General features: G+C 46.8%; 1 protein-coding gene across 1 annotated transcript; it reads left to right on the top strand.

The window, feature by feature from the left end:
• The first annotated feature begins 19,862 nt into the window (after window positions 1-19,862).
• LOC144758603 (uncharacterized) lies at window positions 19,863-69,491 on the top strand. The gene is given in 5 exon segments (XM_078646437.1): window positions 19,863-21,537; window positions 30,159-30,680; window positions 33,576-34,001; window positions 66,982-68,353; window positions 68,431-69,491. Coding segments are annotated over 5 exon segments (4,515 nt in total). The 3' UTR covers window positions 68,951-69,491.
• Window positions 69,492-72,089: the final 2,598 nt, after the last annotated feature.

Below are 72,089 nucleotides of genomic sequence, written 5' to 3'. Positions count from 1 at the left end.
ATTTATTCTTTGGGTTAGGTAGGACTTTTTTGCTAATTTAATATTTTGTATGTAGTTACGGTGAAAATGCCTGTAGGTCGTCCGATTTTCCTCAGTTTTAGTTGTTCTCCATTGGCGTTCAGCTGCTCTGCTTAATTGCTTTCCAATTTCCAGTGCAGCCGTGAACCAGGGAGAGGCTTTACTTTTGACTCTTACTTTAGACAGCGGGACAGCTTTATTCAAAGCAGCCACAATGGCTGTTTCCAGCATATTTGTGGCCTGTTCCACTGTCTCTAAAGGGGAGATCAGCGGAGGCTTAAAGTAAGTGAGGAACACTTCAAGGGTAAGTTTACGCCAGGGACGAATTAGAGTGTTACTCTTGGGACCTAGTTTCCTGTTAAGGTTTATGGTCATACCAACCTTCAATAGGTAGTGATCGGTCCCTAATAGAGGAACTGGAGATTCTGTAATCAGTTTGGTTGTGTTTGTGAATATCAAATCTAGCGTGTGTCCAGCTAGATGAGTAGGGCCCTCTGTCCTCTGTGGTAATCCAAGTGTGTTCATTGCTTCGATTACGTGGCAAGTGAGGGGTCCAGCGCTAGTTCCGCATGGTCGTTGAAGTCCCCATTTAATAAAAAATTGTCCACTGCTAGTACGTGAGATGCTATAATGTCTAACAGATGGTTAACACAATTGGTTTTTGCGCCAGGGGGTCTATAAACCAGGGCTCCTCCCCAGGTTTCAGTGTCTGGGTTTCCAGCCTGAATACCAGTATCTCTAACATTGAAGTAGTAGAGGACTCTAGGACATTAATCACACAGGGGACTTCTATCTTGTCTAAATAGGTGATACTGAGGGGGGAAGGCTACTGTAAAGTCGGGGAGGCCTGACTATGGAGCCATGTCTCAGTGATGAGGAAAATGTCAGGCATTTCTGCCTCCTTCAGGCTCCAGAGTTCTAATGCATGCTTGGGCACGGATCTTGCATTAAGGTACAAAGCTTTTATTGCTGTAGGGGTACTGGTAACATCTGTAACACCTATCTTAGCACTTACACCAATCAGTAATCGCGATTTTTTGAATTGAGGATAGATGATTGCTGACTAACAGGGAGATGGTCCATTTGAGGAGAATGTACATAGGCCTGCGAGCGAAGGGGGTTTAAGGCTCGCAATTCCTTGCTAGAGTAGCGCGGCATAGTGTCGGTAGACTAACCGGGGCTAAAATGGCAAAATTGAGCAGGGGTCTTGGCTTTGGGCGGCTTTGGGCGGCGGACAGGCGCAGACAGGCTTGCCTTTGGGGCACCTTTGGCGGGCCGCTGCGCGCATCCGCGCCATGCTCGATTTTAAATGGCAGGAGGGGGAGGGGCCAATGTAGTGATACTCTCCGCCCAGACAGAGTGAAAATTCCGGTCAGATGCTGCTGGCAGATCGCCTTAAGTCCCTCCGCTCAACTGGCACTTGCCGTGGCGGACCGGGGACCAGCTGATCAAGGAAGTGCAGGTACGTGGAGAAAAATACGAAAGTTGACAAATAATGCCCAGAGTTTCAGGACTAAACACTTGTTTTAAAAAATAAAAAAAAGACAGAATCACAGATTCAAAATATAACACGCAAGGGCGCTAGCGTGAGCTGCAGGCAGTCACTACCGGCTGTACAAGTGAGAGTTGGAGTTTGTGTCAGGTCTGTGAGTCTATAAGTAAATTGAGTTTGTACAGAGCAATGTGTTTTTGTGCGTATGTGCTGCAAACATTTTGCGTGTGTGTTGCAAGCATTTTGCCAAAGACAAGCCCGTTTGCTGCCAGGCACACCAGGTCGCATCCGCTGGGACTAGGAGTCAGGTAGTATCCTCAATATTTCTCATATTCAGCATAAGATCTAAAGTCTTTCAGGTACACAGATTTTAGTATCTCCCCCATGTTTGTCTCGTTTTTAGAGGCAAATGGCGTGTATGCCAGCCACACATATAGAGTAATCTGGCACTCAACAGACCTCAGTTTCGACCAATAATAAGACTCTTCTACATCCTCAGATTGAGGAGTCGTTAAAGGTGGCATTACTAAACCCACCCTCCCAAGGCAAAGATAAGGTGGAAATACTCAAATTATTAGAATCTCCTAAGCCGGATATCCTGTTCTTAACTGAAACCTGGTTGTCAGAGGAATCTACTCCAGATCTCCAGAAGCCATACCTGAAGATAACCAAAAGAGAACTAGCTCAGAGGAAGGAGTGAGATAGCAGCAATTATTCACCAGTGGATTCACACATCTCTTTTACAAATTACTCAAACTGAAGGGGTAGATCTGCTTTCCTTTCTCAAGTTTCGAATTGATGACGACAACTCGGTCCCTAAAGATAATGAATTTGCTGATTTAATGATGTTGAATTTACACCAACACATTACATGCTCAGGTCACATAAAATGAAATCCCTTAGATCTGATCTGGGCGTATAATTCAAATTGACCTAATATAATGATCCATCCTTGCATATGGTCCAATCATTATTTGATCAATGTTTTTATTCCGGTAGATTTTTCTAACTTTATCCACAAGCAGGAAATTAAAACAATATGCACATAGCGACACATTAATACAGAGCCAGTGTTATCAACACTTTCACCCCCCCCTCTTCCCATCAATTGAAGACTTTCTCTCCAAAGAAAAATAATCCACTCTCTGGCTCAGACGTGCTAGTGTCCCCCACCCCTCAAATCCAACAGCGTGTTATAAACCGCACCAGACCAGTGCCCTGGTACAAGCCAGAGCTAAAGGAGGCAAAACCTGCATTGCGTCGACACTGGCGGGAAAGGGACGATGGAGAGAGCAAAATCAAAATTAAAAGGGCCCTTGCTGAATATTACTCTTTTGTCTCTGGTGGCCATCTTGGGAGACTGCATATCAGAATTTTTATAATGAAATATAAGAGGATTTGAGAAGTCACTCAAAATGTGCCCTAATTTTTCTTTCTTCAACACTAATCATAATTTCTATGGCAAAATGAACCCCCTCATTTTGTTCCTTTGCAAATTAAATGTTTTAAGTGTTAACACTTTATTCCAATCAAGATGACTTCAGGTGTGCCATACTTTTGTCATAAGTAAGAATGTTAGCGCTCTAGAACATATTTAGAACAATCTGGGACATTCTGTCATTGGGCTATAGTTGGGCTACATCTGGCTGATATTTGGGCTACATTTGTTTTTTTTTCTCTCTGGTGGCCATCTTTGGGCTACATTGGGCTACATTGGGCTACATTTGGGCTCTAACATATATATAGCCCAATGTAGCCCAATATATATTTTTCAAAGTCAACTTTCGTTAAAACCACTGGAGCACATATCTTGAGACATAGCAAAGGCACATCGGGCTACCAGTCCCTACAATTTTGCCATGTTTGGTGGAAAACCATTCAGCCGTTCGGGCTAAAAATTTGCCAAGACAGGTATTTTTCAACCTGTCTTGGCAAATTTTTAAACATTGGTAGGGCGAGTATCACTCGAATAAAATTGTTCATTACTCCCCAATCCAATTTTAATTGCACACTTTTTTATTCTTTTGTATTTAGTTTCCTTTTCTTGCACTGCACACTGTCAGTCACTATATGACTTGCCACTTACCTTTCTAAAGGAAGTATAGGACCATACTATCCTCTATTCCAGTCAAAGGAACCCCTTCACCATCCTGGTTACCTTTGTCCATGAGAATAGTACATCCGCATATATGGCCTAAAAAGGAATCCCAAATGATGAAGGGCGGTTCCGAGTGGTGACTGATGGGTACCTTAGACCATCTACTAGGGTGCCTTTGTTTACCATCTTTTTCAGTTAGTTGGTAGGTTTTTGTGCTTTCCGGCTACTTGCACGGTTGATTCACTGTATCTTTAGACCCTCTGCAACCCTTTTTTTGTTGTACACAGTTCGGGAATGTTCCCAGAGTTGAGGTCTTTAAATATTCCCGTGGGTCCTCAATCTGATCGGTGTGTTGTTGTTGTTTCCTGAGCAGTTGTTCGACTGCGGACCCATTTATATAAGTGACACAGATCTTAAGACTGTGTCTTTGTGCCACCACTATATGCGGTGAGCCTTGTGCTCTTGCTATTTATAGTTCGCTCCTTTACTATATACCTTTCATGCGCACTTACTCTCGTGTTTCCTTTTCTCTCTATCCGAAAAAATGGCTGAGAATCCTGGTCTCTCTTTTAATGAAGACGATTTACAGCTAGCTCTAGCAGAACATCCTGACCTTTTTGAAACTACACCTACCATAATATCTATTAATGAGGATGAGTGGGGTAAACTAGTTGGCCTTAAAAAATCCCAGACACGAACAGCATTGCACGGTGCAATAATGGCACAATATCTACGTAACAACTGTGCACCGACCGGTCTTATAGTGACTAATGCACCAAGGTTGTTCCTCAAAGATAAGGAGTTCTTGAGGAATTGGTCACTTATAGCGTGGCGATGCACCAGGGATTGGTTAATTTTAATCATTCAGACTTCCAAACGGATAGCAGATACGTTACTTATTGAGATTCAGGTCATGGAATCTAAGATCAGGGCAACCCTCTCTGCTAAAGCCTTCCAGAAAAACCTCGATGTAAGCAACAAGAAACAATAGGGAATACAAAGAATATACATTATCAGTCAAAATGGAAAAGTTCAGGAAAGATCTTGACAAATTCAAATTTGACAGAGTATATCCCTGCACTAGCGAGTCCTATGTTCCTCCAGACTTTAATTCAAATGGCCGTAAAATGGGCTCGTCATATGGTACATCGAGCTCAGATGATAATACATCTGGTAGTGACACTAGTAATACAAACCAGAGTACACGCGGCAGGGGTCGCGGGAAGAAGAACAACTGGAGAGGAAATCATCAAACCCAGCAACAACAGTGGTGGCCACCGAATCCCTGGCAATTCGGTGGAGTTCCCCCCTTTTTCCCTCCACAACAACCAGGCCCTTACCACCAACCTATGGGCCCATGTGTGCCAAACTTTCCAACAAATTTCCAGCCGGGTTTCCAAGGCAACTTTCCAAGCCAGCCTTTTTTTAGGATATGGCCGAGGCAGGTCCCGAGGCAGGAGGAGAGGGCAGCCTCAACCTCAGGTACATTACAGCCCACCGACAACGTCAACTGCAGCGAGGAACCTGAGGAGTACGACTGCCAAGAACAAGGAGCAAGTGCAGAACAGTGCGGAACCGGCCTCGTGATCAACCTCAGCAAACATGTTTTGACTCCAAAGGAGGAGAAGGCGTTGAACAAGGGTCTCGGTTTTGTTCCGACACATCGGAATAATCATTTTGAGACTCGCCTTGAACTGGCAAAGTTTCTGAGAAAGATCAGATTACACTTCTTTTTCTCTAACAAAAAAGAACCGACTCAGGGGGAGATTGATACCAACACTGGACTCAAATGTAAGTCGACCTTTAACCCACCCACCCACTTGATGCCACCTCAGGTTCTTGCCTTTGAACAGGCTATTGAAAAGGAGGTAGAGAATCTCTTTGGAGAAAACAATAGAGTGTTCTGCAATCTACCGAAAGCTGAACATTTGGCACTTAAATCTTTATCAGCTGATAGTGAATTAACTATCAAACCTGCGGACAAGGGCGGGGCCATTGTCCTCCTTGATACGAGTACATACCGAGCGGAGTGCCTACGGCAACTTAATGACAGAAGATCTTACCACCCCCTTGAAGATGATCCCAGAGGAGATCTCCAGAGAACTATCCAGACGATGACTGAAGAAGCTTCCGCGGAGGGGTGGATAACTCAAGCTGAGGCCACTTTCCTCTGTACTAAACATCCAGTGATGCCTTATTTTTATACCTTACCAAAGGTACACAAAGCACAGAGGCCACCACCCGGTCGGCCTATCATTTCTGGCATTGGTTCTGTTTTAGAACCTTTATCAACTTTTGTTGATCATTTTCTGCGACCGATGGTTCAGGAGATGCCGACCTACTTGAAAGGCACGACCGACGTTCTACGTCTTCTACCAGACATTGAATTTGATACCGAAACAGATCTCCTTGTATCATTTGATGTTGAGGCGTTATACACCTCCATCCCCCCAAGACCAAACATTGGAAGTTATCCACTCACTGCTAGAGACCAGAAATGTGGACAGTATTACACCTGTCCACTTCATCATGGCTTGTGCCACTCTAGCCATGAAACAAAACTTCTTCAGATTTGAAGAAACCATATATTTGCAGGTATCGGGGACCAGAATGGGGAGTGTCTATGCCCCCAGCTTAGCTAATTTATACATGCATTCCTTCGAACAAGAACACATCCTCACCAGCAGCAACCCATACATCGGGAACTTAAAGCTCTGGAAGCGATACATCGATGATGTGTTGGTTGTGTGGCGGGGCTCGAGTGATGCATGTATGGCTTTTCTTCAGTGGTTGAACAGCAGGAATGCCTTTCTGCGGTTTACCATTGAGATAGGGGGCCATAGTCTGGCCTTTCTTGATTTGAAAATCCAGGCAACCACCAACGGTTTACAGTCTGAGCTGTATAGAAAATCAATGTAAAAAAACTCCTTACTCATGTTTGACAGTCATCACCCCAGATCCCTTAGGGAAAATCTACCGTTCGGACAGTTTCTCCGGGTACAAAGGAACTGTTCTACTACCCAAACCTTCAAACAACACTCTACCATCTTATGTAATCAACTGATTTCACGCAAATATCCACCCAAATTGGTACGGCGCTCAATGAAACAGGCTGGTAACAATAATCGTTTAGCACTGCTTGAACCATCACCAGCGAAACCACCACTAGAAAGACTCACTTTCGTACATACATTTGGAACTCTTTCTAACAAAATCCAGAAACTGGTTAAAAGACATTGGCCCATTCTCAATTCTGGACATACTTCTATCCAGACCCCCCTCTTTTCTTTCAACAGAGGTCCGAACCTTAGGGATAGGATGGTCCATACGAGACCCCGAGAAGAGCCATTCAGGGTCTTAGGTTCCCTCTGGGACCTTCCGCCTGTGACTGGACACCATCCATGCGGGTCCTGCCAAGCTTGCCCACAAACCAAAAAAACAACAGAGATCGACATAGGTTCATCTACACCCTGGAGGCAGACCAAGTTCACGAATTGCAACAGCGAGAGATTTGTATATTTAATAACTTTTCCCTGCGGGTTGAAGTACGTAGGGATGAAAATGAAATGAAATGAAATGAAATCTGATTTGTATCGCGCTACTAAGCCCAATGGGCGTCAAGGCGCCTAACCAAAAAGAAGCTAGCTGGAGCAAATATACTCTCTTACTGGTAGGCCTTGATGAAGCACCAAGTTTTGAGCGCCTTTTTAAAGAGGGACAGAGACGGTTGGGCCTTAATCTCCAAAGGGAGGGCATTCCACAACCGAGGGGCAGTGATGGAAAAAGCTCTGCTGCCCCATCTGACCTTTCTTGCGCGGGGAACTATAAGCAGATTCATCTCCGAAGATCTAAGGGTCCTGCTAGGAGCATAGCGAATTAAAAGAGAGCCCAAAGGGTCCAGAGGGCCAGCTAAAAGAGCTCTGTAGGCCAGACAAAGGAGCTTAAATGAGATCCTCTGTTGAATGGGAAGCCAGTGCAGGCTCTTCCTGGCCATTGTAGCAGAGGATGCATTAGGTAGAGCCAAAACAAATCTCGCAGCCGCGTTCTGCACGACCTGAAGGCGCTGGATAAGGCCCTTGTTGGAATCTGCATAAAGTGCATTACAGTAGTCCAACCTGGAGCCCACTAATGCAACAACCGTCTGCTTACGTGCTTGGGGAGAGAGATAGTGCAGAATTATTTTAAGGATCTTAATGATCCCCCAGCAAGTGGCCACCGTTCTGTTGACCTGAAGAGTCATGGACAGCGATGTGTCAAATATAACGCCGAGATTTCTGGCCGATTGGGAAGGAGAGGGGCAGGTTCCCAAAGATGTAGGCCACCACTCCTTAGACCAAATGTCCTGGTCTTTGCCAAAGACCAGGATCTCTGTTTTATCGCCGTTCAACTTTAGGGAGTTTTGGACCATCCACTCCGCGACTGTCTGCATACAAGTCCTAAAGTTGACAGCGGATGTACTAACAGAGTGGGCCAGGGACACCATAATTTGAGTGTCATCGGCGTATGACACAACCTCCATCCCCTGCGATTTTACTAACCTAGCAAGGGGGGCCACATAGATGTTAAAAAGGGTCGGACTCAAGGCCGACCCCTGTGGCACCCCATATTGCACGGATTTGGCAGGGGAGAGGAACTCTCCGAGCATGACTCTCTGCTCTCTTAGATGTAAAAAAGAGTGCAGAAGGCTCAAGGCCGACCCCGCAATCCCTGCCTCCCTCAGACGAGATATTAAAGTAGAGGGAGACAGGGTATCAAACGCTGCTGTGAGGTCAAGTAAGACCAACACAGTGGTTTGGCCCAGATCTACCTTCAGGCGGATGTTATTGACCACCATAGTAAGTGCTGATTCAGTGCTATGGAACTTTCTGAATCCGTGCTGGGAGTTGTCTAGGTACCCCGAGGAATCCAAAAAAGAAGATAGATAAAAATTCAGATGAGATTCGAGAATTTTTGCAGGGGCCAGTAACAGAGAGATAGGTCTGAAGTTTTTAAGCTGTTCGGGGTCCAAGGTGGGCTTTTTTAAAAGGGGCTTCACTATTGCTTTTTTCCAAACCGAAGGGAAGGTACCCTGAGCCATGGCACCATTCATCACTTCAAGAAGAGGCGGCAAAAGGGTATCCCTACATTCCTTCAGAATCTTCAGTGGACAAGGGTCCGCAGGGGAAGCCGACTTTGTCCTGTCTAACAGGCGATCAAGCCCATCAAGGGAGAGCGGGGGAAAATGAGTAAGGGTCTTGGTGGGGTCTCTCGACCAAGACTCTAAGTTAGCTAGAGTTAGGGATGAAAGATCCCCCAAAGTGTTCCTCTGAATTTCCTGGGCGAGATATATATCCTCGATTTTTTTATGGAAGAACTCTGAGATATTATTGCACAACTCCTGTGATCCCACAACTGGATCAGGCACTTGGAGGGAACACAGAGAGTCCACAATCTTAAAGAGTTCCCTAGACGAAGTGAGAGATGTGGTAAGATTAGAGAAAAACTCCTGTTTTTCTTTAATTACTCTAGTCTTATATTCTCGCAAAAGACGTTTGTGTGCCTCTCTTTCAATAGGATCCCAGGATTTCCTCCAGCTTCTCTCCTGTCTCCGGCAACTCTGTCTCAGAAGTCTTAACGGCTCCGTGAACCAGGGGGCTGAAGGGTTACGCCTTGCCGACGCAGATGACCACCCGCAAAATACGAGTGAGGATATCCGAACATAAGAGCACAATTAGGTGCAAGAGACAGGCCACAAAACTAACCACACATTTCCTAGAGGCGCGTCATCCCTCTACTGCTTTCCAATGGACTGTCTTGAAACAGCCTTTTATCCCGATGCACATAACAGATGTGACAAGATTGCTTCTACTGAAAGAGCAGAAATGGGTCCTGAAGCTTGATACTCATCACAGGGGCCTTAATGATGAGATTACTTGGTCCTCACTATAAACATCTACAGCCCTTTAAGATTCCTGTGAATAGATAGGATGATAGGGTGTTACATTCTTCCTCCTCACATTAGGATGATAGGGTGTTACATTCTTCCTCCTGGCATATCACACTTTCTTAGATACAGGCCTTACAACATCCCAGTTCGGACTACATGCCATCTCTGACGATATGTGGACTTACCGTCTTTTCCGATAAATATGTATACACCTCTGTTACCTCGTGAATGATACATAAGATGAATAACTATCATCTCGAGGTCGCAACCCTCCTTGTTCTGAGAGTACTTCATCTCTGATTAACATGCAGACTTGGTATCAGGTCCGCTACGTCAATAGAATGGTGCACACATCTGCTATTTGACAAAAAACATATGTTTAAGGGCTCTTCAGAGGGTGAATATTTTAATAGAAGAAAATCGCGATCTACATGTATTTGGATCACCGTTAACAAACACATAGTGATAATGCTAGCTGCATTGGTAGGACGAAGTACTTTCCGTTTTGTTTACATATTTAAATTTCTTAAACCAGAGTCACTTCTAGCACCAATGGCTGCGCTTGTTCCAACTATGCAGCTTGTCTGACCAATTGAGAAACAAGCCGGCGGATCACATGGCTCAGCAGACGAATCCTGTCATGCCTTTTAAACAGGAGCGGCGTGTGACGCCGGTACCTCCCCAGTCGGTTCAGATCCCGGCGTTGGAGTACCGACGGACAGGTGAGCCCGAGATAGTTTGAGTTTTCTGGTTGTGTCTCTATCATTGCGATATCCCTGACAGTAACTTTGTCACTTTGAGCTCATAGATCGATAATTATGCTCTGTTGTGTCTGTTGGGTTTAAATTTACGCACCTTTGAGCATCGAATCTTTGAGACTCTACGAGTCGAGCTTTATGCCAGATACCAACTAGCCATTTCCTGTGATTAGCGGCTGAGCCTTCAACTCTGCTCAGATACTGCTCCGCTCTTCACACTCCGGGATATGGACACATTTAATCGTTCTTCATGTATGAGACATACAGCTTATATTCTACAATGTGGAATAATTGAGAGTTTTTAAAGAGTTGTGTACATGGGAGTGTATAACTTAGGTTTTGTGTGCTTACTATAAGGAGGGGTATGTTTTCATTCTTTTGCTTACTTACCCTGATACAGAGCGGTGCTTCACTCTACTCCTGAGCTGCTGCCAGGTGGGGTGAGGTCTTCACTTCTTACAAACCTGGTAAGATTTATACATCTGTGTTCATGTGGGATATAATTATATACCCCTGAACGTTATAATGGAATACTACTACAATGGGTATTGATAGCACGCTGATTTGGCTATACTAAGGTTTCAGGTCTACAACCTAGTGATGTTTGTGTATTAACATGTGTTCGAGGAACCGGTGGCACTTATCTTCTTCTTTCTGACTTTTTCCAGTGGAAAACACACGACCTGTAAGAATAAGACAGGAAGTGACACCTAGGAACTTTCAGGTGATCTCTGTACCTGACTTTATATATGTTTTCTCACTTTTCACCTATTTTAGTTTTTGCAGTAGCAATATTTGTGGTTGGGTCCTGAAGAAAGCAAGGATAATTGTGTCCACTATTGCTGAAACATGTCGACCTGGTACCACATCGAGACAGCTATTTTTCAACCTGTCTTGGCAAATTTTTAAACATTGGTAGGGCGAGTATCACTCGAATAAAATTGTTCATTACTCCCCAATCCAATTTTAATTGCACACTTTTTTATTCTTTTGTATTTAGTTTCCTTTTCTTGCACTGCAAACTGTCAGTCACTATATGACTTGCCACTTACCTTTCTAAAGGAAGTATAGGACCATACTATCCTCTATTCCAGTCAAAGGAACCCCTTCACCATCCTGGTTACCTTTGTCCATGAGAATAGTACATCCGCATATATGGCCTAAAAAGGAATCCCAAATGATGATAGGCGGTTCCGAGTGGTGACTGATGGGTACCTTAGACCATCTACTAGGGTGCCTTTGTTTACCATCTTTTTCAGTTAGTTGGTAGGTTTTTGTGCTTTCCGGCTACTTGCACGGTTGATTCACTGTATCTTTAGACCCTCTGCAACCCTTTTTTTGTTGTAGACAGTTCAGGAATGTTCCCAGAGTTGAGGTCTTTAAATATTTCCGTGGGTCCTCAATCTGATCGGTGTGTTGTTGTTGTTTCCTGAGCAGTTGTTCGACTGCGGACCCTTTTATATAAGTGACACAGATCTTAAGACTGTGTCTTTGTGCCACCACTATATGCGGTGAGCCTTGTGCTCTTGCTCTTTATAGTTCGCTCCTTTACTATATACCTTTCATGCGCACTTACTCTGGTGTTTCCTTTTCTCTCTATCCGAAAAAATGGCTGAGAATCCTGGTCTCTCTTTTAATGAAGACGATTTACAGCTAGCTCTAGCAGAACATCCTGACCTTTTTGAAACTACACCTACCATAATATCTATTAATGAGGATGAGTGGGGTAAACTACTTGGCCTTAAAAAATCCCAGACACGAACAGCATTGCACGGTGCAATAATGGCACAATATCTACGTAGCAACTGTGCACCGACTGGTCTTATAGTGACTAATGCACCAAGGTTGTTCCTCAAAGATAAGGAGTTCTTGAGGAATTGGTCACTTATAGTGTGGCGATGCAACAGGGATTGGTTAATTTTAATCATTCAGACTTCCAAACGGATAGCAGATACGTTACTTATTGAGATTCAGGTCATGGAATCTAAGATCAGGGCAACCCTCTCTGCTAAAGCCTTCCAGAAAAACCTCGATGAAAGCAACAAGAACAATAGGGAATACAAAGAATATAAATTATCAGTCAAAATGGAAAAGTTCAGGAAAGATCTTGACAAATTCAAATTTGACAGAGTCTATCCCTACACTAGCGAGTCCTATGTTCCTCCAGACTTTAATTCAAATGGCCGTAAAATGGGCTCGTCATATGGTACATCAAGCTCAGATGATAATACATCTGGAAGTGACACTAGTAATACAAACCAGAGTACACGCGGCAGGGGTCGCGGGAAGAAGAACAACTGGAGAGGAAATCATCAAACCCAGAAACAACAGTGGTGGAGTGGTGGCCACCGAATCCCTGGCAATTCGGTGGAGTTCCCCCCTTTTTCCCTCCGCAACAACCAGGCCCTTACCACCAACCTATGGCCCATGTCTGCCAAACTTTCCAACAAATTTCCAGCCAGGTTGCCAAGGCAACTTTCCAAGCCAGCCTTTTTTAGGGTATGGCCGAGGCAGGTCCCAAGGCAGGAGGAGAGGGCAGCCTCAACCTCAGGTACATTACAGCCCACCGACAACGTCAACTGCAGCGAGGAACCTGAGGAGTACGACTGCCAAGAACAAGGAGCAAGTACAGAACAGTGCGGAACTGGCCTCGTGATCAACCTCAGCAAACATGTTTTGACTCCAATGGAGGAGAAGGCATTGAACAAGGGTCTCGGTTTTGTTCCGACACATCGGAATGATCATTTTGGGATTCGCCTTGAACTGGCAAAGTTTCTGAGAAAGATCAGATTACACTTCTTTTTCTCTAACAAAAAAGAACCGACTCAGGGGGAGATTGATACCAACACTGGACTCAAATGTAAGTCGACCTTTAACCCACACACCCACTTGATGCCACCTCAGGTTCTTGCCTTTGAACAGGCTATTGAATAGGAGGTAGAGAATCTCTTTGGAGAAAACAATAAAGTGTTCTGCAATCTACCGAAAGCTGAACATTTGGCACTTAAATCTTTATCAGCTGATAGTGAATTAACTATCAAATCTGCGGACAAGGGTGGGGCCATTGTCCTCCTTGCTACGAGTACATACCGAGCGGAGGGCCTACGGCAACTTAATGACAGAAGATCTTACCACCCCCTTGAAGATGATCCCAGAGGAGATCTCCAGAGAACTATCCAGACGATGACTGAAGAAGCTTCCGCGGAGGGGTGGATAACTCAAGCTGAGGCCACTTTCCTCTGTACTAAACATCCAGTGATGTCTTATTTTTATACCTTACCAAAGGTACACAAAGCACAGAGGCCACCACCCGGTCGGCCTATCATTTCTGGCATTGGTTCTGTTTTAGAACCTTTATCAACTTTTGTTGATCATTTTCTGCGACCGATGGTTCAGGAGATGCCGACCTACTTGAAAGACACGACCGATGTTCTACGTCTTCTACCAGACATTGAATTTGATACCGAAACAGATCTCCTTGTATCATTTGATGTTGAGGCGTTATACACCTCCATCCCCCCAAGACCAAACATTGGAAGTTATCCACTCACTGCTAGAGACCAGAAATGTGGACAGTATTACACCTGTCCACTTCATCATGGCTTGTGCCACTCTAGCCATGAAACAAAACTTCTTCAGATTTGAAGAAACCATATATTTGCAGGTATCGGGGACCAGAATGGGGAGTGTCTATGCCCCCAGCTTAGCTAATTTATACATGCATTTCTTCGAACAAGAACACATCCTCACCAGCAGCAACCCATACATCGGGAACTTAAAGATCTGGAAGAGATACATCGATGATGTGTTGGTTGTGTGGCGGGGCTCGAGTGATGCATGTATGGCTTTTCTTCAGTGGTTGAACAGCAGGAATGCCTTTCTGCGGTTTACCATTGAGATAGGGGCCCATAGTCTGGCCTTTCTTGATTTAAAAATCCAGGCAACCGCCAACGGTTTACAGTCTGAGCTGTATAGAAAATCAATGTAAAAAAACTCCTTACTCATGTTTGACAGTCATCACCCCAGATCCCTTAGGGAAAATCTACCGTTCTGACAGTTTCTCCGGGTACAAAGGAACTGTTCTACTACCCAAACCTTCAAACAACACTCTACCATCTTATGTAATCAACTGATTTCACGCAAATATCTACCCAAATTGAACGGCGCTCAATGAAACGGGCTGGTAACAATAATCGTTTAGCACAGCTTGAACCATCACCAGCGAAACCACCACTAGAAAGACTCACTTTCGTACATACATTTGGAACTCTTTCTAACAAAATCCAGAAACTGGTTAAAAGACATTGGCCCATTCTTAATTCTGGACATACTTCTATCCAGACCCCCCTCTTTTCTCTCAAAAGAGGTCCGAACCTTAGGGATAGGATGGTCCATACGAGACCCCGAGAAGAGCCATCCAGGGTCTTAGGTTCCCTCTGGGACCTTCGCCTGTGACTGGACACCATCCATGCGGGTCCTGCCAAGCTTGCCCACAAACCAAAAAAACAACAGAGATCGACATAGGTTCAACTAGACCCTGGAGGCAGACCAAGTTCACGAATTGCAACAGCGAGAGATTTGTATATTTAATAACTTGTCCCTGTGGGTTGAAGTACGTAGGGATGAAAATGAAATGAAATGAAATGAAATCTGATTTGTATCGCGCTACTAAGCCCAATGGGCGTCAAGGCGCCTAACCAAAAAGAAGCTAGCTGGAGCAAATATACTCTCTTACTGGTAGGCCTTGATGAAGCACCAAGTTTTGAGCGCCTTTTTAAAGAGGGACAGAGACGGTTGGGCCTTAATCTCCAAAGGGAGGGCATTCCACAACCGAGGGGCAGTGATGGAAAAAGCTCTGCTGCCCCATCTGACCTTTCTTGCGAGGGGAACTATAAGCAAATTCATCTCCGAAGATCTAAGGGTCCTGCTAGGAGCATAGCGAATTAAAAGAGAGCCCAAAGGGTCCAGAGGGCCAGCTAAAAGAGCTCTGTAGGCCAGACAAAGAAGCTTAAATGAGATCCTCTGTTGAATGGGAAGCCAGTGCAGGCTCTTCCTGGCCATTGTAGCAGAGGATGCATTAGGTAGAGCCAAAACAAATTCTCGCAGCCGCGTTCTGCACGACCTGAAGGCGCTGGATAAGGCCCTTGTTGGAATCTGCATAAAGTGCATTACAGTAGTCCAACCTGGAGCCCACTAATGCAACAACCGTCTGCTTACGTGCTTGGGGAGAGAGATAGTGCAGAATTATTTTAAGGATCTTAATGATCCCCCAGCAAGTGGCCACCGTTCTGTTGACCTGAAGAGTCATGGACAGCGATGTGTCAAATATAACGCCGAGATTTCTGGCTGATTGGGAAGGAGAGGGGCAGGTTCCCAAAGATGTAGGCCACCACTCCTTAGACCAAATGTCCTGGTCTTTGCCAAAGACCAGGATCTCTGTTTTATCGCCGTTCAACTTTAGGGAGTTTTGGACCATCCACTCCGCGACTGTCTGCATACAAGTCCTAAAGTTGACAGCGGATGTACTAACAGAGTGGGCCAGGGACACCATAATTTGAGTGTCATCGGCGTATGACACAACCTCCATCCCCTGCGATTTTACTAACCTAGCAAGGGGGGCCACATAGATGTTAAAAAGGGTCGGACTCAAGGCCGACCCCTGTGGCACCCCATATTGCACGGATTTGGCAGGGGAGAGGAACTCTCCGAGCATGACTCTCTGCTCTCTTAGATGTAAAAAAGAGTGCAGAAGGCTCAAGGCCGACCCCGCAATCCCTGCCTCCCTCAGACGAGATATTAAAGTAGAGGGAGACAGGGTATCAAACGCTGCTGTGAGGTCAAGTAAGACCAACACAGTGGTTTGGCCCAGATCTACCTTCAGGCGGATGTTATTGACCACCATAGTAAGTGCTGATTCAGTGCTATGGAACTTTCTGAATCCGTGCTGGGAGTTGTCTAGGTACCCCGAGGAATCCAAAAAAGAAGATAGATAAAAATTCAGATGAGATTCGAGAATTTTTGCAGGGGCCGGTAACAGAGAGATAGGTCTGAAGTTTTTAAGCTGTTCGGGGTCCAAGGTGGGCTTTTTTAAAAGGGGCTTCACTATTGCTTTTTTCCAAACCGAAGGGAAGGTACCCTGAGCCATGGCACCATTCATCACTTCAAGAAGAGGCGGCAAAAGGGTATCCCTACATTCCTTCAGAATATTCAGTGGACAAGGGTCCGCAGGGGAAGCCGACTTTGTCCTGTCTAACAGGCGATCAAGCCCATCAAGGGAGAGCGGGGGAAAATGAGTAAGGGTCTTGGTGGGGTCTCTCGACCAAGACTTTAAGTTAGCTAGAGTTAGGGAGGAAAGATCCCCCAAAGTGTTCCTCTGAATTTCCTGGGCGAGATATATATCCTCGATTTTTTTATGGAAGAACTCTGAGATATTATTGCACAACTCCTGTGATCCCACAACTGGATCAGGCACTTGGAGGGAACACAGAGAGTCCACAATCTTAAAGAGTTCCCTAGACGAAGTGAGAGATGTGGTAAGATTAGAGAAAAACTCCTGTTTTTCTTTAATTACTCTAGTCTTATATTCTCGCAAAAGACGTTTGTGTGCCTCTCTTTCAATAGGATCCCAGGATTTCCTCCAGCTTCTCTCCTGTCTCCGGCAACTCTGTCTCAGAAGTCTTAACGGCTCCGTGAACCAGGGGGCTGAAGGGTTACGCCTTGCCGACGCAGATGACCACCCGCAAAATACGAGTGAGGATATCCGAACATAAGAGCACAATTAGGTGCAAGAGACAGGCCACAAAACTAACCACACATTTCCTAGAGGCGCGTCATCCTTCTACTGCTTTCCAATGGACTGTCTTGGAACAGCCTTTTATCCCGATGCACATAACAGATGTGACAAGATTCCTCCTACTGAAAGAGCAGAAATGGGTCCTGAAGCTTGATACTCATCACAGGGGCCTTAATGATGAGATTCCTTGGTCCTCACTATAAACATCTACAGCCTTTAAGATTCCTGTGAATAGATAGGATGATAGGGTGTTACATTCTTTCTCCTCACATTAGGATGATAGGGTGTTACATTCTTCCTCCTGGCATATCACACTTTCTTAGATACAGGCCTTACAACATCCCAGTTCGGACTACATCCCATCTCTGACGATATGTGGACTTACTGTCTTTTCCGATAAATATGTTTACACCTCTGTTACCTCGTGAATGATACATAGGATGAACAACTATCATCTCGAGGTCGCAACCCTCCTTGTTCTGAGAGTACTTCATCTCTGATTAACATGCTGACTTGGTATCAGGTCCGCTACGTCAATAGAATGGTGCACACATCTGCTATTTGACAAAAAACATATGTTTAAGGCCTCTTCAGAGGGTGAATATTTTAATAGAAGAAAATCGCGATCTACATGTATTTGGATCACCGTTAACAAACACATAGTGATAACGCTAGCTGCATTGGTAGGACGAAGTACGTTCCGTTTTGTTTACTTATTTAAATTTCTTAAACCAGAGTCACTTCTAGCACCAATGGCTGCGCTTGTTCCAACTATGCAGCTTGTCTGACCAATTGAGAAACAAGCCGGCGGATCACATGGCTCAGCAGATGAATCCTGTCATGCCTTTTAAACGGGCGCGGCGTGTGACGCCAGTACCTCCCCAGTCGGTTCAGATGCCGGCGTTGGAGTACCGACGGACAGGTGAGCCCGAGATAGTTTGAGTTTTCTGGTTGTGTCTCTATCATTGCGATATCCCTGACAGTAACTTTGTCACTTTGAGCTCATAGATCGATAATTATGCTCTGTTGTGTCTGTTGGGTTTAAATTTACGCACCTTTGAGCATCGAATCTTTGAGACTCTACGAGTCGAGCTTTATGCCAGATACCAACTAGCCATTTCCTGTGATTAGCGGCTGAGCCTTCAACTCTGCTCAGATACTGCTCCGCTTTTCACACTCCGGGATATGGACACATTTAATCGTTCTTCATGTATGAGACATACAGCTTATATTCTACAATGTGGAATAATTGAGAGTTTTTAAAGAGTTGCGTACATGGGAGTGTATAACTTAGGTTTTGTGTGCTTACTATAAGGAGGGGTATGTTTTCATTCTTTTGCTTACTTACCCTGATACAGAGCGGTGCTTCACTCTACTCCTGAGCTGCTGCCAGGTGGGGTGAGGTCTTCACTTCTTACAAACCTGGTAAGATTTATACATCTGTGTTCATGTGGGATATAATTATATACCCCTGAACGTTATAATGGAATACTACTACAATGGGTATTGATAGCACGCTGATTTGGCTATACTAAGGTTTACAGTCTACAACCTAGTGATGTTTGTGTATTAACATGTGTTCGAGGAACCGGTGGCACTTATCTTCTTCTTTCTGACTTTTTCCAGTGGAAAACACACGACCTGTAAGAATAAGACAGGAAGTGACACCTAAGAACTTTCAGGTGATCTCTGTACCTGACTTTATATATGTTTTCTCACTTTTCACCTATTTTAGTTTTTGCAGTAGCAATATTTGTTGTTGGGTCCTGAAGAAAGCAAGGATAATTGTGTCCACTATTGCTGAAACATGTCGACCTGGTACCACATCGAGACAGCTATTTTCTAACCTGTCTTGGCAAATTTTTAAACATTGGTAGGGCGAGTATCACTCGAATAAAATTGTTCATTACTCCCCAATCCAATTTTAATTGCACACTTTTTTATTCTTTTGTATTTAGTTTCCTTTTCTTGCACGGCAAACTGTCAGTCACTATATGACTTGCCACTTACCTTTCTAAAGGAAGTATAGGACCATACTATCCTCTATTCCAGTCAAAGGAACCCCTTCACCATCCTGGTTACCTTTGTCCATGAGAATAGTACATCCGCATATATGGCCTAAAAAGGAATCCCAAATGATGAAGGGCGGTTCCGAGTGGTGACTGATGGGTACCTTAGACCATCTACTAGGGTGCCTTTGTTTACCATCTTTTTCAGTTAGTTGGTAGGTTTTTGTGCTTTCCGGCTACTTGCATGGTTGATTCACTGTATCTTTAGACCCTCTGGACCCCTTTTTTTGTTGTAGACAGTTCAGGAATGTTCCCAGAGTTGAGGTATTTAAATATTCCTGTGGGTCCTCAATCTGATCGGTGTGTTTTTGTTGTTACTGAACTGAATATTTCAAAAGAGAGGTGTACAGTGCAAGTGAGGATGATAGCGCAGTCTTGTCTGCTAGGGTTTTATAACCTTTCATTGCTGCAAGGCTGTTACAGTATTCAATTGTTTTCATGAAAGTGTGCAATTTGAGCAGACCAAGGAACACACATTGTGTTGAAAATGCATTTCAAATCAATGCCTTTCATAATATATGAACTATGTTATGGATATTGTTAAATTTTAATGATTGAATTTTTTTCTGGTTTTAGAAATTCTCAATTTCCTCTGATCACACTGGGTTGGTGAGACAGGAAGGAGTATTTTGACCTAGTTGTCCTGTGATAACGTGTTGTCTTTTCTCTTTTCCTCTCCTCTGCAGACTTGAAAATCAAAATACCGTAATGGGGAGAAGACGGGCTCCAGAAAAGAAAGTGACCGTGCAGTGTTCACGTGAATCCGTAAGAGCCACAGTCCCGTCTTTACCTCTCCATGACGTCTCAACTTCAAGATCCCGAAATGATGCTCAGAGGGACCAGGACCTGGAATCGCTTTCGGAGAACCTGCCCCACATTATCCTTCTATCCATGCTGGAGGAGTTGGAAGCCAAACTGGATAACTTGATGAATACTGTGGAGGACGTACCTTCTAAAGTCGCTGGGCTGATTAAGAAAATCTGGATAGAAAAGGATCAAGGTTCCCTAGATAATGATACGGTGTCTTTGGAGATGGTCTGTCCGGCGAGCATTAGAGATTGTGCTGTTAGGCGTTCTCCTGCGACACCTCAACTGGACAGGCCAGGGGAACCGAGCTTGTGTCGTCTGCCGGTGTTCTCTGATGGGCATGCACCAAAGCAGGACTGTACGCTCTCTTCTCCAACCAATGTTCAAGGACGTCCAGAGGAGCCAAACCCGTATCTACAGCCAATGTTTCCATATCGATGTGACCCACAGCATGGCCAGTGCATGCAACCGGGGTTTCCAGATGTAAACGAGTCACAGCAGGATGAGTGCATGCAGCCTGGGTTTCCAGATGTACACGAGTCAAAGCGAGACCAGTGCTTGCAAACTGGGTTTCCTGATGGAAATGGACTACAGCAGGATTGTCCTCTGTCCCGGTGCCCTCAGACAGATCCTTCAGGCACATCACTGGAGGCAAAGCGGTGTCTTCACTCGGAATTTGTTGATGGGCAGAGACCAGAGCAAGACCAGAGCATACAATCAGCGTTCCCAAAAAAGAGGGAACCAGATGGGCACCTGAAGCAAGAACCACCCCCATTGTCTACTAAAAGCTGGGACCAACAACTGAACCAATGCTCACACCCGCTATTTCCTGAAGGACACGAACCACAGCAAAATCACTGTACACAACCCGCTTTACCAGATGGGAACAGACCTGATGATCTCTTGGAGGAAGCATTGATGTGTTCTGATTTCCAAGATCCCCAGGAGAACCAGTGCCTACAACCCGTGTCACCTGATGGGGTGTTATCAGACGAACACTTAGAGTCTGGGCTTTTGTCCTTTGATTAGTTGGGGTCACAACAAACCCAATGCCTACAGCAACACCTATGCTTGAAGCAGGAACTTCCTTATGCACAGGATCCAAACGTGAACTACGAGCTAGAATCAATGCGTCTTGTAGCACAGGAAACAGATCAAAATGACAATCTAGAACCTGCCTGTTCTGATGCACACGGTTCAGATCAGAAGTACAAGCTAGAACCACTGCACACTGCGGCACAGGACAGAGAGCTAGAGTCGGTGCTTCCTGAAGCAAAAGAACCAGATCAGAACAACACGGTGGAACCACTGCACCCTGAGGAGCAGGATTCAAATCGGAACTACAAGCTAGAACCAGCCTGTACTGATGCACAGGGCTCAGATCAGAACAACAAGCTACTGCACCCTGAATCACAGCATCAACATCAGAACTGCAAGCCAGAACGGCTCTGTCCTGAGGAGCGGGGTCAGTCTGTGCCTCCATCACGCCTAGAACTTGATACAAATAGTGCAGATGAAGACTCATTGGAGAGAGGAAATACAAAATCACATTTATTGCCGTCCAAAGCCACCCCAGGTATGTGTTTCGCTATACATGGACACGCGGAGTGCACCAACACATGTAACCTCTTTAGAATGCATATGGGCAGATTTTAGAAAGTCTCCAAGGGGATCATTTTGGCTTGGATGGAACCCCCTGAGCGATACTGACCCCCACAGTATGAGTACACAGGGTGCAGATGTTTCCCTGCAGTCTTCTCTGATTCCACACAGGACTGCATCATTCCTGTGAAGATACAGGCCTGGTAATGAGAGTCTGCATGAAACAAGTATGCCAGTAGCTCTCGACCTTCCTTGTCAATCCCTGTTCCAGGCTGAGGAACTGGAAATAGCGCTATTCATGGGAGGAATTACTGGCCAGAATCACACCTAATAGTCAGATGCAAGTGATGTGGTGTTCATTGAGAATAGCAGACATGCAAAGTCTAGAGAGGTAACTGTTTCCTGTTGCACAGTTACATTGGGTAAGACGCAGTCGTCTCCAGTTCCTGATATAAAAATCCTAGTCTGTATTCGGCCTCGACAGCAGGGCCGACCAGGGATGTTCTTGTCACTGCAGGGTTCTCCAGGATCGGACACCTTCTCCTGATAGACAGATACACAAAGTGATTGGTTATGTGTCACTTGTGAGCTTACCCTCCCAACCTCTAGCTCAGTAAAGAGAGTTAATTGTTTTATGAGCAGACAAAAGTAGCCATGATCTCCCTACAGCAGCTTCCTGCCTTTAGCAAACTCACTAACTGCGTAAAATGTCATTGCATCATCACACGTAACATACTGAGTTGGGGTTGGCACACCCGTAGTGTGAGTTATGGATTGTGGTTCTAACCATAACTTGCACATTTCAGGAGTTTGTTCAGCTTTCATTCTGAACCATATATACACTTTACCCTTGTTTTTAAGTGAATTTCTGATTTTATTTAAAGACCCATTAAGGCGTTTTAACAAAGCCATCTACAACTTCACTTTAACCTTATTCAGTGAAAATATATTAGGGATAAAGTACCCCCTGCCACACCTTCTAAGATATTGCAAGTCAACACGGTGTTCCATAACCATATAGAGGAACGAGGAAGGCAGAATTCCTTTATAAGGTTATGAAACTCTGAGTTGACTTGCAATAAGCTTATAATATGCACCAGGTGATACTTTATACCGTATAATACATGGTCACACCATCACCTTTCCCACAAACCTTGGTGCGTAGCTCCTACATATGCAGCAGCTAACATGTTTGCAAACATGAAGAATGAACATAAAACCTCTTGTGCAAAAGTAAACATTAAAAAATTGTTATATATTTGTTTCAAAAAGATATTAGAAACAGTTCAATAAAAGTCCATTTAAAAAAAGCTGCAGTAGCTCAGAGAGTGTAGAAACATGCAGAAAGATTCCACCCTTCCTTTATCTAAGGAAACTGATAAACATATTCCCCCTGCTTCTCATAATAAGCTAGTAACATACAGCACAAGTAATAAAAGCAAAGTTCTGTCTGTTGCTTTAAACAGCTGCTTCAATTATGCTTCGTGACTTGACCTTCTTTTCACATCAGCTGCTGGTCCTAACTGTGACTTAGACGTTACCTGCTGGCCCCCTGACCCTTGGCAGGCTACGGACGCGGATTCATTACGTGACAGACCCCTGTAATTGATCAGGTCCTTCATTCTTCTCGGCATTACGGTCCACGAATTTCCTCCCCTGTGACCGCCCTAGAAGATTAAGTCTCTAGATGTAAATGTAAATGTAAATGTAGTATACTTGTAAAGCGCACAGCTGCCCCAGCAACGGGGCGTCCCGGCGCTGTATAACTCTGGGGAACCCGTCCTGGCTTTCCCTGTGGGATGGTCCCTTGCTGGGAGTCACCAAGGTGGAGCCAGGCATCCCCGGAATTGGTGGGGCCGTTGTGGAGATTAGGCAAGCTAATGCCCAGAGTTGCCGAGTGGAACCCCTGATTAGAGTAAGCACCGAAGCGAGAATTATCGAGTCTGCTGACCAAGGTCCACGACCCTGCCGCGTCGGGAATTGAACCCTGGTCCCGGGCTGACTTCTGCTCTCAGGCCTGCTGCCTCTAACCAGTAAGCCACACTACTCCACTAGAGGTGAAGATTTCGCCGTGCCGGATCCTCGGATGAGGGCTCGAGCACTTCCTGATTACAGCACTCCAAACGAGACAACCCAGTCCTGATGATGGTCTGCATTTATTAAGGACCGAAACGTCGTCGACTTCACAGCGCAATTCACAGACGCATCCAGTTGTGACTTTAACCAAAAATTGCGAATTATATAACATAAAGTCGTTGAATATTAGTCACTTGCTGAGCTAGTCACTGTGTATACATTTCACTTTGCTCACCTTGCGCCGTTTTATCGCTGTTCACCTATTTCACTTGCGTCGTCACCTTTCACTTGTATATATCGAGCACCAAGTTTTATCGGTTGTCATTTGAATTGTCCATTCATGTGCTGTACATATTCTTTGTGGCTCAAATTTGTCTTGATATGAAGTAAATATTAAGAGACTAAAGATCATTTTTGTACTTCAAACTTTTGTGTATAAGTGTCTCCTTCCTCTGACCATTGTAATGCCTGGTGCATGCAATATAAATTGTCTTTCTATTCATACCTGTTGGGATACTGTTTTTCCTTTAAAGTGCTGGCAGCAGGCATTGTGCCCTCAGGACTCGACTGTAATAACTTATAAAAGCCAATTCTAACGTCTTTTCTTCATAATCACTGACTTTGTGCATCACAAATTCCTGATTATAAAGAAATTAGAGACTGCCCTTTATACAGGGATTACAGAATCCCATGTAATATAAATATATATATATATATATATACACATATAATAACTTTGGCACAGTTCAATGAATCTGCACAAAACTATTTGGGATTGGCATGGCTAGTTTCATGCAGTGTTTTTTGTGGTCCTCAAATTAAGCCACTAGTCCTTTAAGATAGAGCTAGCTGGACCTTTAGCCCAAGAATGGTCCGTGCATCTGGACTCGCGGACCCAAATGTAAAAATATATTCGATCCGATTGGTTGAGGGAGCTTTTTCGCCCATCCATTTCGGATACGTAAACCCAAACTTGGGTCTGCGGACCTGAAGCTCCCTGATTGGCTGGCTATATCTTGAACCATTACATGATGAAGAGACTTGTTCCCCGCATCCTGTAAAAATACTAAAGAAGCCATAAAGAGCCGTGGTGCCATCCTGTCTCTCGCTGGCACAGGGGCTGCCTAATGTTAAAATGTAGAAAGAAATTGCTGATTTTGAACAGAGGTTGGATTCCACATCATGACCCTTGAGGTCCGCAAACCTTAGGCAGGTGTCTGCGCAGGCACAGTAATTGGCCTTGTACCCTGGTAGACATTTGTGATGTACGGAGACCTGCTGCTCGATCTGAAACCCTATCGATGTCCATTAAGGATACACAAGTTTGCAAGGGTCCGAGAACCCCATGAAAGTGTTTGGGAACCCCTAAAAATAAACAATAAAAAAACATAAGCCAGGCCCTTCAGGGAATTGTGAGAAGTTGGCCTGGTATATGATGTTCACTATTCTAGTGAACACCTTGCACCAGTCCAAACAACACTTATGGTGATGGTTGTGAGTCAACCTTATAGACCAGCTATCCTAATGGTAGCGTGGACAGAACAGTCTTAGGCTAAAAGACTCTTGAGGGCGTGTAAAGCCAGCTGTTTTACCATATGTAACCCCTTGAATATCAAATGAAAGAACACCACACAGGATATATATAAAATATATATGTATTTATTCACTAACACACTCCTCTGAACTCTTTATGAGATGAGACACCAAAGCACATAACAAGTTACTTAATCAGGATACGTTAAGTTGCACAATTTACAGTTAGGCCCTAGGGGCGAAGCAAACCATATATTAAGAAAGTGCTATAAAGGGGCGAATAGGAATCGGGGTGAAGTGACCGAAGACCCCGCCATGTTGGCTGATCTTACATTGCAAGACGTCATGGGCGCCATCACTGGTATGAAGACTTCGATGGACCAACAATATGAGGCCATCGCCCTCAAGCTAGACACAGTGGCCATCGACGTCAATATTATCAGAATGGATTTATCGAAGACCAACGAAAAGGTAAAATCTTTGGACTTAAAGACTTCCAGCCTCACTACGGATGTCGCTGACCTCCAAACGGAGGTGCGTAATCTCCGGACCTCTAATGACCTCTTTAATCGTCGACTGGAGGATTTTGAAAGCCGGGCGCGACGCAATAACGTGCGCATCATTGGTGTTCCAGAAAATTCCACGGCCTCTTCCACGGATCTCCTTGTTGAAGACCTCATCCTCACGCATCTTGCTCCTAAAGGCCTCAGCAAATTCTTTGCCGTGGAACGTGCGCATAGAGTTCCGGGTGGTCAGCCTAAAACCGGTGCTCCACCTCGCCCGATTATTGCTAGAATCTTCTATTTCAGGGATAGAGACGCCATCCTGCAGGCATCGCGAACGGGTGGCCCGGTGAAGTTTGAGAATACTACTGTGAGCTTCTACCCGGACTTCACACAATCTGTTCAGAAACAGAGGATGGAGTTCCAAGGAGTGAAGCGGAGACTGAGGGATATGGGACTGAAATATGCGATGCTTTTCCCGACCCGACTACGGATTGAATATGAGGACCGGACATTTTTCTTTGATCGCCCTGACAGAGTGAGTGACTGGCTTGATTCTTTGCCTGAGCGACGAGATTGCACGGAACATTCCGGCGGAGCTGAGGGTGGCCAACCTGACCAGGAATGAGCTGTGCTCCCGAGTTACTGACACTGTTTATGATATGTCACTGTGGTTAGACGTCTCCTGTATTATTAAGACTTCTGTGTGTACCCCGAGGAGGCGGGGGGTGGGACTCATTCCTCCTCTGGGTTTCTTCTTGTAGATTAGTTCCATGTTAGGGCGACAGGCACACTGCAAGTTGGGGTGGCTTTTGAGTCTAACGCAGGGGTGCAGGGTGGGGGGCGTTTGTTTCCTGGGATTGTGGGGGGAGGGTGGGAAGTGTTTGGGTGTGTTTTGGTTCTTTTTCAAGGCAACGTATTGATTTATTATTTGATTTGGGTGCTGCGCTGTGGGGTGGGAGGGCTCTGCTACCATTTCGAGTGTGGGGGGTAGAGGGTTGAGACTTCTATGTTGGAATGTTAATGGATTGGGGGACAGGATAAACCGGGGTGTTGTATTGCAAATACTTGAAACGTTTCTTCCCTGATGTAGTGTTATTGCAGGAAACACATCTGATTGGGAACACTTGTCATGCTATGAATAGGCGGGGATACCACCTTGCTGCCCATGCTGGTTTCACCTCGGGTTCCAGGGGGGTGGGTATTCTTGTTCAGAACTCCCTTCCCCTTGAGGTTGACAATGTGATGTGTGACGATAGAGGGCGTTACGCTGCCCTCACTGGTAGGTGGGAGGGGAAGACCATCGCGCTGCTTTCTGTCTACGTCCCCCCTGGTCTGCAGTCCTCGACCTTTTCTGATTTGGGGAGGGTGGTTCTGGGACTCCCTGACTGTATGCTGATCGTGGGCGGAGACTTCAATTCTGTTGTTTCTGGGGTGGAGGACCACCATCCCCCCCCCGAGATGTTGCGAGGTCCCAATCATGGTTGAGTGGATTCCTGGAAACTCTGGGCTTGATTGATTGTTGGAGGGTGATGCACCCTGGTCGGACACAGTTTACCTTCCACTCGGGTGCCCATGGCAGCCTGTCCAGGTTGGACTATGTCTTGATGCCGGCAGCACAGGCCTCATTGATAAAGGAGATTAGACACTTAGTTAGGGGGATTTCGGATCACTCTCCTGTATGGCTTCATATGGACATTAATCCAGGCACTGGGGGTCGAGTGGCTCCGATTAACCCCTGGTATCTTCATAACCCTAAGACCCGTGCTGAACTTGTCAAGTCCCTTGATCACTACTTTCTTGAGAATGAGGGATCGGTGTCTTCTTCTGTCTCATTATGGGAAGCGTTTAAGACGGTCCTTCGTGGACATGCCTTATCATTGATTGCTGGTGCTAAAAAGAGCAGGAATGAGGCGGTGGTCCGACTGGAGGCTGATATTACTGAACTGGAAGGAGAGTTGGAGTTGGGGGTCACCCGAGACAAACTTCATGTCCTCGGTCTCAAACAGTCTGATTATAGGGCCTTGGTGACTGATGCCGCTAAACTCATGAGTAGGGAGCGACAGGGGCGGCTGTATGATGTAAGGGACAAGGCTGGGAAATTGATCGCCTGGTTGGACAGAAAAGAGAGAGCGAGTCGTGTGGTTCCGGTGATTGAGAGGCCTGATGGAATGCGTGTGACTGACCCGGTTGAGATAGTTGAGTGCTTCGCTGATCATTTTCGTGAGGTTTATTCTCCAGTTTCTGTTAGACCCGAAGAAGACTCTCACCAGTTGTTGAGAGATATTTCACTGCCGTGCCTATCGGACTCAGACAGGGAGCTGCTGGAAGCGCCACTTTCAATAGATGAGATAGCTACTGCTATACGTTCTCTTCGTTCGGGGAAGGCTATGGGTCCCAACGGTCTCCCTATTGAGTTATACAAGTTGCGTCCGGACAGGATTGCACCATATCACTGCGGTATGTTCATGGAATCGAGACATACTGGCTCCCTCCCTTACGATCAGCGTCTTGCATCGATAGTAGTGATTCACAAAGAGGGGAAGCAAGGGCTTGTTGTATGTCCTACAGACCCATTTTGCTTCTTAATGCGGAGCCTTGCAAAGGTACTAGCTAAGGTACTAGCTAACCGTCTTATCAATGTGATTAGTGACTTGATTCATCCGGACCAGTCTGGATTCATCCCACGCCGTAACACAGCACTGAATTTGAGACGCTTACACGGCGCTCTCGCGAGAGCCCCATATCTTCTGAAGTCGGCCATCTTGGTCTCTCTTGACGCCACGATGGCTTTTGACACTGTGGAGTGGTCATATTTGTGGGCCGCTCTGGCGAAATTCGGCTTTGGTCCTGGCTTTATTAGCTGGGTTAAACTTCTCTATGCAGCTCCGTTTGTTAGGGTTTAGGAGCCTTGACTTGTGTGATGAATCTGGGTCTGATAATTCTCCCCTACCCCTTGACTTGGGAGCTGGAACAATTGTAGACGCTCCCTAACCAGAATAAGGAGGAGCGGCAGACATTGGCCGTTGCTTGGCTTACTTCCCCGTGACCACGCCCCCTCTCCACTTCCTGGTTCCTGCTCGTGTATTGCCGGCGTCTTTCTGACCCTCCGGTAGTTTGAGGAGGTTTCCTTCACCTATTCCTGTTGCTGTCTCCTTGCCTAGTTTTATTCCAGTCCTGTGTGCGCTCTGTTTGAGTGGCTGCCGGTCTTCGGCATTTCTCTGTGTTTCCGCGAAGGAGTGTATGCGACGTCCCTACCAAAGCTCACGCATTTAGCGGGCGTCTGCTGCTCGTTTCCTTCAGTTCACCTCCCGTTTTTGTGGCTGTATCATATTCTTTCCTTCCTTCGTTTTGGTAAACCCTTTGAGTGTGAGCGCTCCGCCCTGGTGCACCAGTTGGGCCGGGTGTCTCACCTCCTGAGTGAGTACTGCTCTGCTGCAGTGGCCCCCCTGCAGCCGGTCGGTGCTCCTCACTCCCTACATTCATTTTTGTTTGTATTTGAGGTGTGGTTGTACTGCTCCGCTGTACTCGCCCCCTTGCAGCCGGTCGGTGCACCTCACTCCCTTTATTCACTTTCGTTTGTGTCTGTGGTGTGGTGAGTCCTTCGTGAGTTCTGCCTATCCTGGCCTGTTCAGGGGCCTCCTGCTTTCCCCTGATTCCTGAACTCATCGTTGAAGCACGCCCGACCTACAGTTGGGGTAAGATCCATTGTATTAATCACACATGTCAATGTTTTCTTCTTTATCATCAGAATAACGGTGGGATTGTTACTGTTTATGCCTTGATTTTGTCTCCTAGCCTGGACGATCCCCTTCTGTTATTCATTGACCCCTCGTATGAGGAGAGTGGTGGACACTCCTTGGGTAAATTCCCTCATACTTTTAGGGGACAGTAGACAGGAGTGTGTTATATTCCACATTCTTGCTTCTGTGTCCTGGAGGTGGAGGGATTCTTCTTCGCTCCCGTGGAAGCTGGTCCTTCTCCTGACAGAAAGCCAAGCCCACGAATTATCCTTCCCCCTGAGCGAGGATGAATCCCGACCATTCTATGGATGCTACTGGCCCTGAACCCCAGAACCCTACTATGGAAGAACTAACTGCTGCCTTATTGGCCCTTCAGACAGAAGTAGGCAGATTAGGTACAGAAAACCAGAGATTACTGGCAGAAGTACATCAGTTGAGATTAGGTGAGAGAGAAACTGGGACAATCCCTAAATCACGCAAATCTTATATACAACCTGCCAGATTTACACTAGCTCCCTCAGAAAAAGATACAAGAGCTAGCGGTGATCCCACGGCTTCTCCTGTTCAAGTCACGGTGAATACCCCTAACCCTGTTCCTTTAGCAATGCCCGAACGATTCACAGGAGATAGTACCAAATTCAATGTTTTTATGAATCAATGTCAACTCCAATTCCTATGCAAAGCGGCCTCATTTCCAGATGATTCGGCAAAAGTTGCTTTTATAATCTCTTATCTTGCAGGGAATGCAGCAGAATGGGCAGTACCTCTGGTGCAAAATAATGATCCCTTGTTATATGATCTGGATCAGTTTAAAGAAAAGATGAGGAGTCTTTTTGCTAAACATTCGTATATGCAAGCTAGGGATACTGAGCTACTCAATCTTAAACAGGGTTCGAAGGACCTCCTGTCCTACATAACCAATTTCAACCGATTGGTGGCAGAAACACATTGGCCCGAAGACAAGCGAACCTCCTTGTTTTACTGTGGGTTATGTGATGAAATAAAAGACCTACTTTCCCAGTTAGTGAACCCCCCAGAAGATTGTGCCTCCTTTATCGACCTAGTAGTGAAGTTAGATCATCGACTGCATGAGAGAAAAGGAGAACGGAATCGTAATATTGTCCCCAGACTTATGTTTTCTAAGACCGAGAAACCCCTACCTAAAGATGCCCCTGAACCCATGCAAATAGGGGGAATCCGCGGACCCCTGTCCATGGAAGAAAAAGAGAAGAGAAGGAGATTAAATCTGTGCCTGTATTGCGGTAAAGGGGGGCATTTTGCTAGAGACTGTCCTGTGCGCCCTAAAACATCAAGACAATCAGTCAGCAGCCTTTCTAGTTTGGAAAACTTGAAAGCTTGAGGAACGGAGAGGTCGATTCCCCAAGCTATACCCCTCAACAGATCTCCTCCAACCAGTTACTAGTGGTAAAACACTTTACACTACCCATCACCCTCACTTACATGAGCAAAAGACAATACACCATGTCTGTCCTGTTAGACTCCGGAGCTACGGGGAATTTCTTTGACATTCAACTCGCTAAACAATTGGGCCTGTCTTTTGTCGCTAAACCGCAGCCTGAATCCATCTGGGCTGTGGATGGGTCTGAGTTATCTTCAGGAATGATAAGTTATCAAACCCCGCCTTTGGTTATCGTTTTCAATAACGGTCACTCCGAGAGCCTTATGTTCGATTTAATTGATGCTCCTAATTTCGGTGTCATTTTGGGAGTACCATGGTTACAGATACACAATCCCTCTATAGACTGGGTGAAAAGAACTGTCACATTGAGTTCCCCATTCTGTAAGACTCACTGTTACCAGGAAGCCAGAGAACCAGATTTCCCGTTATATTGTGCAGTTCAATCAGGGGTAGACATGCGATTGCCTGATCAATATTCGGAATATGCCAATGTCTTTAGCGAACAAGAAGCTACCAAATTACCTCCGCATTGGAGTTATGATTGCAGGATTGACTTAATACCCGGCGCAGATTTACCCTGCAGTCGTATATATGCACTGACTCCCTCAGAAACTGACTACCTAAAAAACTACCTAGATGAGATGCTTGCCAAAGGATTTATCAGACACTCTACTTCACATGTGTCTTCTCCTTTGTTTTTTATCGATAAAAAGGAAGGAGGGCTCAGAGCTTGCCTGGATTATAGAGCCTTGAATAAAATAACGATAAAGAACAAATACCCTCTTCCCCTAATTCCTGTCCTCCTCGACCAGATTAAAGGAGCAAAAATCTTCACGAAAATAGATCTCAGGGCTGCATACCATTTGATCAGTGTAAAGCAGGGAGACGAATGGAAAACCGCCTTTCGCACCAAATTTGGACTCTATGAGTATTGCGTCATGCCGTTTGGTTTGTGTAATGCACCGGCGGCGTTTCAATACTTCATTAACGATATTTTGAGAGAATATATCGATATATTCGTAAACGTCTATATTGATGATATTCTTATATGTGGAGCATGTTCAAAAGATTCTACACAAGTTACAGGAAAATCAGTTATTCGCCAAATTGGATAAAAGTGTCTTTCACACTTCAGAAGTGGAATTCTTGGGCTTCACCATTAATCCTAATGGCCTTCAGATGGATTCCAAGAAAGTGGAGGCTTTGGTTAAATGGAAAAGTCCTACATCTGTCAAGGAAATACAATCTTTTCTAGGATTTGCCAATTTTTATCGGCGCTTCATTGACCGTTTTTCAGACACCATTTCCCCAATCACAAGGCTTCTAAAAAAAGGGGTACCTTTTTGATGGACGCCCGAGGCAGAACAAGCCTTTTGTGATTTAAAGAACAAGTTCACTTCAGCCCCTATTCTTCGGCACGCTGACAACACTCAACCATTTTATGTGGAGGCGGATGCTTCTCAATATGCTGTAGGGGGTATACTTTCCCAACGTGATATTGAGACAGGTCAAATGCATCCTATAGCATATTACTCAAAAACGTTACTACCTGCGGAAAGAAATTACACCATCGGGGAAAGAGAACTTCTGGCCATCAAGTTGTCCTTTCAAGAGTGGAGACATCATTTGTTAGGGTCTCCCCATGTTGTTACCATTTATTCCGACCACAAAAACCTTCAGTTCTTTAAGTCTGCTAGAGCTCTTACGCCAAGACAAATGAGGTGGTTGTTGTTCTTTAGTGAATATGACTTTCTGATTACATATCGTCCTGGTACACATCAGGGAAAAGCTGATGCATTGTCACGTCTGGGTCAGGAAAAAGGCTCCACCGAAGAACAACCACTTCCTATAATTCCTGAGAACAAGATCCTTGGGGTGGGGGAAAAGGACCACAATCTTCTTGAGGAAATCAAGGGACTACTCTTGGACCTGTCACCAGAAGAGTGGTTGCAAAATCCCCTCCACACCATCAAAGAAGGGTTGTATTACCATGAAAACAAACTGTTTGTCCCTGCCTCCACCCTGAGACAAAAGATCATAGAATGGTGTCATAGTAGTACATTAGCGGGTCATCCAGGCGGTCGTAAGACTAATGAATTATGTCATAGATGGTTTTGGTGGGACTCTATGTCCAAAGACGTGTTAGACTATGTACAAGCTTGTACGATTTGTGCTTGCCAAAAAGCTTCACATTGTGCACCCACAGGGCTCCTAAAGCATATAGCCATAGCCCCCGCACCCTGGCATACTATCAGTATGGATTTTATGACGGATTTGCCCCCCTGTCAGGCTTATAACACATTTTATGTAGTAGTGGATCTGTTGTCCAAAATGGGACATTTCATTCCGCTAAAGAAAGTACCTTCCTCTAAAGAACTGGTGTCTGTCTTCTTGGACAATGTGGTGAAATTACATGGGTTACCTACAGTCATAATCTCAGACAGGGGTCCCCAGTTTGTCTCTAAGTTCTGGAGAGGAATGTGTGCTGTTTTGGGTGTTGATCACAGGCTTTCCACCGCTTATCACCCCCAGACTGATGGGCAAACAGAAAGGACCAATCAAACTTTGGAACAATTCCTCCGTTGTTTATTAACTTCTATTCCTTCTACATGGGTTCAAGCTCTTCCTTTGGCTGAATTCGCATATAACAATTCTAGCCACTCAGCCACAAAGGTATCTCCCTTTTTCTTTTTACATGCACAACATCCTAGAATAATTCCCATTGTGTTACCTCCAGATGACATTTCTATGCCAGCACTAGAGGAACACCATGCCCACATCCAGGACATATGGGAAACAGCCAAGACAGAGCTAGGGAAGGCTAAAGAAGCAATGAAGAAACAAGCTGATAAACACCGGAGAACAGAGCCTATGTACACGATAGGAGAGAAAGTGTGGCTGTCCACTAGAAACCTTAGAATGGAAGGGTCGAAAAAATTCCAACCTAGATTTATAGGTCCTTTCCCTATAGATAAAATCATAACCCCTGTCACCTGGAAGCTACAACTACCCCCGTGCATGAAAATTCATCCAGTGTTTCACAGCTCATTGATCAAAAAATTCATACCCTCCAGTGTCCCTGAAATCCCTCCCCCTCCGGTCCAGATAGATGGTGAAGCAGAATATGAAGTACGCAAAATTTTGGATTCCAGGAAATCCAGAGGTAAACTTCAGTACTTCATAGATTGGGTGGGATATCCCCCAGAAGAGAGATCCCGGGAACCTCCTGAAAATATACATGCAGTCAGATTGATCCGACAGTTTCACAGACTTCATCCCTCAAAACCTGGTCCTGGGAATAGGCCTTTGAGGAGGGGTACTGTTAGGGTTTAGGAGCCTTGACTTGTGTGATAAATCTGGGTCTGATAATTCTCCCCTACCCCTTGACTTGGGAGCTGGAACAATTGTAGACGCTCCCTAACCAGAATAAGGAGGAGCGGCAGACATTGGCCGTTGCTTGGCTTACTTCCCCGTGACCACGCCCCCTCTCCACTTCCTGGTTCCTGCTCGTGTGTTGCCGGCGTCTTTCTGACTCTCCGGTAGTTTGAGGAGGTTTCCTTCACCCATTCCTGTTGCTGTCTCCTTGCCCAGTTTTATTCCAGTCCTGTGTGCGCTCTGTTTGAGTGGCTGCCGGTCTTCGGCATTTCTCTGTGTTTCCGCGAAGGAGTGTATGCGACGTCCCTACCAAAGCTCACGCATTTAGCGGGCGTCTGCTGCTCGTTTCCTTCAGTTCACCTCCCGTTTTTGTGGCTGTATCATATCCTTTCCTTCCTTCGTTTTGGTAAACCCTTTGAGTGTGAGCGCTCCGCCCTGGTGCACCAGTTGGGCCGGGTGTCTCACCTCCTGAGTGAGTACTGCTCCGCTGCAGTGGCCCCCTTGCAGCCGGTCGGTGCTCCTCACTCCCTACATTCATTTTTGTTTGTATTTGAGGTGTGGTTGTACTGCTCCGCTGTACTCGCCCCCTTGCAGCCGGTCGGTGCACCTCACTCCCTTTATTCACTTTCGTTTGTGTCTGTGGTGTGGTGAGTCCTTCATGAGTTCTGCCTATCCTGGCCTGTTCAGGGGCCTCCTGCTTTCCCCTGATTCCTGAACTCATCGTTGAAGCACGCCCGACCTACAGTTGGGGTAAGATCCATTGTATTAATCACACATGTCAATGTTTTCTTCTTTATCATCAGAATAACGGTGGGATTGTTACTGTTTATGCCTTGATTTTGTCTCCTAGCCTGGACGATCCCCTGAAACGCCTTCTGTTATTCATTGACCCCTCGTATGAGGAGAGTGGTGGACACTCCTTGGGTAACTTCCCTCATACTTTTAGGGGACAGTAGACAGGAGTGTGTTATATTCCACATTCTTGCTTCTGTATCCTGGAGGTGGAGGGATTCTTCTTCGCTCCCGTGGAAGCTGGTCCTTCTCCTGACACCGTTGGCACAGGTAGTGGTCAGTGGTCAGGTATCCAGTCCCTTCGCTCTGGGAAGGGGTACTCGGCAAGGTTGTCCGTTGTCTCCACTCCTCTTTGCACTCGCCCTGGAGCCTCTGGCTGCATGGTTGCGCAGGGAACCATCGATGAGAGGTATACAGTGGACCCCTGAGTTTGAAGATCGCATATCGCTCTATGCGGACGATATTCTGTTGTACCTCACTTCGCCCTAAAAGTCGTTAAACGTGCTGTTTGATGTGTTGATTTCATTCGGACGCAATTCTGGCCTCGTGATCAATTGGTCCAAGTCTTGTATATACGTACTCGCGGGTGGCGCCCCTGCACTGCCGCGTGGTTTTCCAATACAGGTTACGCAAGAGGGTTTTAAATATTTGGGGATTTTTATCACTTTGGACCCCGTAGCCAGATATGAACATAATTTACTCCCTCCGCTACAACGGTTGCATTCTGACGTGGTGGGCTGGCGCGGCCTTCCTCTGTCCCCCCTCGGGCGAGCAACCCTTTTCAAGATGATGTCTCTACCGCGTTTTTTATACGCGCTCCAGAATTTGTTTGACGCAATTCCGGCAAAATACTTCCGGGAAGTGGAGAGTCTACAAAGACAGCTGATTTGGGATGGGCTTGCCGTATCGCCCTCCCTAAACTTACTGTTCCCTGGTATGACAGCGGTGTTGCTCTTCCCAATACCAGGCGTTACTATTGGGCCTCTCAATTGAGGGCAATCAATCACGTTATGTATGGTCCGGGTTTAGATCCTGCATTTGAGATGGATACGTGGCTTTTACCAGGAGGGAACTATAATAGGGCGCTATACTCTAGATCTGCAATTTGGACGCTTACTGGTCCTACCAAGATCGCCGTGCAGGTGTAGAATTGTGCGAATGCGGCAATGGGATGGAGCGGGAGACTGACCCGGGCGACCCCCTTGTACGATTCTTGCAAGCTGGGAAGTTTATGCCGGACGAAAGGCTTTGGGAAATGGGATATGATTGGTATCAGTAGAGTGGGCGATCTCTGGGTTAAGGATAGGATTAAGTCTTTCGAGGTCTTGAAGGCGGAATATGACTTGAGTGATTGGGACTTTTTTCGCTACTTACAGATTCGTCACGCGTTGGGCTCTGTTTTCCCCGTTGGGACCGTTATTCCGGAATCTTCCCCGTTGGAGGATCGGATACTTGATGGATATGTGCCCGAGAGCACGATTTCTTTGATTTATAAGAAATTAATTAATGATCGGTCTGACCTGTTAACGCATTTAAGGGAGGTCTGGACCGGAGACGGTTTACTATTAGATGACGAGGACTGGCAATCCGCGATTTCCTCACCCAAGGAGGTTGCGATACCGGCCCGTCTTCGACTAGTCCAACTCAAGATCTTGCACCGTGTGTATGTTACTGGCCCGCGACTGATTCGAATGGGTTATTCTGTTGATGGGTTATGTATCCGTGGTTGTAGTCAACTTGCTACTTTCCTTCACATTATTTGGTAATGTCCGGAGGTTGCTGTATTTTGGAATAGAGTGCATGCGGTCATGAAAGAGGTTACGGGAGTCGAGATACAACCGGAAGCTAGGCGGTGTCTGCTAAATGTATGGGAACCGAATGACTATGACGTGGCTCAGACCCGATGGGCGACCCTGGGCAAAATGATTGCTAAACGAGACATTGCACAGTTGTGGGGAGCTCCCCGCCCGCCGACGGTCTCGGTGTGGAAGGAAAATATGTATTGGTGTATGTTTCGAGAGAAGACGGTGTATGTGGCACGAGGTAGGCCCCAAAAATGGGGGAAAATTTGGAATCAATGGAACTCATACAGAGGAGATATATGCACACCACCCCTCCCTGATGTACCCGATGTTTCACATTCTCCCTGATCCTGACGTTCCATGACTTGTTCTAATTCATAAGTTTTCAAATCTTTAGTCTTTTTTCCCCGATTATGCCCCCCCTTGATTTTTGTTGATTGACTTGCACTGTGATGCTATTGCCTTTTCTTTCCCGCTCAGAAAAAGCGCCTGTATTATGATGTTCTTTTTACCTTGATTATTTGTTTTCTTTTATATAATAAAAAGAGTTTAAAGAAAAAAAAAAAGAACGTGGTATAAGTACCACGTCACGAGAAAAGGAAAGGCCTAGGGCCTAGGGAATCGCTGGGGCTACACTATCTGAACCTTAGTTTAGAAGTAGGAGGCCCACAGGTGGCGCGTGCAGAGTCTTTACACACACGCAAAAGTTAATGTAAAGTCAATGGGAACTTAGAAGTTAGATAAAGAAGGATTTAGGACACTTCCGGTTCAGCTAGAAGGAAACAACTAAAAACATAGACACTTGGTTAGTCAATACCCTTGGGAGCACTGAAGTACCCGCGTTACCTCACCCACGGACGGTGGGTGCATAGGTGTGAAGATGTGTCGGGTTTCGCCGTTGAAGTCTATGGAGCCTGTGAAGAAAGATGCTGCAGGCGACCAGGAGGAAGATGTCCGGGTGGATCCAAGGGTGGATCGAGGATGAAGAGGACCTGAAAGCAGAGGGGACAGAGTCTGAGTCACTAGCCAGTGACCGGGTGGAACCAGGATGGAACCAGACAACGTCGAGGAGCAATCAGGTGCTGCCGTGAAGCTTGTCTCTTCAGCCACGCGGACCAGGAGGCGTCGAGGACGACCAGGTGCTGGAGGCGAGCTGTCCCACGAAGGTTCTCGCAGATGGAAGAGTCGACTGCCGGATTGGAGTCAACAAGCCTTGGCAAAGACAACCCACGCAGTATTCAAAGAAGGCTTATGGCGCAGACCAGCAGGGTCTGAGGGGCCTCACCTTGGCAGGGAGGCAAGGGCCAGTCTGGAGCAACCAGACCAGCGAGTTGGTGCAAAAGGATTGTCGTCACCGAGGCTACTAGCCAACGCGCCAGCAACCGGACAACGCGTCGAGCCGAACACAAGCAGAAGGGCCCCACACAGAACTCGTGGAGTGTGGAGGGTTGATCTTCGGTGCAGGTGGAGCTTGGATTCGGGGTTTCTCAGTCACCAGTGCACAGCTTCGAGGATGCCTCGGGAGCTGCACAGTTAGCAAGTTGCAGGCTTTTCAAGATGTCTGGTCCCACGTCTCTCGTCGCCTCCATGGATCTCAGCTATGCTGCAAACGTGAAGAGAGGGTCAGAGAGGTCTGGAAGTCTGGGGCTTGTCAGACTCTGTGCTCGGGTTCCGGCGGGAACGTCGACAAAGCAAGCCGTTGATTTGCTGGATGGTGCCTGGTTCCCCAGGGTGGTCACTCCTTGGCCACAAGGGAGATTCTTCAGTCTTCAGCTTCAGCAGAACGTCGAAGGTCCAGGGTTTCGTTTCAAGTTTCAGTTCAGGATCAAATCTAAAGTCCAAGGACACAGCTCCTACCTTTATACAGCTAAAAGGGGCTGGATTAGTTCCTAGGTCCCTCCTTTGGGCGGGACCAGGAAGGGGGGTGGTTACACCCCCTTTCCTTTGTCCAGTTTCGTGCCAGAGCTGGGGCTGGAGTGCCCCAGCAACCGGTTTGACCTGGGGTATGCATGGAGCACCTAGTGTGCCCCAGGCAGTGTCTCAATCTATTCATCCCTCCCTGTCCCAATACACAAAGTCCTGTCTGGGGTGGTGCTCGCACCTCCCCAGGCAGGAAACCTATTCTCCAAGCACTCCTGACTCGAAGGACTCCCAGCAGCAGGAGGTCAGACTTGTGTCTGTGGCAGCAGCATCCATTTTGTGATGCTGGGGCTCTGGTTAACTTTAACCGGGTACAGTAGTTTCAACATGTCTTCTCCCTCTAGAAGGGTGGAATGCTACCCCCGTCACCAGAATTGGCGAGGGGGTAGTATTCCAAAGCGTATGACACCTTACACGGAAATGTTTGGATAAAGCCAAACCAAAGTTAGCATTACCCGCGAGGATTATAATGCACTTAAGAGTATATGGTATGGCAATATCATAGAACAGCTATAAGGACATGGGTCCGAAAGTTGCAGACAGGCTCAGCTCATGCTAGAGCACCCTCTCACATAAAACCAAGCACTCTGCCTCCAGGATTGTTAAGGCCTGCCATAGGAGTGATTTATAGGTTACTATGTGTCTATATATAAGGTAGGTATAGGGATACTATACCTAAGCAAGGGGAGATTACACGACCTTGCCCCAGCAGAGTGATCAGCCAGTTGTGTCAATTTAGGTGGCCAGCCAGGGGTGGCATAATATATGCTGCAGCCCCTGGTAGGCCTGGGGTGCACCTATGCCCTGGGTACCTATGGTACACTATACAGGGACTCACAAAGGTGACCCAATATCCAATTTGGTATGTACCTACAGTACATGGAGTCCATTTTACAGCGAGAGCAGATAGCCTGGGGCCCTGATTAGCAGGATCCCAGGCCAACTAAGTAAAAAACCAGCTAACACAAGGCAAAAAAGCTGGGGTAACCATAGTCAGGTATCCACCTTCCTACAGGAATCACCTGCTGTGCCCAGGCACCGTTGAACACCTGTGCCTGCTTGGAGTTGGCTGAGGGAACCATTGTGTGTGTATATGATAACAAAAAAGCCAGTGAAAATAAGCATTGGCAAAACAAATAGGTGTCTCCTATCCGAAAGCTTTTGGCTTTGGCAATAAGTTTTAGCCATTATGTACACCAGTGTGACTGCTGTTCGGCATGGCTAAAAGTTAGTGGCACAAGGTCGGGTGGGGTAAATAGAAGGGGGATAGATTGAGGTAGAGTGTAATGGGGTAGATTGGAGGGAGTCAAGTGGGGTAGATTGAATTGAGGTAGATTTGGGTGTAGTAGAGTAGATTAAGGTGGAGTAGGATGGATTGGGGTGGATTTGAGTGGGATAGATTAGGAAAGAGTGGGGTGGATTGAGATAGATTGGAGTAGAGTGGGGAAGACTGAAGTGGAGTAGATTAGAAGATGTTTTTTCTGGTTTCTTTTTATTATACCAAATGTGTTTATTTTTGTGGTTTTATATAGTACAATCTTCGCTGAAGGTCATTGAAGCACTTTTCTAAAGAAGACACACCAAAATGCAGATTAGATGTGCCCTAAAATAACAGATAAGCAATAGACTAATCCCACAATTCACGTCAGGGGAGAAAGTTCAAACTGTTAATAACTGGATACATTGGAAAAGTGGATGCAGAAAAGTGACCACAGATTTATTATTCAGAGCGTCTCTCAAATAGGAGGATTTTGAGTTTATAATTGTGGCAAAACTTGTGGTTGTTCAAGGTGGTTGTGGGAGGGATTTCCAGATCCTTTTATCGCTGGCAGAGAAGGCGAGCTTTATAAAGCGTTCTTGCCTGAATGTCGCTTGTTCCAGCAGGAGGACTTGACGAATTCTCGATCCTTGCTCAGATCCAGAGATTTTGAGTTTTTCTACCCAGTAGGAGGGTGTGGAGTTGTGGAGGGCTTTGTGGGTGATGCATTCAGTGTTACATTGGTCTGTTGCTTCAATTGGAAGCCATTGTAGGATGCGAAGTATAGAAGAAATCTGATTTAAAAAGTTTGTGACCTGTCACAAAGAGGATAACTGTATGAAGCATTTCTCTCAGTGATGCTAATTTTCCCTGGGAAGGACAGACAGGAAAGAGTTCCAATAATCCAGTCTGAAAAGTACCAGCGTATGGACTACTAAATTCGTCAGTCACTCTTGTGCTTTAATGAGACATGCTTCTGAAGGTAAATGTGAATAAATATAGGTCTGTAATTGTTAAGGTTGTTCTAGTCGGCGTCTGTCTTGTTTGATGAGGGGGGTGACTTGGCCGAGTTTGAGGGAGGTTGGCATGGAGCTTCTTGAAAAGGAGGAGTTGATGATTTTGGTCCATGCAGGCGAGATATGATGTGACTGAGATTCTTGACACGCTCAGGAGGGAGGGGATCCGAAATGTGCGAGTTTGGTTTCATGCAAGCGAGTAATTTGAGCACTTCTTCTTAAAGGACATAGTCGAATTCAGTCCAGCTGGCATAGGGTGAGTTTGGTGAGACGACCATTAGTGGGAGGTAGGGCCTTGGGTAGACCCTCTTTGTTAGGGGGACATCTTTGGTATAGGACGGAGAGATGGGTGGGTCAAGAGAGATTTCAATGTTAGATATTTTTTCAGAGAAGAATGTTGCAAACTCTTAGCAGCGCATGGTAGAGTCATTTATTGAGGGTTGAGGGAAAGAGGAGGTTTGTTGTTTGATGATGTTGAGAAGGTCTTTAGGTCTGTTCCTAGAACGGTCAAGTTGGGCTCAGAAGAAGGGGGATTTTTCTCTGAAGATATTTTTTTTGTATGTTATGCGTTCAATCAATCAATCAGAGTACTTGTAAAGCATGCTACTTACCTGTGAAGGTTCCAAGGCGCTGAGGGGAGGGGGGAGGTGCTCCGACTGCTCGAAGACCAAGGTCTTCAGGAGTCTTCTGAAGGCGAGTAGGTCTTGGGTCTGCCGTATGTGGGTAGGGAGGGTGTTCCAGGTCTTGGCGGCGAGGTAGAAAAAGGATCTGCCGCCAGAGGTCGTTCATTGGATGCGGTGGACAGCGGCGAGGGCGAGGCTGGCGGAGCGAAGCTGGCGGGAGGGGGTGTATAAGCTGAGTCTGCTGTTCAGGTAGGCTGGTCCGGCGTTGTGGAGTGCTTTGTGTGCGTGGGTGAGGAGCTGCTGCGTAGAGTGCGTTGCCGTAGTCCAGTCTGCTGCTCACGAGGGACTGTGTCACCGTTCTTCTTGTTTCGGTCGGGATCCACTTCTAGATCCTGCAGAGCATGCGGAGGGTTCTGTAGCAGGAGGAGGAGACGGCGTTGACCTGCTTGGACATGGAGAGGGAGGAGTCGAGGATGAATCCTAGATTGCGTGCATGGTCGGTGGGTGTTGGTGCTGTTCCCAGTGTGGTCGGCCACCAGAAGTCATCCCAGGCTGAAGGGGTGGGTCCTAGGATGAGTACCTCCGTCTTGTCCAAGTTCAGCTTCAGAAGGCTGCTCCTCATCCAGTCGGCGACGGCCTTCATTCCCTCGTGAAGGTTGGTTTTGGCGGTGTGTGGGTCCTTGATGAGAGAGAGGATGAGCGGGGTGTCGTCAGCGTAGGAGATGATGTTGAGGTCGTGATGGCGGGCCACTTGGGCGAGGGGGGCCATGTAGACGTTGAACAGCGTTGGGCTGAGGGATGAGCCCTGGGGGACGCCACAGATGATGTCGGTGGCTTCGGATCGGAAGGGTGGGAGGCGGACGCTCAGGGTTCTGCCGGAGAGGAAGGACGTGGTCCAGTCAAGAGCCTTCTCTTGGATTCCGGCTTCTAGGAGGCGTGTCTTTAGAGTGCGATTGCAGACCGTGTCGAAGGCGGCTGACAGGTCCAGGAGGATGAGGGCTGATGTTTCACCGTTGTCCATTTGGCGCCTGATGTTGTCTGTGGCGGCGATGAGGTGCTGTGGTTTCGTCTGAATCCGGACTGGGACGGGTCCAAGATGTTGTTGTCTTCCAGGTGGCGGGCCAGTTGTTGATTTTCTCGATGACCTTTGCCGCAAACGGGAGCAGGGAGATGGGCCGGAAGTTCTTGAGGTCCTTGGGGTCCACTTTGGGCGTCGTGAGGATGGCGTTGATTTCGGCGTGCTTCCAGTTTTCCGGGAATGTGGCTGTTTTGAAGGAGATGTTGATGACCTTCAGTAGTTGGGGTGCGATGGCTGCATCTGCTTTGTTGAATACGTGGTGTGGGCACGGGTCAGACGGAGATCCTGAGTGGATGGAGTTCATGACCTTGCGTGTCTCGTTGTCGTTGACGACCGGGAGGTTTGGCACTGGTGGTGTTCACAGGGGAGGTGGAGTCTGGCGTAGTCGGGGCAGTCGTGGTGTGGAGCTGTTGTGGATATCAGCGATCTTGCGGTGGAAAAAGATGGCTAGTGAGTCGCGCAGTTCTTGTAAGGGCAGGATGTCGTTGGCTTTGGCGCTGGGGTTGGAGAGTTCCTTTACGATGCTGAAGAGCTCTTTGCTGTCGTGTGCGTTGTTATCCAAGCGGTCTTTGAAGGAGGATCTCTTGGCTAATTTGATGAGGTGGTGGTGTCTGCGGGTGGCGTCCTTGTGGGCTGCGTGGTTGTCCGGTGTGCATTCGTGGAGCCATGTCTTCTCCAGTTTCCGGCATGCACTTTTAGAGGTTTGGAGCTCGTCGGTGAACCAGATGGCTCTCTTGTTGGCGTGGATGTTGGAGGGTTTCTTGAGCGGGGTGAGGGTGTTGGCGCAGTCGTCGATCCACTGTCTGAGGTTTCGGTCTGTGGTGCCTGGGTTGGTGGGGTTGGTGGGTGGGTTCTTGGCGAGGGAGGTGATCAGCTGGTCTTCATTGACTTTGCTCCAGCAGCGGCGAGGCAGCTGTTGGGTGCGGTGCGGTGGTTGGTCCAGTGGAGTTCGGTAGTATGGTCGAAGGCGACGTGGGAGCCTGTGGAGAAGACGGGATCCAGCGTGTGGCCGGCTGCGTGGGTGGGTGCGGTGACGAGTTGTCTGAGACCGAGGTTGGCAAAGTTGGCGATCAGGATGGCGGAGTTGGCGTCGTTGTTGTTCTCGAGGTGGAAGTTCAGGTCCCCGAGGAGGATGTAGTCCATGGAGGGGAGTGCATAGGTGCTGGCGAGGTCAGCGATGGAGTTGCTGAACTGAGCCCGGGGTCTGGGGGGTCTGTAGATGAGTGTTCCTCTGAGGGTGGTGTTGGGGTCGGTGTGGATCCAGAAGCGCAGGTGTTCGGCGGTGTTGAGGGTGTTGTCTGCTTGGGTGGCTACCTTGAGGCTGGACTTGTGGACGAAGGCTATTCCTCCTCCGATTCCGATGGCGTGATCTCTGCGGGTGATCTTGTAGCTGTCCGGGATGGCTATGGCGATGTCGGGCACCGAGGAGTCGTTCCACCAGGTCTCGGTCAGGAAGGCCACGTCTGGGGCGGAGGTGTCGAGCAGATCCCAGAGCTCGACGGCGTGTTTGCATGCTGAGCGGGTGTTGAGGAGTATGCAGCGGAGGTGGTTGGGTCCAGTCCTTAGAGGTTTGGTGCTTCTGTAGCAGGTGAAGCTGCAGGTGTGGCAGGAGAAGGGTCCCTGGGTCCGTTTCGGGGCGGCCTAGAAGCAGGTGTGGTTTCAGCTGGCATTGAGTGCGTGGAGGGTGCTGGCGTCGTAGTGGATTCTGGTGTCGTGGCGTTCCCGGGGACCAGGGGTTCTGGCCCTGGGCGCTGTCCAGGCTCGGACGGGCTCAGATGGGCTTGCCATAGGCACGCCAGCGGCCTGCATATGAGGTGGCTTGGGAGAGAGGAGCAGCCGGGAGGTGGGAGCGGGAGGCAAATGGGTGTGGAAGGGGGGCGGGGCCGCAGGGAAACAGCGGTGGGCAAAGGCCGGATCGGGAGCGGCGGGGGCGGGGGAACTGGCGCACAGGGCAGAGGGGAGGGAAAAACCCAGGAAACCAGGAGGCAGCAAGGAGGCAGGAACCAGGCAGTCAGGTGACAAGCAGCGGCAGAAGAGGCAGAAAGGTTCCAAGAAAGGGTAGAAAGATCATAAATAACGGGGGGAAATGAGTGGCACAGAGGCAGAAAGCTCACAAGAAAGGGCAGAAAGGTCACAGAAATGCAAGGGCAGCTAAGCAACAGAAGGCAAAACTGGCAGAGAGACACGGGAGCCGCGAGGGGAGTAGTGTAGAAGATGAAGTCCATTTTAAGACTTCCGTGTGTTGAATTGTAGAAGATGTCTGGTATTAGTGTCGCTGGGTGTTCTTTAAGGATTTTGTGTTTGTACTTTTTAGCAGCATGTTTGGAGAGGTTTTGCAGAAATGAGTTGGGGGCGTATCTTTCAACGCTCCCGAAGTTGAAGTGATACTCAGAAGTTGTTTCTGGGGATAACCAAAGTTAGACTTCAGGAGAAGCATTCAGAGCTGTGCATAGTGGTCAAGAGGCAGCCTCCAACAGCTGAGATGGCCGCCTGATTGTAACATTGGGGCCTTCAGTGGATAGTTGGTGGGCACTTCTTTGGAAGAGTGGGATGCGAGTGTCAGAGGCGTGTGAAAAAGGTCACCAAGGCAATCTGGTAGGATCCCTTTGAGGAAAAGGGGGCCTTGAATGCCGAAAAGCGCCGGTGGGTCTGTTGATGTCACTGGGTTCTTAGTGGCCATGGTATCGAGGAGCTGGAGGTTGTGATGGAGTTTATTGGTCAGTCTGCAGAAACGTCCTTTATATTCGAAGGCATATATACAAGTTGTACACTCACATCATAGGTAGTATATCAATATCAGCATAGACAAGTAGACATCACAAAGGATGGGTCTCTGCTATAGGCACATGGTAGGATAGGAAGCAGCATCAACTTGAGATAACTCAAGCTGCCGCTAAAGGTTGTTTTGTTGGCTCACGTGGAATTCCTGCTGCCTGCTGCCCACTCCTCGCGGGAGCCGCTCGAGGCAACAACCTCATAGGACTCCCTGATTTGGAGAGGAGCCGTCGAGGGACGCTATCACCCCTGCGGAACTGCGAGGACCAGCGGGCGCTGCGCTTTCAGACTCGCCGTAGCTGGTCCTCTTCCCGCCCCCTCCCGCCTGGATTAAAAGAACTGCGGGCAGGGTGCGTCTTGTGCTGCCGCTAAAGGTTGTTTTGTTTGCTCACGTGGAATTCCTGCTGCCTGCTGCCCACTCCTCGCGGCCCCCGCTTCGCGGGAGCCGCTCGAGGCAACAACCTCATAGGACTCCCTGACTTGGAGAGGAGCCGTCGAGGGACGCTATCACCCCTGCGGGACTGCGAGGACCAGCGGGCGCTGCGCTTTCAGACTCGCCGCAGCTGGTCCTCTTCCCACCCCCTTCCGTTATTTATAGACTGCCCCAGACGCGCTAGCGGGACGCGCGCAGGGCAAAGCGCGGAGCGAAGCCCGGGCAAAGGGCGGGCCCTCTGAGGCCCTCAGAGGCCTGAGGAGACTGGACTGGGCACTAGACGCTGGTACCTTTGGGACACTCTTTATACAGGTACTTCTTGTGAACTCCTGTTATATATATCTAAGTTCAGGTTCTGAGCGCTGAAGGCCTGTTGTCTTGTTGTCATTAACTATCTTAACTATTTTTACAATTTTTTCAGAATCTGTATGAAATTAAGCTAGTATGATGTCTAAGGAGAAACTAGACAAAGGGCCTATGGATAACTATTTAATCCAGAAAATAACCCAGATTAATTGTGATAGACGGGCCTCTCTAGGTCACGGGAATCTTTCTTTGAACCAGGATGAGGCGCAGTTAATTGATATATCTACGCATAAAAACCCCCCTATTGCCTGTGGGAAAGTGGTCACTGCGATAGCACAGGTGCATGCCGTAAGACTTGCCGATCACTTAGATATCATGGAAAAAGAACATTTTACACCCCACGTACGCCCAGCAAGAATATTTAAAAAGGCAAAATTAAGAAAGAGAAGGGGGAAGCAAAATCAAAAAGCACAAATAGCTAAAAAGAGCACCCAAGTGATTAGCACGACATATAAAAGTACTTGTGCGGGTCATTTAGGGACATCCCCATTGATAACCCATATACATAGTAGTATGGAAGATAACAGGTTATCTAACAAAGGAGACAGGGGGATAAAGGGGAAGTTTCAGATTATTCTACTACTGAGATTTCCATTGTAAGTACTCCTGTTAGTATTCAACAACCCCGCACGAGTCTGTTTAGCACTTATGTTGATGAAGGGTTATCAAATTCCCCTAGATTTTCTCCAGCATCATCTCCAAACATAATGCACGTGTCATCTTCTAACACTAATACTAATATCACTAAAAAAAGAAGGGGTTGTCCTATGAAGACCAGGGAAGCTAAAGTGCAGAAGATGAGTCCAATTGCAGTAGTGACCGATGTGGTTACTTTATCATCCCCTCCGACTGTACCTCAAACGATAACTTACCCTTGTTCCTTTAGTGAGAGTGGATTATTAGTAAAATTTGAAAGCTTGATAAAAGTGTTAATTCAGCCCCTGCTAGAAAAAATAAATTTGTGTAACACTAAACTTGATCAGTTAGATAAAAAAGTAGGGAAAAACACGCTATTACTAGCTGATTTGGCAAAGGGGGTGAATCTCATAAAATCTAGTGGTTCATCTGTTACAATGATGACTGCTATTAAACAAGCTCCACTTTGTTTAGCCCCCCCTACAAAAACTGCACAAATTGGGGTAAAAACAACTGGTCCGATACTAAAAAACACTCTATCTTCATCTTTGTTAAAAAAGAAGCCCGACCCTGAAATTAAAGCTGTAAGTATAGTAGGTGGCCAAGGTGGGGAAAATATGATTGTGGAAGAAAGGCCAGAGATACCGCACGATAAGGCTATTAAGGAGAACGGTACAGCAAACTCTCATAATAGAAAGTGGCACCGAGAGAGAATTGTTGACCTACCACCTGAAGCTGCTCCTTACACAATAGTCATGGCGGGTGTCCCCGAGTTACCTATGGACATCAGCCTTACGAAACAAAGTGACACATTGGTTACATAATAATAAACCCCTGCCTGCCCATATTAATGGAGAAATCCTGACTGTGAGGCGATCATTCTGGGTGGGCTCTAGACCCAAAGACAAGAAAGGGGATGTTATTATTGTAAATTTTAAAGATCACAGAGCGGTCCGGCATATAGGAGATTGGTATGAGTCAAGAAGTAGCGACTCTATTACTACCCACTATTTTAGCTACTTCTATCCTAATTGCCCAGGGCAAAACCCTAGAGATAGGGATAAAGTAAGGCATACCGCTGATTGGTTCAGCTCAAATCGACGTGGATACGGTCAGATTCCTTTATCCCAAACTCGGAGACAGCTTAATTTTAATCAAAGGCAATTTCTCCCAACAACTCCTGGATTAGATTATGGAAATAATAATCGTTTTTGGGAGAATAGAGATTTCCCCCTTCCATCTTATAATCTACCAATCTATAATAGATTCGATGTTTTCTCGGGCCTTGACTATGTCGATTGACAAAAACAGGATACCCATCAAATAAATACTCTGAGTGCAGGAGATGTGGCTGATTCCAAAAAGAACTTTAAAATGTCCACCCCGGGGGAGGGATGTAAAACTATCTTACCTTTAGGTGACGCTGAAGAGCCTCCCTGTAACATTCTGAACATCCCAGGAGGCAGAGGTGGGGGATAATAGTGGAGGAGTAAGACCTCCATGTAAAAAGTCACCCTGTAATACCCCCCCGGCAGATATGGAAGTAAATAATAAAAAAAGGAATTCCTGTACATTTCTATCTTGGAATGTAGCAGGATTAAAGAACAAGATAAATAATCCATCCTGGGAGATTATCCTAAATGGGCGGGACATCGTGCTTCTTCAAGAAACTTGGACCACGGACCCGGTGTATATAAGTGGGTATAGAACCTTTTTTACCCCGGCTGAGGGGGGCCAACACGGACGTGCGAAGGGAGGTCTAATAACACTTCTCTCTAATCAGCTTAAATATGAGAAAGTACGTTTTAAGTTTAATTCTAGTTACTATCAAGTAATAACCCTAAACTTAAAAAAGGGAGTTAATGTAGTTTTGATCAATTTCTACAATAACATTGTGAAAGATAAAATCCCAAATACTTTAAAAATGCTTAGGGAAGATATACAACATGAAATAGACAAATCCAATAAGGAAATGATAATTTTATGGGGGGGGGGGATTTTAACTGTCCACTCTGTACAAAGGGAAAAAAGGGGATTTGTGGCCTAATGTTAGAACAAGATATAAATCTAACACACTTTGACCACTCTTTGATCGGGACCTACTTAATGAACTAGTATTCATGTATGACCTGGGTTTTGCAAACAAAATAGCTCAGAATCCTACTTCTTTTGGGCCCACATTTATTGGCAGAGGAGCCATGTCCACTATTGATTTTATTCTTGCTTCAAATTGTTTCTTGCAAAGCTGTTAAATGCCTGTTCAGATAGTTTTTCTATTTGTCTTGGGGAGACGTCTCAGTGCAATCAGATATTAGAGCATTTTGATAGAATAGCTCTTGAAATTAAGAAAAGTCTGTGGGTGGAGGTAAAAAACAGGACTAGGCGTACTAAAAGTTGGTTCGATACCGCTTGCACCAGGGCACTAAGTAATTTGAAACATGCTATCCACAGGTCTCCCCGGGATCACTTAGTAATAAGAGGGTTGAGGAAAACCTATAATGAGGCCCTGAAAAATAGAAAAAACGCTATAAAAAAGGAGGCCCTAGAAGCCCTCTGCGAGGCTGCACAGTCGAAGGATGCATCTGCTTTTTGGAGGGCTGTTAACACTCCCTTCCTCTTTGATAGTCATAAGGCTCGCATAGAGACGGCGATTACCGAAGTTGAATGGGTGGAACATTTTTCAAACTTATATAGCTCGCAGGATGTTCCTTATATTACAAATGTTCCTAAAATGGTTAACGATGGAATGGGTGAGGAGAATCTGGTGATATCCATGGAGGAAGTCTTAACCGGGTTGAAGGCAACGAAGGGTGGCAAGGCTGCTGGCCCTGACGGGATCCCTGCAGACCTATATAAAGCAAACAAAGAGATCTGGGGCCCAGTGTTGGTACAGCTTTTTAATGCCGCACTTGCCAATGGTTTAAATTCATCCTGGTTTACCTCGATTATTGTGCCGATTTACAAGAAGGGTGATAGACAAAATTGTGCTTGTTATAGGCCAATCTCCCTCCTTGATTCATCTGTAAAAATTCTTGGTAGAATTATTTTGGCAAGACTCCAGAATTGGGCGGAGGAAAATGAAATAATGAGCGACCTGCAGTATGGTTTCCAGAAAGGCATGGGAACTGTTGAACAATGTTTAAATTTAATGATTATCCAACAAAAATATACAAGGGTTAAAGGTGAACGGTTATATCTTATGTTCGTTGACTTGTCTTCGGCTTTTGATTGCGTATCACACACTAAATTGTGGGATATTTTGAAAGGGCTAGGCGTGGAAGCTCCCATCATCTGTTTCCTGAGAGACTTATACTCAGGAGCCACAGCCTCAGTCCGATTCGGCCATGGGGGAGAATGTACTGGAAGATTTGGAGTGGGACGCGGAGAACGCCAGGGGTGTGTTCTGGCCCCCTTCTTATTTCTTCTTTACATTAATGGACTTGAACATCGGCTCCTGCAGGAGTGCAGGGATGTGCCCAGGGTGGGGAAGAGGTTGATCCCTGCACTCATGTATGCGGACGATGCCGTCCTAATGGCCCTTACCCCCTTGGCCTTACAAAAATTGTTATTATCCTTCGAAAAGTTCATGTTGAGCTTAGACCTGAAAATTAACTGCAGTAAAACATACTCAATGAACTGTGGTACAAAATCTGGGAAAAAGATGAAAAGTATGTTTTTAAATAACGTTCCCTTGGAAAATATTACTTCTTTCCCTTATCTGGGTATTTTGTTCCATGAACTGGGGGGATGGACAAGTGCAATAAAGGCCAGAACTGTTTTGATCCAAAAAACTATAATGGCCATCAAAATTTTTTTGTAAAAGCTGGGTAATAAACCAATAAGAGAAATCTTGACTATATATAATGCCACATGTACATCTGTAGCCCTCTATGGTGTGGGACTTTGGGGTTTTTCTAATATAGAACCATTACAAATTGTTGAAAATAAATTCTTGGGGGATGTTCTAGCTGTACCGCAGAGCGTTTCAACTTATATTTGTCATATGGAACTGGGCCAACCCCACATATCAGACTTAATTAGAATACAGCCCATTCTCTTGTGGCACAGGGTATGGACTACTAACGAATGTGTAGTTAATCGGGCTGTGATACAGGATATATTAAATATGGAAAATATGGGTACCGTTGACTGGCTAGCATATATTAAACATTTTTTGATTGATATTGGACACCGTGAATATTACGAGGACCCATCCTCCATGGGAAACATACCCAGAAAACATCTGAAAAACTGAGTTTGGACTACCTTGAGGACAAAAGAAGGCGAGAGGAAACCAGTAAAAAGACAGTTGCCTCGCACAATTTAATATTGGCTGGTGTAAAAGTACAGCCCTATTATTGACCCTGTTCATGTCAATTTATGATCGATTTCTCTTAACCCGTTTTAGATTAAATCTTGTTTTTAGACTCTTGTCCTTCCCAGAAATGAATTTATGGTCGCGACATTTACCTACCTGCCCTTGTGATGATTCCTCACCCCAATCTGATATTCACATTTTATTCTTTTGTAAATTTTATATTATACCTCGCAGAAAAGTTTTAATCCCCTTCCTTAAATACATGAATTTAAACAGATGTTGTTTAGCTTTTCTAGAATGTCAGAGAATGGACACAGTTTTAACTGTTGTTGTACTTTCAAGCTTTTTTAAACATGTTCTTAAATTACGAAAAACTATTGGTGTAAATGAAATATAATGAAACCGTGTGTTTTAAAACAGATTTGTATAAAGTGTAATTTTCATGTTGTCACTTTTATGGTTAATGATTTTAACCGAATAAAGTACTTTCTGATTCTGATTCTGAGATAACAGTATATGCACGAGATAATATTGGAATAAGATGGGCAAAACAATCCCTATGTAGGCTTAGAATAACAGTGTCAATATAAAGACACAGCATACTCGCAAGATAGCATGGAACTTCGTTGAGAGTTAATTTTAATGGTGAGATATGTTAGGAGGGGTCACTAGGTGTCATTGATGTAAATTGTCTCTGACACTATAGTTTTGTGGGACTTTGTTGAGAGTTGTTTTTACTGGCATGAAGTATTAGAAGGGACAGTAGGTGGCACTGGGACCTCATTCATTCTTTTGCGGTCTGGAGTCCAATATTTATACCTGGGGCCCACCAGTAGGAGTTTCTAGAGGCTTCCACCGTCATGACGTGTCAGGCATCCCCTTCCTCCTTGCCCTGGGTCCAGCTTGTCTGGAGTCACAAAAGACCAGTGATAACTTCTTTTTGAGAGTGCTCATGCAGAGCCTTTGTGATGTGCAACTGTGATAAGTGACAGCTGCTCCCCCCTCGTTAAGTCAAAGAGGCCTATCCTGCCAGCACCTCGCTTCCAAATGAGCAGAGGAATACCGAAGCACTCAGCGAAGTCCAATGGCCATGCCTTGTGGCCCGTAAAGAAGTACTGCAAGATCAAAGATGTTTGTTGTGATTTATTGTTTCCACAATTATTCACCTTTCTTGCGTCTGAGACGTAAAATCCATTACAGACAGGCAGGCATATGTCATAGAGACTTTTTCAAGGCTGCAAGAGGATATAGAAAGTATCTTACACAATTGTAACAATGACATAGGGATAAGAAATGCAGCTGTTAAGTCACCACCACCAGATAGAACAAGAAGAACACCGTTGTTATCCTGAAGGATACCCTGTGAAGAGCCAAGTGCATCGGGTGAAATCCTAAAACAGATTGTGCCTGATAGTCTGGCCATGCTAAGTTATTGCAACTTGCTGTAAAATCATACTACTCCCCGGATAAAGTCATTGTTGGACTTGGCCCTTTTGGCAGGTTCATCCCTGAACTTTTTGCCTTGAGCTCTGACATGGTGGTAGTGATTTTAGACCTCTGGCACTTTAGCACTGTGTCCAGTGTAGAGTGTGTGCGCTCTCTAAGTGCGTGTGGTGAGATTGGCCTGCCCTCCCACAGGAATGCATGGGGGATATGTGTGTTTGTGGTAATTCGTGGTATGAGAGGAGTGCAGGGTCGAATTTAGTAGGTATGAACTCGTGAGAATAAATGCTGGCAATGGTGTGCACAGATTTATGGTGAGTGGTGGAGAAATGCCACTTTTAGACATTGGCATTGCTGTGTGTCTGCCTGCCTGATGTGAATTGCATGTCTGGCTTGTGAGTGACAGGGACTGGATGGTGTGGGTGGCTCCAGGAGACAGGGTGAGTCAGCCCAGTAATGAATAGAGAGATCTGCATGGGAGGGAGGAGTTGCACCTGTGACCTGAATAGGGCTGTGCCTTCCCTCCACAATGCTGGCTTTACCCCCTGTGGTGCGGCTGGTCACTGAGCCCCCTCCTAACAATAGGGAAGAGGAGCCTGGTAAACAGAGTGCTCCAAAACCAATTGCATCTGGTTTCCCAAGCCCAATGCTGTAACACAAAGGAAATTGTGTTGTGTTTGTTCTTACTTTGTGAGGACACTCTGCCAGGAGGAACCACCGATGCGTGCTGGCTGGCTGCACTTTGCTGGGGTCTCCCCATTACCAAGGATTATTTCTGCCTTTTTGAGGACTTTTGTGGCCTAGCACCTCGTGAGCGCTGTATTTGGGCCGCCTAAGGGGAGAGGGCCATGCCCTGCTGCAGCGCGAGGCTGCGCACGAATCCTGGAGTGTAGGATTCCCCCCGAGCTCCTTATAGAAGCAGGAACCCACCCCACATTTGTGTGTGCTGCCGGCATGTGCCCACCCACAATCATATTTATTTCAAGAGCTGGTGCCCACCCCGCACATCCGCTGTTTCCACATATTAGTACTTTTTAAAAAAAACGAAGCGGGAGCCTACCCCGCTGGTTCTGCCCCCCTGCGTGAGGCCGCAGCCGAGAACACAGAGGATCTACTAGAGGGGCCGCCGCACTGCCTGCGGCGACCTGGAAGCCAGGCAGAGTGGCCTGGTTGTGGGCGGGGCCCTCCACAAGAAGCCGGAAGCAGGCGGGAGCCTACCCCGTGCTCCTGTGAAAAAAGAGAAAGGAAGCGGACGGGAGCCTACCCCGCACTCCGTGGACCAAAAGAAGCGCGAGACCGCCCGACCAGGTGAGGAGGAGCCCAGGGGTGGGAGAGAGACGAGACACATTGTCAATACCTGCCCCCACCCACCGGGACCCAGAGAAATCTGCCAGTGCACCCCCAGTGAGTGAGGGGGGCGGAATGCACCGCCGTGTTGGTGGCGCTCGAGGCACATTGTCAGTGCTTGTGGCATTTTCTCAGCTGCGCCGCAGGGGCTCCCATGAGGAAGGGAGAACCCTGCGGTAGCGGTGGTAGTTCCGGGTCCCAGGAGGGGACACGGGTGAAGTGGAGAGGCAGGGTGTGTTTCTGCAGGGCTCCCGTATGCTGAGGGAGCTTCTGCAGGGTGTCGCATTGGAACCCCGCGCGGCCGCCGAGAGCATTGGAACCCCGCGCGGCCGCAGAGAAGAGTCTCTGTACAGCAGCCCGGGGAGCAAATAAACAAAAGGATGAAAGAGATGGAACTGCTGAAAGCTAGAGTCCTGAGCGGGCCGGAGTGCGGTGTGATGCATCTTGTGTCCAAGGTACGAGCAGCGCTGTGACCCCGCAAGCCACAACGGAGGTTAGCGACTACAGTGAGAGTGAAACGGGGACGACTGCTGCGCTCCTGTGGTGAGAATCGCCTGAAACGCGATCACGGTCTTGAGCGCCCTGCGGACGACAGCGCTTGGAGGCGAAGGGCCTCTGACCTGCTGGTGAGAGGACCCCTCGGTCAGGATCGGGTGCAGATCTGAATCCGCTGTGACTGCTTAACAGGGGTATGGGGCGGCCCTGAATCTTGATGATATGGCTGGATAACAGGGAACTCAGCCGTGAAGCTCCCACCCCCGCTGGTGCTACAGACTGGATGAGTGCTCCCTTATCCAGTGGCGGTGTGGATGTCTGGTGGCCTGCTGCTCTTTTGAACTGGGCGCTGGGTTCCTGCATAAAAGGGCACCCTACTGACAATGCCACCTCAGTGCCCCAGAAGCTCGCCATGGAGAGGGCTTGTGTGTTGCTGGACACAATTGAGTCAGGAGCATAGATCAGCAATAATCTCCAATGCTGCGTCAGGTGCTAAATAACATAGTCATTGGGCCCACCATCTTGTTGGCCGATTCCTGTGTGTACAACTAGCCTTCTTTCAACAGTCTGTCCAAACCTGCCATTGTTTGCCATCAATGCTGCAGTAGTCCTGGAGAAATGTGTCATGGGAGTGCTTTTGTGTGTCCGTCTGTGCGTGTATGAGGGGGTGTGTACGGACGCACGTGTGTGTGTGTGCGCCTGTGCATGTATGAAAGACTATGTTCACATTTCTGTGTGCTTGTGCATGTCTGTGCGTGTGATGGTGTGGACATGTATTTGGGTGTTTTTGTATTAGAGCATGTGATTCTATGTGTGCTTGTGTTTGTGCGAGCAGATGTTTCTGTATGTGTGCTTATGTCTGTGCGTGCGATGTTGTGTGCATGTTTTTGAGTGTCTTTGTATTAGAGCATGGGATTGTATGTGTGCTTATGCGTGTGGATGTTTCTGTATGCATACTTGTATGCATGAGAGTCTGTGCGCACATTTGTGTGTGCTTGTACATCTCTGTGCGTGTGATGGTGTGTGTGTGCATGTATTTGTGTATGTCCTTGGGTATTCTTTTTCTGGAGCATGTGATTGTATGTGTGCTTGTGTTTTTGATAGTTTCTGTATGTGTGCTTGTGTATGTGTGCGTGTCTACGTGTATGAGAGTGCGAGCATATTTGTGTGTACTTGTGCATGTCTGTGCATGTGACAATGTTTGCGTGTGCATGTATTTGGGAGTTTTTGTATTAGAGCATAGAATTTTATATGTGCTTGTGTTATTGGATGTTTTCTATCTATGTGCTTGTGTGCGTGCGTCAGTGAACATATGAGGGTGTTTGCTCAAATTTGTGTGTGCTTGTGCATGTCTGTGCATGTGACGGTGTGTGCATGCTGGATTTGTTATTCTCTGGGGGCTGCTGTCCTGAATACTTACTTTAACTGCCTGATGCCTGACCTTAGGATAGCCACCAGTGTCCCAGTGTACAGTACAGTCCCCTGCCTGACCTCAGGAGGGCTTCCATAGTGGCCCCCTACACGTTGTTTTACTTCCCTGGGACAACAATTGGACAATGACCAGACCTTGAACCTATTCCCTAACCTGCCTACACATCAGGACTTGGAACTTGTGGAACTTACCCCAGACTGTGGAGACCTAGCAATTTGGCTGATGCCCAGTGGAGCTACAATATAGCTAAAGAGGAGATGGGTTGTGGACTCCACCCCCCCTGCCGTCACCTACCCAGCCGGACCTTGGGCAGATTTTCCCCTCGTCTCTACGTCCTATCTTCCTCCTACCCCTTTACCCTATCCCCTTACCCTTCCTTGCTCCATTCACCTTGTCCCCTATGTTCTATAAATGCTTTTCTGGATACTTATGTAACTTTTAACTGATGTAAATTGCAACATTATTGTTCCTCATGTAAAGCGCTCTGATTCCTTCGGGTTTAGCCAGCGCTATATAATGACTCATTAATTAAATTTGTTCCCATTTAGTACTCTTTCTCTCTTTGTCTACATCCTTAGCTCCTATCCTCTCTCCCCTGAATCTCTCATCTTGCTTGCTAGTCTACCTAGCCCCCTGTCCTTTGTCCCCTTTGACTAAGCACTCCTTCTCCCCTTGTTGAGGAACCCGCTGAGAGAGTCCACTGCGCCAAGGCAGCCACTCACAGCTGAGGTATGGTATGGCACCCCTTGCCAAAGCACTTCCTCTGCCCTTTTTGGGGTAGGATCTAGTTTGTAGGCCTTGGAGTCTCAGAGACCCCTTTGAGAGAGTCCACTATGTAAAGGGAACCTCCCGCAACTGAGATAGAGAAGTGATACTACTTCCCCTGGGATCACAGCTTACTGGACTTTGGACGTTGCTATGACTCGTCTACCGGTTTGTGTCCCCGTCGCCCTTCCCCCTCCTCTTTCCATGCTGTGTCCTTCACCCCCCCTCCTCCTTCCCACCTTGATTACCTGTCTACTTCCCCAGTTCCTTCCCCCCTCCTCATAACCTTTCCCCATGCCTGCTTTTCCCCTTACGTATTTGTGCTTATGGTTTATCTTGACCGTACAAGTAACTATGTTGCCATGCTCTAATAACTGTGTAACCTTTGTAACGATGTAACCTGTAACTATGATCGGATGCTCATGTAAAGTGCTCTGATACCTCTGGGTCTAGCCAGCGCTATATAAAACCTTTCAAATAAAAAAATAAAGAAGCGGGCAGCTGCAACGTTTTGGGCCCTTCTCCAGTCTAATTTCCAACGAGAGCCTGTGTTGGCAAGATTTTGTTACAGTTGCCCCGCGTGACAGTGGGCAAATGCAACATTTGGGGCAGAGTTTATTTTCAGAGTCCCAGGGCGGGACTCCCATGTGCACAGGGCCCGTCCTAATTGCTTGTGGGGCATTGTTTTGAGTGCCAGAGGCACAGTGAGTGCCAGGACTGCCAGTGCATTCCCACAGCTGCCCTGCGAAGCGCAGGCAGCTGCAATGTTTGGGTCCATATTTTGTTAGAGTCTCAGTGGGGGACAGAGGGTGCCAGTGCCCATCTTTTTGGATTTCACAGCTGCCCAGCAAGTAGTGGGCAGCTGCCACGTTTAGGCCAGCATTCCTTTGGGGACATCTCTGAATGAGGTAGGAGTGAGATACACTCCTCTGCCCAGTGCAATTGCGCCCTGCGAATTCCGCTGCATTGGCAGCAGCCCTGACATTTGAGACATAGGGCATTTGAGCCCCTGAGAAGGCCAGTTGGCCAGGGGGCCTAATAGGTTTGTAGGGTGCCAGGCCTAGGGTGATTTATGAGTATGAGGTCTATCCTAATGTGTTTATGCCTAATGAGATTGTGTAATGTGTGTATGCCCAAAGTGATGCAGACATAATGTGTTTATTACAGGTGATAATGCTGAGGTCATTATGGTACCAGTAGTTACTGGTTGTTTCATTACTTGTGTTTTACTTACCTGTTCTGATGATTATGACCAGGGCCCGATTGGCCTGGTCCTGTATATAATCCCCTGTGAATATTGCCTAATGCCAGTTGGCACAGTGTATATTATGTGATTATGTTTCTAATGTGTTTATGACAATACAAAGGCTATTTTTTATATTACCTTGTGTGGAGTTCCCTTTGTGGTGTGTCTAGGGTGTTGCTGCTGTGTGTGTGTGTGTGTGTTGCGCAAACGCTTTACACATTGCCTCCGGGATAAGCCTGACTGCTCGTGCCACGCTACCAAAGGGTTGAGCAGGGGTTATCTTTGGCGTGTAACTCCCGTGCCCTGACTAGAGTGGTGGTCTCCGCCTGGCTTTGGCGCAAGCCTTAGCCAACCAGAGGTCCCATTTCTAACATTGGTGGTCAGATGTGAGGATAGGACTTGCGTTTGTGCAGTACCACAGCGACAACTGGTTGCACTACAAACCCTGCATTTAGATAATCACGTGTTTGGGGATTATTGTTTCAGAGTTTTATTTGATTTTTTTCTCCTAAAAGTGTCATTTTTTAATTACGTACCCCTGTTGCAGCTCTTGCACCTAGGTCTCCTGTATTGCACGTGTCTCTGAGCGTCCTGCCAAAATGGAGTATGCCTTTAATTTCTATGGTCTTTTTAGATACAGTATGTGGGAGTTGGTGGGGTTCTGTGAGGAGAGAGACATAGCAGTGAGTGGGTCAGACACCACGTTAAAACGTTGGGAAAACCTGATCCAATGGCAAAAGGACGAATGGGAACGTGAGAGCAATGAGGAGATGAGGGCTCTGGCCGCCCGCCAAGAGGATGGTGGGTCTGAGGGGGGGGGGCCTGTGGAGTTTGAAGAGGAGGAATAAAATGACAGGACCGGGACGCTACTAGATAGTGAGAAGCCCATAGATAGGGAGTCTTTAGCTGGGTCCAGTGTCTGGGGCAGTGCCCCATCCCTTTCCCTATCCCCAGAGGAATGGCTAGATAAGAGGGAAGAAAGGGAGCATCAGCTGGCTTTGTAGAAGCTCAGGTTAGAGCATGCCAAGGAGATAGCGCAGCTAAGTGTGGAGGAGAAAAAGCTAGAGAACTAAAGGGTCTTAGCGCAGGAGAAGATGGCGGAGGCTGAGAGGGCCTTCGCCAGGGAGAAATTAGCTCTGGAGGGTAGATTATCCCCTGAGTGCAGTTGTGGTTTTCTAGATTCACCAGTGAGGGTGGGGTCCAGTGGTGGCAGAAATATGGAGTCCAGTGCAGAAAGTCCCATTCCCAGTTCCCAAAGTATGGTACCTTGTTCCCAAGAAGAGGAGTACAGGTTGAAATTCTGGGGCAGTAAGAAACTGTCTCACCAGTTTTGGGGGTAGTTTGCAGATGAATGTTATGATGCACTGGTTGATTGGGTGACGGTTAACCCGGAACATGATTTTTAGGGACTGATCAATATGGTTATCAAAGAGCACATGCTCAGTCGTTGTTTGACAGGTTTGTGCCAACTCCTGTTGGAGTGTGAATCCTTTAATCCTTGGGAACTTGCACAGGAGGCACACTTCTGGGTGAGTGCCCAAAGTTCTGCCAAGGCATTGGAGAGTGATTCCAAAAGTAGTGGCTTTGGTATCTTCCCTGTGTGGGGGAAGAGGTTCAGTGTAGCCCAGCTAGGTCCCAGTGTAGTGGGAGGGGTGTAGGGGCTCACGTCCTGTCTCAGTGGAGTAGGAGTTAGTGTGGGACTGTGTGTCCCCAGTTGCCCGAAACCCAGTCTCGGGCCTGGAGGGATCCCTAAGGGAACACCAGGTTGAGGGCCTAGGCTGTATTAGGAAGCCATTTGAGGGGGATCTCCTAATGTTAGGAGACCCTGGTACGTCTGTAAACAGAGCTCCAGTGGTTGTGGTGTCTGGCAGTCTCGCTCCAGTTGGGAGGGTGCAGAAGTCCGGATTCAGGGGTGAGAGGGGGATGGGTTCCCCAGTGGAAGAACCAGGGGCCAGCCAGAAGGGCTGAGTCACCGATGAATGGCAATGGTGACACCACTTATGTCCTGGGGGATCTTCGCACGCTGTCAGATGAACAGGGGTCGGGAGATCTCAGCCAGGCAGACTTTCACACGACACATGAGTCATGTGTTACCCTCATGGGGTTGAGGCTGTGTGCGCCCCCAGAAGTCCTGTTGTACCAGGCAAGTGTTCAACCGCAGGGGTTGGTCCCTGGGTTGGGAGGACAGGTTCAGGATCTGCCTGACCTGGACGGAGGGACATCTGTAACCAGTGTCGTGACCGGTTTGGCTTTCAGGGGTACCGCTCCAGTTGGGAGGGTGCAGAACTCTGGAAAGGGGTGCAGAGGGAGGAACCCCACGCCTCTGACCCCGGTGCAACCTGAGGGTTTAGACCCTAGGTTGGGAGGCCAGTTGCTGGACAGAGGTCCTGAACTGGTGAGCGAGTTGTGTTCTAAGGGTACCTCTCAAAGGAGCAGAGTGCAGAACCCTAGGAGGAGAGGTAGGAGGAGGAGAGCCTCGGCCGTGACTTCTGGTCAACCTGAGGGTGAGGACCCTAGGCTGGAGGATTAGTGGCTGTCTAGAACTGCCCTTATGAGGGGAAGAGTGGAGAATGGGTACTATGTGCCAGGGTAGTCTGTGGATGGGCAAGGACCAGTGGCATCTGGGTGGCATAGGGCCTGGTCCTGTCCACAGACTGCTAGGGAGTACCAGTGGGGTAGCCTAGTTGGTCCTGAGAGCTTTTGCAAAGGGTACCACATGGGTTCACAGTGGCGTAGAACGGGAGGGTGTCCTAAGACCAACAGAAACACATTCAGCAAAAATTGGAAGGGTGAAGGCACCAGCTTGCGGGTGACCCTGTAGAGAGGGCCATGTCTAACAAATTCAATAGCTGTTTTCTTCAAGTGAAACTAACAAGCTTATTCTTGCAGTAGTAGCATCGATCCTTCATAAGTGACTTCCAAGGTATATCATCGCTAGGGACGTAAACGCTGGAGAGATGAGTTAAAGGCCGGCGTAGAATGTTGAGTTCTGACGTACACGCAGTGTAATCAAGACATGTTCAACTACTCTCCGTGTGTGGCTTGGTTATTGGTGAGTACCTGGGCTGGAAGGAAGCTATAACTGGTGACAAGATAGGGGATACGAAGCCCTTACACTAAAAGCGCTCTTCCGGAGAGTTTGCCGTTGTCCAGCACACTGCTCGTGCGTGCCACATGTGCCTCAGTTGAAGTGCAGAATCGATGCTGGCACTGGTGGAGTCTCAGCACAGTGCCAGCCTGCATAAAATGCTTAAAGATAAAGATATCGACACTGAAAGTCTACATGTCGCTGGAACTGAATGAAACAGCTTCTAATAGAATATATGGCACCATTACGCAAATTAATACGACTACGCTATGTGGAGTAAGAAAACTAAAGGCGGACAAGGAAAGCACATAGAAATAGTTCAGTTCACATTACACTGAAATTCACATGCTATGAAGCAGAGATTAACCAGGTGTTTGTGAAGAAACATTTAAGCACAAAATCGACCAGTGTTATCTGCTTTCATGTACTTGTAGTGTACAAAGATGTATCTCCTTGTCTAAACCATCAACAAATCATCGTCTCACAACATGCTGGAGAGCAGTCCCAGAAAGTGGGTCGGGTTGGGTTTGCCTAGTTTCCACAGACGAAGCGGCCCACCACCAAAGCTGCTGCCTAAGAGGCCCCGAACAACTCCTTAGACAGCCATAACATACAGTGCTTCGATGGAAAGCCAGGACGAGATCCAAGCTCCAAAAGCCATTGAGGCTGATCCCGAAGCCAGCACATCACGAGGCGCTAGAGAAGCGCTGTCTGATCAAGTTCCACAGGAAGTGCCTGAGAGACCACTACTGTCCTCTACTGTATATACGGCTGCTGCATTCTTAAAACCGCCAACTGCATTTGATAGTGCAAAAAAACTGAATATTGGCAATAGATGGATGGATAGAGACTTTTGAAGACTTCATAGATGCAATAGATGAAAAAGAGTATAAAGTACCTTGAGAAACATGACCGATGAAGGAGTGAAAGTAACCATGAAAAAGAATTTACAAGGTGAAAAGACATATGATCAAATCAAAAAGGCCTTTAATGTCAAGTTTAAGCCAGTGACAAATGTGAGTTATAAAAGATACATATTCATCCAAGAATGCCAGAGACCAGGTAAGACCATTGATGAGTTTGTTGAAAGACTGGATGTTTGGTAAAGCACTGTAAATTCAATTAATTTATGATGAGGAGGCTACCCTCTTCAGAGTGCTCAATGGATGTCTGTCGTATGCATTTCAACGACGAATGCTGATGGAAACTGAGCTTGTATCAAGTCCTCAAGGCTGCTTGTGCTGACAAGTGGGCTTATCGTCTGATTGACATGGAGGCCGTAGGCACCCAAAGTACGTCGGTCATGAACATGAAAAGTCAGCCAAGGTACAAGGCCGAGGGACACACGGATCTGTCTTCACAGAAAAAGAAAATGTGTTACAGATATGGACTGTCATTTCCACACGAAGGTAAATATCCCGCCATTGGACAGATATGCATAGACTGTGGTAAAGCGAATCATTTTGTGATGACTTACAACGTGAAGATAAAAGTAAGTGCAATGCAGTGTGAAGACAAAATGGCCGACCAAACGCTACATCAGTGAATTTCAACGTACTCACACAAGGCTTAGCGGTCACACCAATTGAGGCAAATCGACGCAAAATGAAGTTGATAATCGTCTAAATCGTTGAGAAAGAAATCCTCCGTGTCTGTTTACAATGAAAGCGATACAAAAGGGGATGATGGACGGAGCATTTGAGCAAATCAAACACTCACCCCCAGTCAACTGATCTGGGTTTAATCCATCACCATTCTTTAGCCCACTCAGCCACCCCAGTTCAGACATGGCTATATGCAAATCAGTCTGACCCTGTGCCTCATGGGAACAGTCCAGCCCGAACAAGCCTTCCCTGGACCGTTTCCGGTCCAGGGAAGGCATGGCTTGGCAGTTCGGGCTGGACTGTTCCCATGAGGCACAGGGTCAGACTGATTTGCATATAGCCATGTCTGAACTGGGGTGGCAGAGTGGGCTAAAGAACGGTGATGGATCAAACCCAGATCTTTTGACTGGGTGTGAGTGTTTGATTGGTTCAGATGCTCCGCCCATCACCACCCCCTTTTGTACCGCTTTGGCCGCCATAAGTGTGGCAGGGTATACTCAGACGTGAGTCCCTTGCTCACTTTGCCACTGGATTCAAGCAAGCCGGGCTGAAGATGGCTGGAATGCCAGAAACCGGTCCTCGGAAGCTTGTTTCCGGTCCAGGGAAGGCATGGCTTGGCAGTTCGGGCTGGACTGTTCCCATGATGCACAGGGTCAGACTGATTTGCATATAGCCATGTCTGAACTGGGGTGGCAGAGTGGGCTAAAGAACGGTGATGGATCAAACCCAGATCTTTTGACTGGGTGTGAGTATTTGATTGGTTCAGATGCTCCGCCCATCACCACCCCCTTTTGTACCGCTTTGGCCGCCATAAGTGTGGCAGGGTATGCTCAGACGTGAGTCCCTTGCTCACTTTGCCACTGGATTCAAGCAAGCCGGGCTGAAGACGTCTGGAATGCCAGAAACCGGTCCTCTGAAGCTTGTTTCCGGTCCAGGGAAGGCATGGCTTGGCAGTTCGGGCTGGACTGTTCCCATGAGGCAGAGTGTCAGACTGATTTGCATATAGCCATGTCTGAACTGGGGTGGCAGAGTGGGCTAAAGAACGGTGATGGATCAAACCCAGATCTTTTGACTGGGTGTGAGTGTTTGATTGGTTTGGATGCTCCGTCCATCACCACCCCCTTTAGTACAGCCCAGTAGGGTTAGACACAATCCTTGCAAAGCACAAGGGACCGCCAAATTCCGCGAGACATATCGTGGTATGTGCCGTTAAGAGCCTGTAACAACATGAACGTGCATACTCGCACCCGGAGAAAGAAAGTTTGCCACTGGTTTTGCCTTGTGAATAATTTCCATGTGTTTGTGTATGGAAAGCCCTTCACATTAGTGGCTGATCACCAAGCATTGTTAATGGTATTTGGCACTCCTACAGCAAAAGCGCCTCCTAGAATTGAGCGTTGTGGACCTAGTATTCTAAACCTCTCACTAATGACAGCAAGTATATGAAGTTCAGAAATGTAAGAGATGAACTTTCAGTATCGCAGGAAGGCCTCATTCTGCAAGTTACACGGATTGTTATTCACCAAAGTCTCTGACAACAAGTAGTAGAATTTGCCCAAGAAGGAGATCGAGGAATAGTTGCCACTAAGAGAGCTGTCTGTGATCGAGTCCGGTGTCCGTATCTTGACGAAAGGGTCAAAAAAGAATTGAAGACTTGTCACATATGCAACTGTCTTTCATCTCAAGTTAGTCAGCAACCTTTGATTATGTCAGAATTGCCACATCATGCTTGGGAGAGAACTGCTATTGATTTTTTTATGGCCCTCTGGATAATGGCCATCATCTTCTAGTTACTGTTGATCAATACTTCCATTTTTCATTGGTAGAAGACCTTTCATCCACTACACATGAGCAGGGTTATTCAAAACCTAGATGGCATCTTTGCAACATGACATGTACTTGCAATCTTAAAATCTGACAACGACCCACCTTTTAATAGTCGAGAATTAAAAAACTTTCTAAATCACCTCAATACAAAGCATTAAAAAGCACTCCCTTTTGACCCTAGGCCAATGGTCTGGTAGAACGCCTCATGAGTACTCTAAAAAAAGCTGTTCAGCATTCTGCATTGGGGAAGCTTGACCTCGAAGGTGTTTTGAACATTATTCTTTGAGGTTACCGTTTGACGCCCTCACTCAACCACAAAGAAACCCCTGAAACTATCATGTTTGTAAGAGCCATGACAACCAATCTTTCCCAATGGGAGGGGCTGGGTGTGACAGGGGATACTTCTGCATTCATCTGCATGCTGATAGTCTTCTTGGGCTGGGAGAGAGGCGATTCACACTTACATTTGAATAGGTTGTGTCCTGCCCGCACTCAAGTGCTGATTTACCCCCTACTGATCGTCTGGCGCAAGGAATGGGCTACAAGGGATTGTTGCACACTTCTGATGGTTCATTTGAAGTCACCAGTTCATCAAAGACATTTTTGAGTATATGTACTGGAGCTCTGAGCCCATGTTTTTAGACGCTGCTTGGGACTTGTAGGCAAACACTGTTGGCTCTACAAACTGCTCATTGCCATGAGAACTGCTGTGCTGCCAGGAGCAACCACCATTTCGACTACCTGCCTTGTTGTGTTGACCTGCTGCTGCTGGGCTGCAGGAGGGACTACCAATCTGCAACCTAACTGTATGTGCTGTCTGCTGCCTGCCACCTCCCTTTGTGCCCCGAAGTGCTCTCCAAGGGTTTGTTTGCTTGTCCCCTGTTCTCTTGAGATCTCAGGGCCATCAAAGACCTTGTTGCCTCTTTTCTCCAAGACTTCTGCTGGGTGAGCCCATTTTACAAGGGCTAGCATGTCGCCAGTGCTCCCTTCCACACCAAGGTAAAACTTTGTGCATTACAGGACAGTGCACCATGGGCCTACATTGCAGCACTCTGACCAGGGGAGTGCCTCTGTGCATTCTAGGGAAGTGCTCCATGTTTTACAAACCAGCATGTGGTGAGCGTTTTTTTCTAGCGAGAACAGCGTTGTTTCACCTTGAGGCGTTACCAGAGAAACAAACACGTCCTTGAGCCAGCGTGCTCACTGCAGCTGAATTGTATTGTGAACCTCGCCCCGGAGTCTGGCAAGATATCGCCATTGTCAGATGCCACCAAGAATAAACTAGTGTGTCCCCTCTGGTCGTGAGACTCGAGGAACAGCCCCCTGAAGACTTGCTCTGAGGTGATACAGTGCTGCGTCCAAGGCTGCAGAGCTACAGGAACTGCACACAGCCTTCAAGGCAGGCCTTTCGATGACTCGTTGTTCCGTAACATGTGGCAGGACAGCATTCTGAGGCTCATTCCAGCCAGCCTCGCCCTCTGGTTTTAACGAGTATACTACACAAAGCTCTCAATGTCTGGGCCCCACTCCCGAGACATGACAACATTGTTAGCAAGTTACAGATGCCCTGAGGACAGTGACCCTGCACCCACAAAGGTACTGTGCGGTGGGTTGGGTCGAGCAGAGTGGTAAAGCCGCCCTGCTCTCCTTCACGGGTGGCTTGGTTTCCCTTGGGCAAAGAGACGCGATTCAAGCGGCCCCGGCGGGCTCCAAATTCTCAAAAGCGTGAGGGGCATTTCTTGTTCAGCATTGTCTCTGCTCTGGAGATGACCTCAAGAATGGCGCAGGGTCGTCCATAGAGGAGAACTGCTGGAAGACTCAAGCTCAATTACTGTTCAGCGTTTATTAGGTGCTCCTGCGCCCTGTGTTTGGTTTCTTCAGTTACCATATGAAGTGTAATAAGAGCGCAAGTGCGCTGTGACCTATGTTTTCATAGTAATTTGTGTTTTTCTCTGACAAACCTGCATTATTTGCACCAACGGTGTGATTTAAGTCATTTTGGTCTTGTTTGATGTACAATATAGAATCAATTTTTACTTAATCCTGCATGGATTTTCTTTTGTGGTTTACTCACTGTGTTGCTGCGTGAGTGTGTTACACAAATGCTCTGCACATTGTCTCTTTAAACTAGCCTGACTGCTCTGCGCCAAGCTACCAGAGGGTGAGCGCAGATTATCTCAGGTGTGTATCTGGCTTACCCTGACTAGAGTGTTGGGTTCTGCCTGGCTTCGGTGCCTACCCTAGCCAACCAGAAACCCCATGTCCAACAGTGGTTCTTGTGAATCACTTGATTTCCCAGCATGCTCCTGCTGCAGGACCAGGTCAACGCACTTTGTGTAGGAGGACTAGCCTCCATTTGTATCTCAAAGGGAAGTGTGACTCTTTTTCATAGAACATAAATTTTTTCCCTGAATTGTAACTGTTCACTTCTCCATATTATACCAATGCAGCTTTTTCAAGAAATATGTTCTTCATGTAATTTTCAATGTTTTTCTATTTTGCAGAACAACAATCACCTCTAGAAAGTATGAATGCAAAAGAAAGCCATAAAGGTTCCGGAGGAAAGATGAATTTTACTCAAAATATCGACTTAAAAAAACGGCGCAGAATGCACATGAGGGAGAAACGCTTTGCTTGTAATGTGTGTGACAAAGGATTTATCAATGAGGCACTTCTTGTGAGGCACAAAAAAGGACACACCAGCCTTAGGCCATATCCCTGCGAAACGTGTAAAGAGTGTTTCACTCAAAAGGCAACTTTTTTACAGAATCAAAGAACACACACTGGAGAGAGGCCTTATCACTGCACCGTGTGTTCCAAGCGCTTTGCTAATAAGAAAGGCCTTGTACGGCATCAAAGTGTACACACAGGAGAGAGGCCTTATCACTGTACTATATGTGCCAAAAGCTTCACTCAAAAGCAAATTCTTCTTCAGCATCAACGCATACACACCGGAGAGCGACCTCATCACTGCACTGTGTGTTCAAAGCGCTTTTCTCAAAAGGGAGACCTCGTACGACATCAAAGTGTACACACAGGAGAGAGACTTCATCATTGCACTGTGTGTGAGAAGCGCTTTTCTCGTAAGTCGACCCTTGTACTACATCAAAGAACACACACAGGAGAGAGACCTCATCGCTGCACTGTGTGTTCCAAAACCTTTTCTGAGAAGGCAACCCTTGCACTGCATCAAAGAACTCACACAGGAGAGCGGCCTTATCACTGCACTCTGTGTTCCAAGCGCTTTGCTTATAAGGGATCCCTTGTACATCATCAAAAAACACACACAGGAGAAAAGCCTTTTCACTGCACTGTGTGCGAGAAGAGCTTCAATCTAAAGGCAAATCTACGAACGCACCAACTAATACACACCGGAGAGAGACCTTATCACTGCACTGTGTGTTCAAAGCGCTTTTCCCAGAATGGAAGCCTTGTACGGCATCAAATCGTACACACAGGAGAGAAGCCTTATCACTGCACTGAGTGTGAGAAGAGCTTCAATCTAAAGGCAAATCTACGAACGCACCAACTAATACACACCGGAGAGAGACCTTATCACTGCACTGTGTGTTCAAAGCGCTTTGCTTATAAGAGATCCCTTGTACATCATCAAAAAACACACACAGGAGAAAATCCTTTTCACTGCACTGTGTGCGAGAAGAGCTTCAATCAAAAGGCAAATCTACGAACGCACCAACTAATACACACCGGAGAGAGACCTTATCACTGCACTGTGTGTTCAAAGCACTTTTCCCAGAATGGAAGCCTTGTACGGCATCAAATCGTACACACAGGAGAGAAGCCTTATCACTGCACTGAGTGTTCCTAGCGCTTTGCTTATCAGGGATCCCTTTTACGGCATCAAAGCTTACACACATGAGAGAAGCCTTTTCACTGCACTGTGTGCGAGAAAAACTTAAATCAAAAGTCAAGTCTCATAACACCAAACACACCGGAGAGAGACCTTATCACTGCACTGTATGTTCAAAGCGCTTTTCCCAGAACGGAAGCCTTGTACGGCATCAAAGCGTACACACATGAGAGAAGCCTTATTGCTGCACTGTGTGTTCCAAGCGCTTTGCTTATCAGGGATCCCTCGTACAGCATCAAAGCGTACACACACGAGAGAAGCCTTTTCACTGCACTGTGTGCGAGAAGAGCTTAAATCAAAAGTCAAGTCTCATAACACCAAACACACTGGAGAGAAACCTTATCACTGCAAAGTGTCTTCCAAGCGCTTTTCTCAGAAAGAAAGGCGATGTATGGCATCAAAGTGCACACACAGGAAAGAGGCCTTATCACTGCACAGTGTGTGAGAAGAGCTTTACTGGTAAGGCACATATGCAACGGCACCAAATAATACACACTAAACTGAACCCTATCACTGCACAGTTTATGCCAGGAACTTCGCTCAAAATGAATGTTTCTACAACACCAGTTAACACAAACAAGATAGATCCATTTTCACTGTAACAATCTTATGTCCTGCTTACCCCAAAGTAAGTTTTACTGGAATGTTGTAATTTAGCGAGGGCTTATAGTAAAAAATGCTTAATGGCCAGTGTTCCCTGTAGGGTAAGTGCATGTAGTGTAATAACCACGAGTGCGCAAACTCCGTTGCGAAGCGCATACACTTCACACATCACTGAGGCACCATTTGCAGCTCTTGCTATTAAAAAGCGAGCAGCGTGGAAAAAAAGATCTCTTGCGTGAAGAAGCACAGAGAGCAGATCTTGGGCCTAGCAACATACCACAGCAGAAGAGGAGAGAACATTGCAGCGTGCCTCTTAAACGGCAGGTATCGGGTTGCAGAGGTTCACAAGTTGTGCAGCATCTTTCTTCTTCGCATGCCGTTTGCTGCACTAGTTTCTGAGAGAGGCTGCAGAGCTTTACAGGCAGCTGTGGCTCTCTGGGCGTAATCCGTCCCTTTCAGATTAATTTATTTTAAAAGGCCACACACTAATTAGCATTGTTCGGTATTTAAGGGCATGATTTGCGGCATACTGATGTTTAAGTCCCAGCTAAAAGTGTTCAAAAAGCAAGCACTCGGTGCATAATGGTATGCCTGTGCTAAAAGTATTTAGAGAAGTAATTTCTGACCCTGCCGCAAGCATGCTTAGTCATATGTGCCCCCAGTGAGGCAGCATCATTAAGATGAGCCATTTTCCCGTCCTAGACCTGGGCTCTGTAATTGCAGCTCTGGTCATCTGTGAAGCGTGATTGCGAGCAGCCGTACAAGAATGTAAGGAGATATGATTGGTAACCAATCACATCCTTCTGTTATTTCTTTATAAATGTTCTGAGGCTTTCTCACTGCCAGTTGTTTCTATTGTACCGACCGAATATAGGATTCATTTACCACCTCGCTCACGCCATTACATAAGGGCACAGCGGCAACACTATCACACCGTCTTACAAAACACACACTAAACTACTACTTACACGTCACAACAACTTTTAGCTCACAGCCAGGGCTCTCAGCACAGACCCCTATTCACAGATGCCAAAGTCCCAACAAACCGAAGCCCGTAGCCCCTCTGCAGTGCACAGAGGTACTCGCCTCTCGGAACGGACTGGCTTTCGTCTTCAGCCCAGGTGCTGCTCGCTCTTTGTGGTGCGTGATTACCGTTGGAGCTGCAGAAAGAAACATGGGCTCTTTTCCCTTCCCATCATACCTTTTACCACATTTGTTTAAGAGTTAGTAGTTGAACTGTGGTTATTGTAGATGTATGTAGACATCTTTTCCTCAATAAATCCTGCTGTATCTTGCATTGCACTGGGTTCGAGTCAGCATTCTCTGCATTTAAGATCCCCTCCTATAGGGCTCACATTTATTTTTTTGTCACTCTGTAAGCTCTACAGCGCTCAGGCTTCGGTAGTGAAGAGCGCTGCCGCAACCAACTGCAAATCAGCTAACCCACTGAGCAGCCCCTTATCTATGAGTGCCGCCAGGTATAACTTGATTTACCTCTTGTAAGGAGTAAGTACTGTGTCCAGACTGATTTTTTAAATTTCTTTTTTCATTCCAGTTCTTTTTTGCTTTCCTCATTCGAACAATGCAAAATAAAACCAGACTTAGGGCAGGATGTACTAGCGCCAGGAATACCGCTTTCCTATTTGCGATTCTCTATGAATCGCAATTTGGAAATCGGAATTCCTAATGTATGAAACTCTTTTGAGTTTCATTAGCGATTGCTAGCAAGTGACAAATAGACCTACCTCATGCATATTAGTGAGGTAGGTCGCAATTTGATACCCATTAAGAATCACAGCCATCACAGATATGGCAGCCTGCTGAGGTCAGCAGACCACAATGTCTATGATTGGTTTTTAATAAAGCAGTCTGTTTATTTTTTTTAATGCAGCCCGTTTTCCTTAAAGGATAATGGCCTGCATTTAAAAAGAAGAAAAATATGCTTTTTCGTTTAATTTTTTAAGAGTAGACAGTGGGGTCCGAGGGACAGCCGCCTGCCCTTAAAAATATTTGTTTTCCATTCTTCAAACCCGTACCTATTTGCAAATGGGTTACCACCTCCTGCAGAGAGTCAGTAAAACTTGACCTTAATTCGGCCGCAAAACTTTCATACAGCCCTTTCAGATTCAGTAATTGGAAGAAATGCCGTAAACACGCCCTTTTAAATACCAAATCGCAAACACTAATTGCAAGTAGGTAGCGTGATACTGAATCACAATTTGTATTTGGTGCATTTGTAAAAGCATTTTTGTGGTTGGACGTTTCCGACTGCAAAAATGCTTTGTACAAGGGGCCCCTAATGATTTACTCCCCCAGAAGGAGAACTAGCCAATAGGGCACTAAACTAACGGAGCAGCGCCAGCTTTACACGTGTGCAGCAACAGCGGTGGCATGAGCACCGGCACTTATGTTTTAAAAAAAAACAAATTAATCACTGCAAGCATTCATTTATTTGTGCTCCTCATAATTGAAGATGTCTCTTTCAGTCTTAGGCTTGGAGATAATATTTAGTTTGAAGTCCATGTTCGCGTTTTCCCAGCGGACGGCAGATGTTCCTGCTGTTCTTGGTCCATTCATCACACACTCCTGCTGGTGCTTGCTGACTCTTCATGCTTCTGTGCACTTTACCATTGGTGCAGCAGGTGCAGTGGCACGGGGCCCAGGGCTGTGAGGGGCTGTTGACCCTGTAAATTACTGTATATTAGCAGCCCAACAACTGTCAAATTGGTGATTTCCTTTGCTTGCACCTGAGCTCATGGCATCCTGGTCTTTCCACAAATATGCATAAACCTGAGCTGGGCGTTCCTGCTAGCACTGATGGAGCGCTGTACGTTTTGGAAGGAGAGTCGATCTCTCAGGACCATGCTCATATAAAATGATCATTATTACGAGTCTCTGCACTGCCGACGCCTGAGCAGCAGGAACCCTTTGTCTACCTCTTCTTGGTTCATGCGGGGCTTCATTCTGCCTAAAATAAGGTTCCCGTATGTTTCATTTAACAACACAGTTTGCTTCCTAAATGCAACGGCAAAGTTAGATTTTAGTGGGATGAACAGCACATAGGATTATACCTGCAAGCGTTTTGGAAATACAAACAGACACACACACGCATCAACCCTTTTAAGAATATCCACACCT

This window comes from Lissotriton helveticus, chromosome 1_1 (genome assembly GCF_964261635.1).
Source record: "Lissotriton helveticus chromosome 1_1, aLisHel1.1, whole genome shotgun sequence".
NCBI lineage: Eukaryota > Metazoa > Chordata > Amphibia > Caudata > Salamandridae > Lissotriton > Lissotriton helveticus.
Note: the sequence above shows the minus strand (reverse complement) of the source record. Positions and strands in the feature narration are given on the sequence as shown.